General features: G+C 40.3%; 1 non-coding gene and 1 pseudogene across 1 annotated transcript; both read left to right on the top strand.

Moving 5' to 3' along the window:
- The first annotated feature begins 58,281 nt into the window (after positions 1 to 58,281).
- Positions 58,282 to 58,389, top strand: LOC148555654 (small nucleolar RNA R71). Its single transcript, XR_015887900.1, has one exon. It is a non-coding gene; the product is annotated as a small nucleolar RNA R71 (small nucleolar RNA).
- Positions 58,390 to 68,314: 9,925 nt separating this feature from the next.
- Positions 68,315 to 69,514, top strand: LOC148555653 (uncharacterized; annotated as a pseudogene).
- Positions 69,515 to 72,089: the final 2,575 nt, after the last annotated feature.

Raw genomic sequence — 72,089 nt, 5'->3', positions numbered from 1 at the left:
CGCCCAGGCGTGATCCATGCGTACGTGTGGATTTAAATTTTTATAACCCCTGAAGCGATAACCCTAGCCCCCTTCGCGTGTTTTTTCTCTCCTTTTCTCCAACGTTCCCTTCTCTTCTCCCTCCAAACCTCCATTACCACCACTCACCACCATCAGCCTCTCACCGACGCCACCGCCGGCAGCCCCAGTCCGCCGCCGCCCACCGTTCACTCTACCCCCTCTCTTCTTCTCTTCTTCTCCTCATTTCCCCTCTCACCCTCTCGCCGACCGCAAGCCACCGTAGACTGCACAGCGCTGTCGTGCAACCACTGCCTCGACGCCGATAGCACTTCGCTCGACCCCCCTTCCAAGTTTCCCTCTCCGCCTCTGTTTCCTAAACTCCCTGCAGGTTTTGCATAACTTCCTCCGTGTTCCTTTTTCGTTCAATTAAGTCCGTAGCATAACATTTTTTTCAATTTAGGATAATTAGAAATGCATGATTCTTAGTGGATTCTAGGTGGTTAGGTAGCTAGGTTGTGGTTAGAGGATTTAGGTCTGATAAGTGCTCCATTCCTGCTGATTGATTTATCTGATTTTCACAATTGCCTTGCTGTTTGAATTAGTTAGATATGATGTGCCCTGTGCTGAATTATTACTGATGCTATGTCATCTTTCATTGTTTGCTTTTGTGTTAAATTGGTTTCTTGTTGTTGCTGAGTATTGTCTGAAATTGTTACGCTCACATCTGAGTCATTTTGATTACTTGATAATTGGATTCTTCATGTCTGATTTTAGTAGAATTCAAATCTGAGTTAGTATTGCTATTCGATTCTTGTTGCAAGTTGGTCTTCATTATTAATTCAGTGAATTTACTTCCTTGAATACATATCTCTTGATATTGCTTACTTTCTGAATTTGATGGGGCTAGGCTAATTGCATATACCTGCCTATTGCTGTTTTGGATTGGCTCAATTGCTACATTCTTCTGAACTTACATATGATTTTAATGCGTGTCAGGGTTACTGCTTTCATAAGAAATCCAAACTGCTAAACTGGGTTTAGGCCTAGCCTGCTACTTTCTTCTGTTTTCTAATGTCTAAGTCACATGAGTTACCTTCTTCTTCATACTGTTGCCTTATATCAATATTCATGTGCTAATTGACAATGATGGCTTATTGCATGATTCCTGTTGCTATTTTTTCTAAAATTTCCTTTGCTTCATCAAGTGCTCCATTTCAATTTCCATTTCAATCCTGCACTTGTATCTTTAAACTCAATCATGCTTGATTGTTGCTTACCTTAGTGTAATGCTGCTATTTTGGTTGATATTCTGCCTTGAGTCTATCTTGATTGAAAATTCTGCTCAATGCCATTTTACTTGCTAGTGTGTTATAACTTGTTCTAAAATTCATATCAGCTGCTAATCCTGTTTGAAAGTGCAACTGCTTGCATTTTTCTGCTATTTGCCTTTCCGGGAATGTTTCTTTTACTGCCGGAATGCTGCCTAATTTTTTTGAAAATGGTTTTACTTAACTGCCATTCATGACTTGCCTTTGGTACTTTTAAATTGTGCCTTATTTGGTTTAAACCAAAGTCAACTCATGACATGCTGGGCTAGGATTCCTCGTCCTTTTTGGTTCCCTTTCAACTTCAAATGCATTATTGATGATTTTCATCCTTTTCGTGCTTCCCTCATTTTCATGTTTTATCTTCAATAACTTGCATTGTATGTTTGACTGTGAGCTTGCTTCTGCTAAAACCTTTTCAATCTCTTTTGATTGAGAACAACATTTCCATGCCACTAACTTCTTCACCCTTTTCTAACTATTAACTTAATTGACTTTCTAACTTTACTTTCAAGTCTACACTAACTCTTTTAACCCATTTTTAAGGCATGCTAATTGTTGTTGCTTAACAAACAAGCTTCTCACTATTATTGCAGGACTTCTTGGTTGTCGTTTTGACTGCTTTTTGCATTATGTTTTCTTACTTTCCAAGAGTTCATTTCTATGAGAAAACTCACCAGTGTGTCTCAATCTTCTTTTGTTTCTGGCTTTCTATCTGTTTGCTTCTTATCTGCTTTTCTTTCCTCTACTTTACTTATTAATCTATATCCTAAAATTTCTATTTTTCAGGATGTCTGATCCAAAAGGAAAGGGTAAGGCTAAGGCCACCATGGGTAAGAGGAAAAGAGGCCAATCATCTGTGGCTCTATTGGATATTCTACATGATAATTCCTGACGTAAAAAGAAATTCACTCCACAGGAAAAAATAGATCAATTAGTACATGCCTCTGACCCGGTTAAGTTTGCAAACCTCTACTATGAACTAAAATTCCCGGTCTTTGCGAAAAAGAGGCACCTCTATTTGGAACGAACTCTTAGAATTCCATATGCATTACAGCAGTACACCATAGAGCAAATCAAACAGAGAGGCTGGTTCTTTCTAGAGAGGAACTTGACTGAGGTTAATGCATCCTGGGTCCGGGAATTCTACTGCAACTATTACAAGATGATCCTGGATGCAGTACAACTGAAAGGAAAATAGATTTTAGTTATTAAGGAGGCCATTGAAGATATCCTCCATTTCCAGCCTAAATCAGATGATCCAGATGGTGATCAGCAGACTGAGGAATCCATGAGGTTTATGAGCTTTGATTAGGAGGCAGTGAAGCGTACCATAGCCATTGATCCTACTGTTCTCTGGGTTATGGGTAAGTCGACGGTAAATCCAAAGGGCATCAAGATTATTTATCTTAATGACGAGGCTCGGCTATGGCAACAAATCCTGAGCAATTATGTTATGCCGAGCACTCATAAGACAGAGGTGCCAGCTGCCATGATAACTCTCATCTGGTGTGTTATGGAAGGCAAAGACCTGTACCTTCCACGATTCATCCGGCAGTACATGGCTAGGGTTCATGTTCGAGGCACTCTGCCATTCCCCTATCTGATTACCCAGATGAGCTGTCGGGCTGAGGTACCCTGGGAGCTTGACGATCAGAAGCCACCAGTTGCCGACTGTAAGAAGATTATCCCACACGGCAAGAGGTTTGAAGCTCTGGGCCACAGACCTCCTTCTCTTACTGCCTCCGCTGACGTAGCCACATCCTCTGCAGCACCCTCAGCACCTACTGCACCACCCACATCCACGGCACCCTCAGCCGCTTCCCAGCCCATCTACCACCTAGTGCACCGACTCATTGAGCGCCTGGATCGGATGGAGTGTCGCAGTAAGCAACGCTATGAGCATCTGAAGCTGATGATCAGGTCGGGACATACTGACATTCCTTCCGAGTCTGACACACCATCGAAGCTCTCTGAGGAGGTGGCGAATGAGCAGGAGGAGGATGCAGAGGCAGAGCCTCAGCATGAGCAGTAGGCAGAGCACCAGCACGAGGAGCCTCAGATCGTGCAATCTGCAGCACCCCAGCCCCCTATACAGGCAGAGCCATAGGCTCCTACACTGCCAGACCCCACAGAGCCAGCTACAGCACACCCTTCAAGTGGTGACGACCCTTCACACCCAGCTTGACTGAGAATCGAGGACGATGCTATTATATAAGTGTGGGGAGGTCGCCATCTCTGGTGGATTTTATTTTGGTGAACTATTTCAGATCCTTTTCATCCTATTTTGTTTCATTTTCTATATTTTTGTTTTATTTTATTTTATCTTATTTTTCTTCCGGTACCTGCAAATTTTCTTTTACTGTACTTTTGTTTATTTCTACTTTATTACATTTTGCACTTTGGGCTGTATATACCTTAGATATTTAGCTTGATTTGCACTCTTAGATATTAGTTGTGATATAAAAAAATATGGATTATTAAGTTTAGTTTACCCTTTTTAGCATATGAGAATTTGGTATTGATTGAAAATAGAGAGTAAACTAGAAATTTTTAGTTTTTCATAATCACAACAACCCACTTAGTATATATATATATAGTAATAAATGTTGGTCAATTGATGACATTTTCAAGGAATAGATTTATTTTTAGAAAAGCCATTTAAAGATTCACATTGATTTGAGTTGAAACTCTTTACCCGTACTTGCATGATATACATGACTAATATATGATTTTTGAGCCAAAGAACACACAACCCGTGACTTTTTGAGTTAAATTGCATGGTTATATTATTTAGCCATAATATTTCATTCCTGTGTGTTTCTTCACTATGACTGAAGTCTTTACTTTGTTCCATTTTATATGTCCACTATTTAATGTATTTACATGCTTGCATATGATTGAGGCCATTATTTGATTTTTGCTCACTTATCCCAAATAGCCTACACTTTCAATCACCTTTGTTAGCCACCTTGAGCTTTTTAATCCTTATTTATTTTTTATTTTACCACATCACTAGCCTTAAGCAGAAAAACAATTTAATTACCCCAAAATTGAATCTTTGGTTAGCTTAAGATAGAGATTGTGTGTCAATTAAGAGTGGGGAACTGTGGGAACTTGGGTTGATAGAAAAAGTGTTAAACTGGCAAAATAATTGGAATTTGGATGCATGCTCATGTGAGACTAAAATAATTAAAATACCATGTGCATTGATATGTTGTGTTTATTTTCAAAGAAAAAATTTGATTAAATAAATAAGCAAGGGGATAAAATTACTCCAATGTTAAGTTAAAAAAAATCAATGCATATGTGATACAATTAAAGATAATTTGGTACATGAGTCTGTAATATAACAGTGGGAAATTTGGGTAGCTAGGCATAATTTTAGAGTTGTATAGAGTATGTATATGTTAGGTGAGAACTTAGGCTAGTCAAGGATTCAATTTATAGCTCACTTGGCCATATATATATCACCACCCTTGCCTTGACCCCATTACAACTTTAAAAATACCTCATGATGTTTGAATTTGTACATTGAATATTTGTTGATTGGTTAGATGAAGAACAAAGTCTTAGAAAGCATGACTAGAGAAGAGTAGAGTGATTAACCCCAAACACTGAATGATCAGAGTGCATATACAAACCCAGTGAGGGTTCAATAGCTCATCTCCATATGTCCATGTTTGATCACCATTTGTCTTGCAAGTTTGTGAACTCTTTTGATTAACTCAACTCAATTCTGACTATGTTTTAATATGATTTAACACTTGGCTGTGCATATATGATTCCTTGAAAAATTTGACTCAATTTGACCACATGTAATCTCTATATATATATAGGTGGATAATAATTAGAATTGCATGATTCATTTAGGTAGCTTGCATTTTGATAGGTTGCATCGCATAGATTCCACCATTCTGCCTTCACTATGTTTCAGTTTCTCTTGAATTGAGCATGAGAACATGCTAATGTTTAAGTGTGGGGAGATTGATAAACCACTATTTTATGGTTTATCTTGTGCTCATTTGAGTGGTTTTTATCAATCATTTTCTCACTTATTCATATAATTTGCATGACTTTACAATTCCTTCCTAATTCTATGATATAGGTGAAAACATGTTTCCTAGGCTTAAGACTATTAATTTTAATTATCCTTTATTACTATTCGATGCCGTGATCTGTGTGTTAAGTATTTTCAATCTTTATAGGGCAGGAATGACTTAGAGGATGGAAAGGAAATATGCAAAAGTGGAAGGAACGAGAAAAATTAAGTATTTGAGAAACGGGCAGCGACGCGCACGCATGGGTGATGCGTACGCATGCCTAGTGCAGAAGACGAGCGACGCGTACACATGACTGATGCGCACGCGTGACAAGGAAATCACCAAATGACGCGCACGCGTGACCTACGCGACGCATGACAGACGCCATGTGCAGAAAGTTGCAGAAAGCACTCGGGGCGATTTTTGGGCTCCTTTTAGGCCCAATTTCAAGCCCGGGAACACAGAATAGAGGTTGCAGAATGGGGGAATCATGGACACAACTTACATTTACAATTTGAGGTTTTAGATGTAGTTTTCTAGAGAGGGAGGCTCTCTCCTCTCTCTTAGGTTTTAGGATTAGGATTTCTTCTTCTTCTCAATTCAAGGTTCAATGTTCCTTTAATTTAGTTTCCTTTCTACTTTTATTTGTCTTAGTATTCTACTTTATCTATTTTCCCTATTGATTATTTTATGTTTCTATTTGGTTTATGGATTCTCATGTTTAATTTGATTTCTTTATTTATTGCAATTTGAGGTATTTCACATTTATGATTTTAATCTAGCATTTTACATTCTTAGCTTTGGTTGAGTAATTGGTGGCACTTGAGTTATCAAACTCATTTATTGATTGATAATTGGAATTTGCTGGTTGATTTGGATCCCTCTAAAGCTAGTCTTTCCTCAGGAGTTGACTAGGATTTAAGGAATCAAATTGATTAGTCCACTTGACTTTCCTTTATTTAGTAAGGGTTAACTAAGTGGGAGCAATAAACAATCCTCATTACAATTGATAAGGATAACTAGGATGGGATTTCTAGTTCTTATACCTTGCAAGGGTTTTCATGATCATTAATTTACTTTCTTGCCAATTTATTTCCTTTTTCCTTATTTCAAAAATCCAAAAAGATACTTGTCCATAACCAATAATAAATCATATTTCCCTGCAATTCCTTGAGAGATGACCCGAGGTTTAAATACTTCGGTTATTAATTTTATTGAGTTTGCCTTAGTGACAACCAAAACTTTTGTACGAAAGGATTCTCTGTTGGTTTAGAAACTATACTTACAATGGGAATTTATTGTGAATTCTTTACTAGCAGAAATCCGTTCCTCAGTGGTGTCCACGTTTTTGTTTGTCGTTCTGTCTACCAAACCTGAGTCGTGGTCATTGTCATGGTCGTCCGCCATGGATGACTTCCAGATTCCCCAGCAACACCGCTAATGTTTCGAGGGTTACTTGAAACTATAGTTCGATCTCGGTTGAGATCTGCGGTGGTGCCCGGTACTGTCGTGTTCGACTTGCTAGCCTTGGAAGTGCTGCTGATCTGTGTACACCGGAGGGTGGTGGTACCTGCAAGGGACTCCGATGCCTAAGTTAGCATGGGTTTTAAAGCAGGTATTTGGTAGAATCAGAGTATGAGTTATACCTGGGTGCTCCAGTGTATTTATAATAGTGTGGAGTGAACTTTCTGGAGATAAGATAGTTATCTTATCTTATCTTTGAGTGAAGTCATCTTTATCTTTAAGGGGGACCGCCCTTATCTTTCTAGGCTTCCTTGTTGCCATTAGATTGGGCTGTGTCCCTTCGTTTAGGCCTGTTTGGGCCTCTCGCAGTAGCTTGGCCGACCTCTTTTGAGTGGAGGTCGGGATGACCCATCTGAAGAGGTCGGTCGCTTTGTCTTCAACTAGCCCGGGTCAGATAGCACGACCCAGGGTATGAACACTTCCAAAGACAAGCAATTTTCTAGATTTTTAGAAGTCTTCAAGAAGCTTCAAATCAACATTCCTTTTGCTGAGGCTCTTGAGCAAATGCCACTTTGTGCTAAATTCATGAAAGAACTATTGACCAACAAGTGGAATTGGAAAAAACATGAGACAGTGGAGTTGACCAAGGAATGCAGTGCTATTATTCAACATAACCTTCCTGAGAAGTTGTGGGATCCAGAAAGCTTTGTAATTCCTTGCACCATTGGAGATGTCACTATTCAGAGAGCTTTGTGTTATCTTGGAGCTAGTATCAACCTCATGCCACTTTCAGTGATGAAAAAGCTCCAAATTGAGGAGGTAAAACCCACTCGTATTTCTCTTCAACTTGCTGATCTTTCTGTTAAAATTCCTGTAGGGGTTGTTGAGGATTTACTTGTGAAAGTGGGGCCATTTATTTTTCCTACTGATTTTGTCATATTGGATATGGAAGAAGATAAAAAGTCCTCTATTATTCTTAGAAGACCCTTTTTAGCTACAGGTAGAGCTCTGATTGATGTGCAAAAGAGTGAATTAACCCTGTGGGTCAATGAAAACAGGTGGTCCTTAATGTGTTTAAAGCTATTAAACACCCTAATGATTTTAAGGGGTGTATGAGAGTTGATGCTGTTGAACCACTTGTTCAAGAGGTACTAGAAGCTAAGGTATTGATGATATTCTGGATCCTCTCTCTGAGGATGATTTACTTGAGATTGATGATTCACCACCTTAGAAAGATATGGTGAGCACGTGGTGCACGAATTGCGAATCACACTTTTCACAACGCGTACCACTAACCAGCAAGTGCACTGGGTCGTCCAAGTAATACCTCACGTGAGTAAGGGTCGAATCCCACGGAGATTGTTGGTTTGAAGCAATCTATGGTTATCTTGTAAATCTTAGTCAGGAAGTCAATTATGTTTATCAGTTGAATTGTGAATAACCAAGAGAACATAAATTAAAGATTACTTGTTGTGCAGTAATGGAGAATATGTTGGAGTTTTGGAGATGCTTTGTCTTCTGAATCTCTGCTTTCCTCTGTCTTCTGATTCATGCACGCACACCCTCCTATGGCAAGCTGTGTGTTGGTGGATCACCGTTGTCAATGGCTACCTTCCATCCTCCCGGTGAAAACTACGCTCACGCGCTCTGTCACAGCACGGCTAATCACCGGTTGGTTCTCGATCCGGTTGGAATAGGATTTACTATCCTTTTGCGTCTGTCACTAATGCCCAGCCTTCAAGAGTTTGAAGCTCGTCACAGTCATTCAATCCTTGAATCCTACTCGGAATACCACAGACAAGGTTTAGACTTTCCGGATTCTCATGAATGCTGCCATCAGTTCTAGCTTATACCACGGAGATTCTGATTAAGGAATCTAAGAGATACTCATTCAATCGTATATAGAACGGAGGTGGTTGTCAGGCACACATTCATGATTTGAGGAAGGTGATGAGTGTCACAGCTCATCACCTCCATCACAGTTAAGCGCGAATGAACATCTTAGATAGGAACAAGCGTGTTTGAATGGAAAACAGAAATACTTGCATTAATTCATCGAGACACAGCAGAGCTCCTCACCCCCAACAATGGGGTTTAGAGACTCATGCCGTCAGAGAATACAAAGTTTAGATCTGAAATGTCATGAGATACAAAATCAATCTCTAAAAGTTGTTTAAATACTAAACTAGTAGCCTAGGTTTACAAAAATTGGATAAACTATGATGGATGATGCAGAAATTCACTTCTGGGGCCCACTTCTGTGTGCTGGGGCCCACTTGGTGTGTGCTGGGGCTGAGACTTAAGCAATTCACGTGCAGAGGCCATTTGTGGAGTTGAACGCCAGTTTTTGTGCCAGTTTGGGCGTTCAACTCCAGTTTTTTATCCTTTTCTGGCGCTGGACGCCAGAATTGGACAGAGGACTGGCGTTGAACGCCAGTTTACGTCGTCTATTCTTGTGCAAAGTATGGACTATTATATATTGCTGGAAAGCCCTGGGTGTCTACTTTCCAACACAATTAGAAGCACGCCATTTCGAGTTCTGTAGCGCCAGAAAATCCACTTTGAGTGCAGGGAGGTCAGAATCCAACAGCATCAGCAGTCCTTTTTCAGCCTGAATCAGATTTTTGCTCAGCTCCTTCAATTTCAGCCAGAAAAATACCTGAAATTACAGAAAAACACACAACTCATAGTAAAGTCCAGAAACATTAATTTTTCCTAAAAACTAATAGAAATGGACTAAAAACTAACTAAAACATACACAAAACTATATGAAATTAACCCCAAAAAGCGTATAAAATATCCGCTCATCACAACACCAAACTTAAACTGTTGCTTGTCCTCAAGCAACTAGACAAATAAAATAGAAGACTAATAGGTTGAGAAGCAATAATATCTCAGAGTTTTTTTGAATGAAGCTCAGATTCTAATTAGATGAGCGGGACTAGTAGCTTTTTGCTTCTGAACAGTTTTGGCATCTCACTTTATCCATTGAAGCTCAGAGTGATTGGCATCTATAGGAACTCAGAATTCAGATAGTGTTATTGATTTTCTTAGTTCAGTGTGATGATTCTTGAACACAGCTTCTTTATGAGTCTTGGCCGTGGCCCTAAGCACTTTGTTTTCCAGTATTACCACCGGATTCATAAATGCCACAGACACATAACTGGGTGAACCTTTTCAGATTGTGACTCAGCTTTGCTAAAGTCCCCAATTAGAGGTGTCCAGAGTTCTTAAGCACACTCTTTTTTTTTTTTTTTTCGCTTGGACCTTGACTTTAACCGCTCAGTCTCAAGTTTTCACTTGAGACCTTCACGCCACAAGCATATGGTTAGGGACAGCTTGGTTTAGCCGCTTAGACCAGGATTTTATTCCTTTAGGCCCTCCTATCCACTGATGCTCAAAGCCTAGGGATCCTTTTTATTTGCCCTTGCCTTTTGGTTTTAAGAGCTTTTGGCTTTTTCTGCTTGCTTCTCTCTTTTTTTTTTTTTCTGCAAGCTTTGTTCTTTGCTGCTTTTTCTTGCTTCAAGAATCATTTTTATGATTTTCAGATTATCAATAACATGTCTCATGTTCATCATTCTTTCAAGAGCCAACATATTTAACAGTCTTAAACAACAAATTCAAAAGACATATGCACTGTTCAAGCATTCATTCAGAAGACAGAAAGCATTGTCACCACACTTAACCAATTAGAATTTCTTTTATTAAACTCGAAATTTTATTGCTTCTTATTCAAAAGATCTACTATTTTATTCATGTTTAATGATGATGAGAAAAATAAACTACAGCTTAATTGGAGATAAAATCAAATAGATACTAATTACTATTATATGACTTCTAAGGTAAACTTTTTATAAGGACACTGTCACAGAGTTAAGTCAGAAATTGGAAATTAACAACCTTTATTCTGGGGGTATGGGGGTTCCTCTGATCCTTGGGAGGCTTGGTATTACAGAAGACTTTTGGCGCTTCAGTTCCCTTAAGTCACGTCCCTGCTCCTCTTGTTCTTTAAACATCTGGGTCAGCATTTGACTGTGTTCCTTCTGTTGTTTTATTATTTGCTCCATAGCTTCCTGTATCTTGGTGACAGACGTCTCAAGATATTCCCAATATTCCGCTTGAAGAATCTCTGGGAGGAATTCCTGTGCTCTCTTCTTGATAAGATCCTCCTGTGCTTGTTATCTCTCCATTGATGCTTTGGTGATTGACTTTTCAATTAGGATATATTCAGTTATTCCCATCTTGACTCCAGCGTCCTTGCAGAGCAGAGAAATCACGCTTGGATAAGCCAACCTGGCCTCTTTTGAATTTTTGTTAGCAATCTTATAGAGCTCAGTTGAAATCAGCTGATGAACCTCCACTTCTTTTCCCATCATGATGCAATGAATCATCACTGCTCTTTTAACTGTGACTTCAGAACGGTTGCTAGTGGGCAACAGAGAACGCCCAATGAAGTCCAGCCATCCTCTGGCAACTGGTTTGAGATCCTCTCTCTTGAGTTGATTTGGGACGCCCTTTGTGTTGGTGGTCCACCTGGCTCCAGGGATACATATGTCCTCTAGAATCTTATCCAGGCCAATGTCTACTCTCATCATCCTCCTGTTGAAGGAGTCTGGATCATCCTTTAGCTGAGGTAGCTTTAATATCTCTCTGATCTTGTCAGGGGTGGTATGAACAATCTTTCCCCTGACCATGGTCCGAAATTCGTAACAGGCTGTTCCAGATAGTCTTTGCTTGTCAGTCTGCCACATATTAGCATAGAACTCCTAGACCATGTTCCTTCCTACTTTCGTTTCAGGATTAGCTAAGACTTCCCAGTTCCTGGTTTGAATTTGCTCCTGGATCTCCGGATATTCATCTTCTTTCAGATCGAATCTCACTTCCGGGATCACTGATCTCAGACCCATTACTTTAAGATAATGGTCTGAATGTTCTTTAGATAAGAATTTCCCTTGATTCCAAAGTGATTTTGGAACGCTCTCTTTCTTTCCTCTTGGAGTGGATTGTTTTCCTTTGAGAGCCATAGTCTTAGTAGTGATCTCGGATAAACACACCAAACTTAGAGGTTTGCTTGTCCTCAAGCAAAAGAAAAGAAAGGAGAGGGATAGAAGGAGATTGAGTAGCACTTGTTGATGAAGGAGGGGGGAGGCCGAGCCCAATTTAAAGGGGTGGGGGGGTGGGTTTTCGAAAAATTGGAAGAGATAAGATAAAAAGATTGAGTTGAAAAAGATAAGATAGAAGATAGAGTTTAATTTTGAAAAGATATGATAGATTTTTGAAAAAGATAACTCTGAATTTTGAAAAAGATAATATGGATATTTGAAAAAGATATGGATTAGTTGAAAAGATTTTTGAGTGAAAAAGATAGATTTGTTTTCAGAAAAGATTTTGAAAAGAGTTGGATTGAATTTGGAAAGATGGATTTTTAGAAATTAAGGATTTTAGAAATCAGGGTTCTTGATATGTTCATGTAAAAATCATGCATTGAAGCATAAAATTTGAAATTAAAATGGAAATACGTGTGGGATTACTGGATTTGGCTCCTCCCTGTCCTCCTGGCGTTTGAACGCCCAAACACTGCCTGTTTTGGGCGTTCAGCGCCCAAATGCTGATCTCCTGGGCGTTCAGTGCCCAGTTGCTGCCATTCCTGGCGTTCAACGCCCAGTGGGTGGCCATTTCTGGCGTTGAACGCCCAATTGCTGCCATTACTGGCGTTCAGCGCCCAGTGGATGCCCATTTTGGGCGCTGAACGCCCAAAATGCCCCTTTACTGGCGTTTTCTTGCCATTGAGCTTCCAATCTCTGTTTTGTGTGCAAATTCCTTCTGTAACCCTGTAAACTTGTGCAATTGATCCTTTACCTTAGTGTCAGTAAACTTTATATAAACAAATAAAAAAGAAAAATAGGGCAAAATGCTTAGAGGATTAATGCCCCATGGCTGGGTTGCCTCCCAGAAAGCGCTTCTTTATTGTCTTTAGCTGGACCTTGCTGAGCTTTTAATCTAGCTTCAGCCTTGAGCATTCTCGCTCAATGTTGCCTTCAAGATAATGCTTGATTCTTTGTCCATTGACAATGAACTTCTTATCAGAATCAATATCTTGAAGCTCCACGTAACCATATGGTGACACACTTGTAATCACGTATGGTCCCCTCCACCGGGATTTCAGTTTCCCGGGGAATAGCCTGAGTCTAGAGTTAAACAACAGGACCTTCTGTCCTGGTTCAAAGATTCTAGATGACAGCTTTCTGTCATGCCATTTTTTTTATTTTTCTTTATAAAGCTTGGCATTTTCGAAAGCTGTGAATCTGAATTCCTCTAGCTCATTTAGCTGGAGCAATCGTTTTTCTCCTGCTAATTTGGCATCTAAGTTTAGGAATCTGGTTGCCCAGTAGGCCTTATGTTCCAGTTCCACGGGCAAGTGGCATGCCTTACCATACACGAGTTGGTATGGAGAGGTCCCTATAGGGGTCTTGAATGCTGTTCTGTAATCCCGCAGAGCATCATCCAAGCTCATTGCCCAATCCTTTCTACGGGTATTTACTGTCCGTTCCAGGATTCTCTTTAATTCTCTGTTAGAGACTTCAGCTTGCCCGTTGGTTTGTGGATGATATGGAGTGGCCACTTTGTGGCGAATTCCATACCGAACCATGGCATAGTAAAGCTGTTTATTGTAGAAGTGAGTGCCCTTATCACTGATTAACACTCTAGGGACACCAAACCTGCTAAAGATATGTTTCTGAAGGAACTTCAGCACTGTTTTAGTATCATTGGTGGGTGTGGCAATAGCCTCAACCCATTTTGATACATAGTCAACTGCCACCAGAATATAAGTGTTTGAGTATGATGGTGGGAAAGGTCCCATGAAGTCAATTCCCCATACATCAAACAACTCTATTTCCAAGATTCCTTGTTGAGGCATGGCGTAACCATGAGGCAGATTACCAGCTCTTTGGCAACTGTCACAATTACGCACAAACTCTCGGGAATCTTTATAGAGTGTGGGCCAATAGAAGCCACATTGGAGGACCTTGGTGGCTGTTCGCTCACCTCTGAAATGGCCTCCATATTGAGATCCATGGCAATGCCATAGGATTCTCTGTGCTTCCTCTCTGGGGACACACCTACGGATAATTCCGTCTGCACATCTCTTAAAGAGATAGGGCTCATCCCACAAGTAGTACTTTGCATTAGTAATTAGTTTCTTTTTTTGTATTCTATTGTACTCCTTGGGTATGAACCTTGCAGCTTTATAGTTTGCAATATCGGCAAACCATGGTGCTTCCTGAATGGCAAATAGATGCTCATCAGGGAACGTCTCAGAGATCTCAAGGAAGGGGAGGGACGTCCCTTCCACTGGCTCTATCCGGGACAGATGATCAGCTACTTGGTTTTCTGTCCCTTTTCTATCTCTTATTTCTATATCAAACTCTTGCAGAAGCAATACCCATCTGATGAGCCTGGGTTTTGAATCCTGCTTTGTGAGTAGATACTTAAGAGCAGCATGGTCAGTGTACACAATCACCTTTGATCCTACTAAGTAGGATCTGAACTTGTCAATGGCGTAAACCACTGCAAGTAATTCCTTTTCTGTAGCTGTGTAATTTTTCTGGGCATCATTTAAAACACGACTGGCATAATAAATGACATGCAGAAGCTTGTCATGCCTCTGTCCCAATACTGCACCAATGGCATGATCACTGGCATCACACATTAGCTCAAATGGTAATGTCCAGTCTGGTGCAGAAATGACTGGTGCTGTGACCAGCTTAGCTTTCAGCATTTCAAACGCCTACAGGCACTCTGTGTCAAACACAAATGGCGTGTCAGCAGCTAGCAGATTGCTCAGAGGTTTTGCGATTTTTGAAAAATCCTTTATAAACCTCCTATAGAATCCTGCATGCCCCAGAAAGCTTCTGATTGCCTTAACATTGGCAGGTGGTGGTAATTTTTCAATTACCTCTATTTTTGCTTGATCCACCTCTATTCCCTTGTTTGAGATTTTATGCCCAAGAACAATTCCTTCAGTCACCATGAAGTGACACTTTTCCCAGTTTAAAACTAGGTTGGTTTCTTGGCATCTTTTCAGAACAAGTTTTAGGTGATCAAGACAGGAGCTGAATGAGTCTCCATATACTGAGAAGTCATCCATGAAGACTTCCAGAAATTTTTCCACCATATCAGAGAAAATAGAGAGCATGCATCTCTGGAAGGTTGCAGGTGCATTGCATAGCCCAAAGGGCATCCTTCTATAAGCAAACACTCCGGATGGACATGTGAATGCTGTTTTCTCTTGATCCTGGGGATCTACTGCAATCTAGTTATAGCCTGAGTAGCCATCCAAAAAGCAGTAATAATCATGACCGGCTAGTCTCTCTAGCATCTGGTCTATGAATGGTAAAGGAAAATGATCCTTTCTAGTGGCTGTATTGAGCCTTCTGTAGTCAATACACATGCGCCACCCTGTAACTGTTCTTGTAGGAACCAGTTCATTTTTTTCATTATGAATCACTGTCATGCCTCCCTTTTTTGGGACGACTTGAACAGGGCTCACCCAGGGGCTATCAGAAATGGGATAAATAATCCCAGCCTCTAGTAATTTGGTGACCTCTTTCTGCACCACTTCCTTCATGGCTGGATTTAGCCGCCTCTGTGGTTGAACCACTGGTTTGGCATTATCCTCCAATAGGATTTTGTGCATGCATCTAGCTGGGCTTATGCCCTTAAGGTCACCTATGGACCACCCAAGAGCTGTCTTGTGTGTCCTTAGCACTTGAATAAGTGCTTCCTCTTCCTGTGAATTTAAAGCAGAGCTTATGATCACTGGAAAAGTGTCACCTTCTCCTAGAAATGCATATTTCAAGGATGGTGGCAGTGGCTTGAGCTCTGGTTTAGGAGGTTTTTCCTCTTTCAGAAGAAAGTTCAGAGGCTCTTTCATGTCCCCTGAATCCTCCAAATCAGGCTGAACATCTTTAAAGATGTCTTCCAACTCTGATTCGAGACTCTCAGCCATGTTGATCTCTTCTACCAAAGAGTCAATAAGGTCAACTTTCATGCAGTCTGTTGATGTGTCTGGATGCTGCATGGCTTTGACAGCGTTCAACTTGAACTCGTCATCGTTGACTCTCAGGGTTATTTCCCCCTGTTGGACGTCAATGAGGGATCGTCCAGTTGCTAGGAAGGGTCTTCCTAGAATGAGAGTGGCACTCTTGTGCTCCTCCATTTCCAGCACAACAAAGTCAGTGGGAAAGGCGAATGGCCCAACTCTGACAATCATGTCCTCAATCACGCCTGATGGGTATTTAGTGGAACCATCAGCAAGTTGGAGACATATCCGGGTTGGTTTAACTTCTTCAGTTAAGCCAAGCTTCCTGATAGTGGATGCAGGTATCAGGTTGATGCTCGCCCCAAGATCGCATAAAGCTGTCTTGGTGCAATCACCTTCTAATATGCATGGTATCAGAAAACTCCCAGGGTCTTTAAGCTTTTCAGGAAAGCTTTTCAGAATGACTGCACTGCATTCTTCAGTGAGGAGAACTCTTTCTGTTTCTCTCCACTCCTTTTTATGACTCAAGATCTCTTTCATGAACTTGGCATAAGAAGGTATTTGCTCAAGTGCATCTGCAAATGGAATCTTTATTTCAAGAGTCCTTAGATAATCTGCAAAGCGAGCAAATTGCTTATCCTGCTCCTCTTTCTGGAGTTTTTGAGGATAAGGTATCTTGGCTTTATATTCCTCAACCTTAGTCGTTAAAGAAGCCTTTTTAGAGGGGTTGTTATCAGCACTTGTGTGTGTCTGATCCCTCACTGGCAATTGAGTGCCAGAGTCAGAAGCTGGAGTGACGTTAGACGCCAGCTCACTGTCTGTTCCTGGCGCCTGAACGCCAGAAATGTACCCATTTTGGGCGTTCAACGCTGGATTCTGCCCCATTTGGGCGTTCAATGCCAGATTCTTGCCCATTTCTGGCGTTGAACGCCAATCCTGCCTTGTTTCTGGCGCTGAACGCCAGTTTTGGGCATGGTCTGGATGTTCAGCGCCAGCCTTCCACCCATTTTCTGGCGTTTTAGTGCCAGAATTATTTTTCCCTGGGCTCTTACTGTCCTCAGGTGAATCTTTGGTGGGTTGCTCATTTCTTGAATTTTTGATGCCTTGAGGTGGGGTATTTAATGTTTTCCCACTTCTTAATTGAACTGCTTGGCATTCTTCTGCTATTTGCCTTGATAGCTGCTGCTTTGTTTGCTTAAACTGTTCGTCCATATGTATATTAGCTATCCTTGTCTCCTGTAGCCTGTCCTTGAATTCAGCTAGCTGCTTTGTTAGAAAATCCAATTGCTGATTGAATTCAGCAGCTTGTTTTACAGTACTGAATTCAGCAGTTACTGTTTTAACCTCTTCATTCATGGAAGGGTTACTGCTTAGATACAGATGCTGATTCCTGGCAACTGTATCAATGAGCTCTTGAGCCTCTTCAATTGTCTTTCTCATATGGATAGATCCACCAGCTGAGTAATCTCGAGACATCTGAGTTCCTTCTGCAAGCCCATAGTAGAAGATGTCTAACTGAACCCACTCTGAAAACATTTCAGAGGGGCATTTTCGTAGCATCTCTCTGTATCTCTCCCAGGCATCATAAAGAGATTCATTATCTCCTTGTTTAAAGCCTTGGATGTCCAGCCTTAGCTGTGTCATCCTTTTTGGAGGGAAATATTGATTCCAGAATTTTTCTGTCAGCTGTTTCCATGTTCTTATGCTGGCCTTAGGTTGGTTATTTAACCACCTCTTAGCTTGATCTTTTACAGCAAATGGAAACAGTAATAGTCTGTAGACATCCTGATCTATTTCCTTATCATGTACTGTGTCAGCAATTTGTAAAAATTGTGCCAGAAACTCTGTAGGTTCTTCCTGTGGAAGACCGGAATACTGGCAACTTTGCTGCACCATGATAATGAGCTGAGGATTCAACTCAAAGCTACTAACTCCAATGGAGGGTATGCATATGCTACTCCCATATGAAGCAGTAGAGGGGTTAGAATATGACCCCAGAGTCCTCCTGGACTGTTCATTTCCACTTATGTCCATGATGGATATATGGATATAACTTGGACTGATTTATCTTTTTATTTATTTTATTTTATAAGAAGTAAATACTCAAATAAAATAAAATAACTAAAAAGAATTTGAATTTTGAAAAAAAAAAAAAAGAAAGATTTTTCCTAATCTAAGCAACAGAATAATCCATTAGTTGTTCAAACACGAACAATCCCCGGCAACGGCGCCAAAAACTTGGTGCACGAATTGCGAATCACACTTTTCACAACGCGTACCACTAACCAGCAAGTGCACTGGGTCGTCCAAGTAATACCTCACGTGAGTAAGGGTCGAATCCCACGGAGATTGTTGGTTTGAAGCAATCTATGGTTATCTTGTAAATCTTAGTCAGGAAGTCAATTATGTTTATCAGTTGAATTGTGAATAACCAAGAGAACATAAATTAAAGATTACTTGTTGTGCAGTAATGGAGAATATGTTGGAGTTTTGGAGATGCTTTGTCTTCTGAATCTCTGCTTTCCTCTGTCTTCTGATTCACGCACGCACGCCCTCCTATTGCAAGCTGTGTGTTGGTGGATCACCGTTGTCAATGGCTACCTTCCGTCCTCCCAGCGAAAACTACACTCACGCGCTCTGTCACAGCACAGCTAATCACCGGTTGGTTCTCGATCCGGTTGGAATAGGATTTACTATCCTTTTGCGTCTGTCACTAACGCCCAGCCTTTAAGAGTTTGAAGCTCGTCACAGTCATTCAATCCTTGAATCCTACTCGGAATACCACAGACAAGGTTTAGACTTTCCGGATTCTCATGAATGCTGCCATCAGTTCTAGCTTATACCACGGAGATTCTGATTAAGGAATCTAAGAGATACTCATTCAATCGTATATAGAACGGAGGTGGTTGTCAGGCACACGTTCATGATTTGAGGAAGGTGATGAGTGTCACAGCTCATCACCTCCATCATAGTTAAGCGCGAATGAACATCTTAGATAGGAACAAGCGTGTTTGAATGGAAAACAGAAATACTTGCATTAATTCATCGAGACACAGCAGAGCTCCTCACCCCCAACAATGGGGTTTAGAGACTCATGCCGTCAGAGAATACAAAGTTTAGATCTGAAATGTCATGAGATACAAAATCAATCTCTAAAAGTTGTTTAAATACTAAACTAGTAGCCTAGGTTTACAAAAATTGGATAAACTATGATGGATGATGCAGAAATTCACTTCTGGGGCCCACTTCTGTGTGCTGGGGCCCACTTGGTGTGTGCTAGGGCTGAGACTTAAGCAATTCACGTGCAGAGGCCATTTGTGGAGTTGAACGCCAGTTTTTGTGCCAGTTTGGGCGTTCAACTCCAGTTTTTGATCCTTTTCTGGCGCTGGACGCCAGAATTGGGTAGAGGACTGGCGTTGAACGCCAGTTTACGTCGTCTATTCTTGTGCAAAGTATGGACTATTATATATTGCTGGAAAGCCCTGAATGTCTACTTTCGAACGCAATTGCAAGCACGCCATTTCGAGTTCTGTAGCTCCAGAAAATCCACTTTGAGTGCAGGGAGGTCAGAATCCAACAGCATCAGCAGTCCTTTTTAAGCCTGAATCAGATTTTTGCTTAGCTCCTTCAATTTCAGCCAGAAAAATACCTGAAATTACAGAAAAACACACAACTCATAGTAAAGTCCAGAAACATGAATTTTTCCTAAAAACTAATAGAAATGGACTAAAAACTAACTAAATCATACTCAAAACTATATGAAATTAACCCCAAAAAGCGTATAAAATATCCGCTCATCAGCACGCCTAAGATGGAAGGAGAAGTCCCTAAGCTTGAGCTTAAGCCTTTGCCTCCTTCTTTGAAATATGTGTTCCTAGGTGAAAATGATTAATATCCAGTGATTATCAGCTCTTCCTTGATGCCTGTTGAGGAAGAGGCATTGATTACAGTGCTCAAGAGTCATAAGACAGCTCTTTGGTGGACCATTGGTAATTTAAAGGGGATTAGTCCAACCAAGTATATGCACAATCTCCTTCTTGAAGATGATGCTAAACCGGTTGTGCAACCACAAAGGAGACTAAATTCAACCATGATAGAGGTGGTCCAAAAAGAGCTAATAAAACTATGGGAAACCGGCATTATATACCCTATTTCTGACAGCCCTTGGGTGAGTCCTGTGCAGATAGTTCCCAAGAAAGGAAGGATGACAGTGATCAAGAAGAAAAGAATGAGCTAATTCCTATAAGGACCGTCACAAAATAGAGAATGTGCATAGATTACAAGAGGCTCAACACTGCTACAAGGAAGGATCACTTCCCTCTGCCTTTTATTGATCAGATGCTTGAAAGGTTAGCTGGTCATTGATACGTGAAAAATTGCCTCTCAACAAATTTCCTACCGGCAAGTGCACCGGTTTGTCGTCAAGTAAAAACTCACCATAGAGTGAGGTCGAGTCCCACATGGATTGGTAGATCGATCAATGTTAATTGGAGAATTGTGCTAGTTGAGCGAAATTAGATTTGGTTGAGAATTGCAGAATGTAAATTGGCGGGAAACTTAAATTGCAAGAAATTAAAGAAACAGAAATTAAATTACAAAATATAAAAAACAGAAGCTTAAATTGCAAGAAATTAAATGGGAATGGGGAATTAGCATGAAATTAAAGAAAATAATATAAATAGAATGAGTAAGATCAGAGATGGGGAATTCATTGGGTTTCAGGAGATATTGAATTCTCCGGATCAAATCATTTTCATCTCTTCCTCAATCAATGTATTCATTGACATTGCTTGGCAATCTATGATGACTGGATCCCAATGTCTTGGCTCACCAATCTCTCTAAGCATGAACAATTGCCCAATGTCTTGATTTAATTGCTCATGGGAAGAGGTGAAGTTCGGTCACTGACTATACCACACAAATTCATAGATCAAAGTATTGGTAGGATTACATGTCACTATACAAATCCATAGCCTTTGCATCCTTCTTTGTCTCCTTGGATGATGGTGTATAGTCATTCCAAGACATTGATTGAATACCTATAGAATGATTGGAAGTTGCTTGTTTCCCAAGCACTTGAAAAACAGTTAGTATGCATGTATGATTGTGAATTTCTGAACTAAATTTGGTGTGTGAACACCAAACTTAATTCCTTGCCTAATGCAGCAGATTGAATACATGCAGAGAACCTCATGTGCTTTTATTAAGAAAATAACTATGAACTAGAAAAATAAACTATGAACTAGAAATTAAACTATTGTTAAGTAGTTTCCCTGATTGGTTGGAGCTGGTGACTAGTCATGCTGAGGGTTACAATATGTTCTTAATGAAATCTTTGGTGGAACACCAAACTTAGAATTACACATTCACCCCTAAATTATTTTGGTGTGTAACACCAAACTTAGCTCCTTGTAATACAGAGGATCTACTTAACTAATTTATTGAAACAACTATTAAAAGAAAACTACCTCTGGTTGGGTTGCCTCCCAACAAGTGCTCTTTTAATTGTCATTAGCTTTGGTCATGAATTTCTTCCTCTTCTTCCAGTTTGTTAAGAGGAATAACCTCAAGTGGAAAATGGAGCCAATTGATGCCCCTTGCTTTGAGTGCTTCTTCCCAGCAAGCTTTCTTTTGTGATTGGCTTGAGTGAACTTGCTTGTTGGGTCAATAGTTGGATTGTTCTTTGACCTTCTCCTCTTCATGGATATGGTTCTTCGTTTCTCGGTCACAATCCTCCTTTTCGTGCTTGCTTTCACTACCGTCACATATTTGATCTCAGAACTTGGATATTGTTGGATAATTGGAGCATCCTCTTTATAAGAGCTTCTTGAACAGGTGGTTCAATGAACTCACCCTCTATGCAACTCTCTATTTCATTGGAGTGTGGACTCCCTTGATTGGCATCCTCCCTTTCTTCTACTTCATTTTGTATTGAGTCTGTTGGGAGTGAGTTTGCATATTCTTTTGCCACCCCTAGTAGCCTCTGTGGGTATGGAGCTTTAGGCTTATATACTCTCACAACCTCCTCCTTCTTCATAGGAATCTCACTTGGTATGGGTGCCTCTTTTTCTTGTTCCTCTGATTCCTCCTCTATAACCTCTATTTGGTCCTCATCCTCCTTCATAAGCACCACTCTGGAATGTTTTGCTATGTTGTTCAAATGTGGTTCAATGTTTCTACAAGTGATGGCTTGTTCTCTTGTTGAAGCTCTGGACCATTGAATGAACTCCTCCGTTTCTATTTTCTCCTCTTCCGTTATCTTTGTCAGTTTTTCAAGGAGGAGTTCAATCCTAGTAAGTCGATCTTCTTCTCTCTTTCTTCTGAGTTCTTCAAGGATGAGTTTTGCCTCAGTAAGTCTATCTACATAAGATTGTGATGGTTGGTGACTGGCTTGTGAATGGAGTTGGTTATTTTGTGGCTGTGTGTTCTGAAAGTAGTATGGCTCTTGTGGATAATGGAATGAGTTTTTTGGACTGTGAAAAGTATTGTGTGTAGTGGAATGAATTTTGTGAATGGTGGAAAGAATTGTATGGGTCTGGGAAGGAGTTTTGTACTGAGGCATACTCAAATGGTAAAGATTTTGGACATAGAAAACTAAGAGGTGAGGTTGGATAATTAAGAGGTGATGGCTTTTGATGAATGGGGTATGAATGACTGAAATCTCTTTGATTTTGATCTTTCCGGCCACAACTTGAGTAGTGATAAATTTCACCAAAATATGGACCATTTTGTGGCTCTTGAAAGTACCCCTTCTTGATGCTCCCACCCACCATGAGCATAATAACATGAATTATTCTGTGGTGGTGGGGAGTTTCTCATGAATTTTGATTGACCAGAATATGATGGATGCTTCCTTCTTTCTTGCAAGAGGCCCTGTCTCAAACAATAGTCACCAAAAGACATTGGAATCTCCATTATCATAAATGAGAGATTCTTAGTGAGGCAATATCACAAACAGCTAGTGGTTAGTGTGCTAAAAAGTAAATGGATCAAAGAAAAATAACTCAAAGTGCAGAAAATAGCAATAACAAACTGAAACAAGAACTATTAACAAAAGAAAAAAATTGCTCAATCTAGTTACTCACCAATTTAATAATTGTCAATACAAAACCAATCCCCGGCAATGGTTCCATAAACTTGACACGCAAAAATTTGCCTCTCAACAAATTTCCTACCGGCAAGTGCACCGGTTTGTCATCAAGTAAAAACTCACTGTAGAGTGAGGTCGAATCCCATAGGGATTGGTAGATGGATCAATGTTAATTGGAGAATTGTGCTAGTTGAGCGAAATCATATTTGGTTGAGAATTGCAGAATGTAAATTAGCAGAAAACTTAAATTGCAAGAAATTAAAGAAACAGAAATTAAATTGCAGAATATAAAGAAGAGAAGCTTAAATTGCAAGAAATTAAATGGGAATAGGGAATTAGCATGAAATTAAAGAACAGAATGTAAATAGAAAGGGTAAGATCAGAGATGGGGAATTCATTGGGTTTCAGGAGATATTGAATTCTCCGGATCAAATCATTTTCATCTCTTCCTCAATCAATGCATTCATTGACATTGATGACATGTCATCATGTCATGTTTTTCTATGCTTTTTCATACAAGAAATTGGGCACGCTAAAAATAAGCTAAAAATAAGAAAAGAGGAATTTTGGGCACGCTTTGAAGATTGAGCACGCTTTGGAATCTTAGGCCACGCTTTTAAAGCGTGGCCCATGACCATGATAATGCCAAGGAATGGACGTTAGCATTAAAGTGAAATGAACGCTAATGGCATTACTAATTAATGCTTATGCATGCATTGAAAATTAATGCCATGCATTATCATAAATTAAAGCATGCATTTCACTATGCATTTCATCAGGCTTTAACGTTAATGCATTACTAAGTAATAGAATATAATAAATAGAAGCATGCATGCATGGAATACATTAATTAAAGCAATTAAAGCATGCATGAAAACTTTGATTTCTAATGTCAATTGGCAACGAAATCAAGCTCTATGTTAATTGGCATTATTAACTAATAAGACGCTAATGAGTGCATGCATGAAATCATTAATTATTGATGCCAGTGAGTGAAAATGAATAGAACGCTGCGTTCAAACATGAAGCAACTTAGCGCTCACCAAAGCCAAGGAAGCAAGGGCGCTCCATTCAATCTTTTCACTTTTTCGGGCTTGCCACAAAGAAAAAGCAAGGCGTAACACAGCCAAGGTGGAGCACCAAGGTTCCGAATGGGAACCAAGGCCAACAAGAAAGGGCGCTATGTTAGTTCAATTAACTGAGCACTACTTTGCTACAAGGAAATTGGCACAAATGGTAGAGCCAAGGCTCGAAAGGGGAGGCAAATGCAAACAAGGGGCGCTACGTTGGAATTTCCAACTGAGCGCTACTTTGGCCTGAGGCCTGGTTCGAAAGCCTGGGACAAGGCAAGGGAGCGCTACGTTTTCTTACTTCACTGAGGGCTCCACTGGAGCATGCCTCCAACCAAAATTGAACCAAGCAACCCTGACCCATGCCACTTGAACCAAGCCATCCGGATCCACTCCTCTTCAAATCCAAAGCAAGCAAAGCCCATTATCATCACTCAAAGGCACAGGAGATAGTTAGAATAGGAATTTCATTTAATTGTAATTTTTTTAATTTCAATTTCATTTTAATTTTGTAAAAGCCTATAAAAAGGCATCTGTTCCATTTTAGAAGAAGGCTAGCTCTGCTAGAGAGCAACAGGAGTAGGAGTAGAATAGAGAGCTCTTTGTTTAAATTTTTCCTTGTGAACTTGACAATTGGAAATCAGATCTGAGTTTACTTTCTATATTCATTTGCAAATTCACTTCTGTGCTTTTGGTTTTTGAACTCTGATTGAAGAATTCTCTGAAGATCTTCATCTTGGAGTTCCATTTCTTTTCTGTTTTCTAAATCTATTTAAAGATCGGATTGATTTACCTTCTTCTGCAATTTTTCAATTCAGTTTACATTGAGCTTGCTGCAAATATGAATTTACTTTCATGAAATTTAATTCTTCTGCAATTGTTCTGCATTTTATAATTCTTGCTGTGTTCTGAATTTACTCTTCCTGTAATTTAAATTTCCAGTCACTTATTCTCAAGATCTCTTCAATTGCTTGCTCTATTGCTTTCTTTAATTTCCAGCACCCAGCCCCCCTTTACATTTTATGCAATTTACCTTTCTTGTCATTTAAGATTTTGCCAATTTACATTCCTTGCTCTTTACATTTCTGCTCATTTACTTTCTGCAACTCTAAATTTCTTGTCATTTACATTCTGTTACTTAAAATTTCATCTAATTCACCAATGTTAGCTTGACTAGACTAATCACCCACTAAAGTGAGTTATTACTACATGATGCGACCCGGTACACTTGCTGATGAGTTTTGTGTAGAATCTGATTTCCAACCCATCATACATTGCTTGGCAATCTTAGATGATTGGATCCCAATGTCTTGGCTCACCAATCTCTCTAAGCATGAACAATTGCCCAATGTCTTGATTTAATTGCTCATGGAAAGAGGTGAAGTTCGGTCACTGACTATACCACACAAATTTATAGATCAAAGTATTGGTAGGATAACATGTCACTATATCCATCCAACCCCCAATCTAATCCAATGTGAGAAAGCAATTCTAGCATGAATTCTTCATCCCTCTCTCAAGGATCCGAAGAATTCCAATTATGGATAGCTTCTCTCTCAAGACAACTATCCAATTGAATTAAGACCGAAAGCTTTCTAACAAAAATCAAGAGAAAAAAAAGAAAAAGAAGATGAAAACTACTATTGATCCATTGAATTATAATAGAGCTCCCTAACCCAATGAAAGGTTTAGTTCATTATAGCTCAATTCAAATTACAAAGAAAAAGAAAAGTGCAGAAAGAAATAAAGAAAGTACAAAAGAAAGAAAGAAAAAGAAAAGTGCAGGAAAATGTAATCAGGGAATTGAACTACCAGAGCCCCTTCAGGGCCTCCCAAAAGCTTCTTCAATCTTCAACAATTCTTCTATTTATAACCCTCTTCTCATCTTCAATTAGATCAAGTAATTGGATGTGGGCCTTGGCTGAAGCATTTAGGAGTGATTCTCCAGTGATGGGCATTGGCAACTGTTCATACCCTGGGTCGAGCTATCCGACCCGGGATGTTTAGCGACATGGCGACCGACCTCTTCAGGTCCAACTATCCGATCTCTTCTTAAAGAGATCTGCCAAATCAATAGGAAAGCCCAATAAAGGGCTGAAATAGAGGAACACGACCCAAATCCAAAGGCAATCCAAGCCTATAGAGATAAAGACGGTTCCCTTGAAGATAAGCTGACTTCACCCAAAATAATATAAGATAAGATAAGATAACTAACTTATCTTATCAGAAAGGTCAGCCCACACCATTATAAATATACTAGAGCACCCAGGTATAACTCATACTCTGATTCTACTAAAAACCTGCTTAATACCCTTGTTAACTTAAGCATCGGAGTCCCTTGCAGGTACCCCCCACCCTTCGGTGACAGAGGATCAGCAGCGCTATCAGTCCAACAAGTCGGACGCACCAGCTCCGGCTGCCATCCGCCACCCGGACACGTCAACTCTGACCAGTACAGAAGATCTCATCCGAGATCGACCTACAGTTTCAGGTAACCCTCGGAACATTGGCGCCGTTGCTGGGGAACCTGGAAGTCATCCCATCACCATGGATAACGACCACAACTCAGATTTAGAGGACAGAACGCCGCACAAAAACACGGGTGCCACACCAAAGGACACTCCGAAATCTAACAGTGACAAAAACTCATCATATTCGGGAGTAGAAGCACTTCAAGATCGCCTAAAGCAACTCGAAAAAGAAAGCCAGTACCAACAAGAAGTCGGCAAAGATCTACAAAGAGAGGTAAGGCGACGTCGAGAATTAGAAGATAAACTTCTACAACTTGAAGCTGATCTCAAAGCAAAGACTACCCGGACCACCCCTGAGGACAACTCTCGCAAAGATCAAGATCCATTCACTAGGGAAATCATGAAGACTAAAATCCCTAAAGACTTCAAACTTCCGGATATGACTTTGTATGATGGCACTACAGATCCCAACCACCACCTCAGCAACTTCAGAAGCAGAATGTACTTCACCGACGCCTCAGACGCCCTTCGCTGCAAAGCTTTTCCAACAACTCTCATGAAGACAGCAATTAGATGGTTCGACAACCTACCTCCAAAGTCCATCTCCAACTTTGACGACCTGGACGAAAAATTCCTGGCCAGATTCTCCATCCAAAAAGACAAGGCTAAGCACGCCCCCAGTCTACTAGGTATCAAGCAAGGAGATCGGGAAAGTCTTCAACAAAACGTTCCTAGACATACAGAGCTTACCAACAGAGGCTGCCGTCATGGGCCTCATCAACGGCCTACGAGAAGGACCTTTCAGCCAATCTATATCAAAGAAATATCCCACATCCCTAGATGAGGTACAAGAGCGGGCAGAGAAGTACATCAACATGGAAGAAAATTCCCGACTCTGAGAAGCCTCGAAATCTGGTTTCACCTACCGAGATAAAGATAAAGAATCTAAGAAGAAGGAAGATCGAACGGGGGAAAAAATAAAAAAGTATCATAATTACACCCCCTCTTCGGGTGTCCCTTGTGGATATCTACAAAGAAGTCTATAACACAGAAAAGATACCCCCAGCCCGACCACTCAAAGGAAAAAGAGGAGGAGGAAATCGGAACGAATACTGTGAATATCATCGGGTCCGAGGACATTCCACCAACGAATGCTTCGACTTAAAAAACATCATAGAAAATTAGTGAGAGAAGGAAAACTAAATCGGTATCTGGCCACCCGAGATGAGGAACAAAGAAAAAGACGAAGAGATGAAGATGTCGGACGAGCTGAGCGATCACCTCGTACGTCAGAAAGACATGTCCATATGATACACGGAGGATTTGCAGGAGGAGAAATCTCCAAATCATCCCGCGAAATATATCTCAAAGAAGTATATCATGTCGAAGGGAAGGAGGAAGCACCCGACATCCCTGCAATCACATTCACCAAAGAAGACGCATCCGGTGTCATCTCAGGACACGACGATCCCATGGTCATCACTATCATACTGGCGAACGCCAATCTCCACCGTACGTTAATAGACCAAGGGAGCTCTACCGACATCTTATTCAAAACTGCCTTCGACAAGCTCGGCTTAGAAGAAAAGGAGCTTAGAGCATACCCGAACAGCCTGTTCGGACTGGGCGATTGATGCCAAGGCATCTTAGGCTAGTTTCACTAGCCTTTTTCTTTTATTTTTAGTTGTTTTATGCATTTTCTTGAGCCTTAAGTAATCATTTGGGCCAAATAGTCATGCTTGTCTTAAATCATTCAACATGAAGATTTTGATGCAAATTCCATGAGTTTTAGTTATATTACTTGAATGCTATGAATGGAAGATTTCTCATGAAATTTTGCAAGACTTTGATGCAATTGTTTGGATGATTTCAGGGAAGAAGAGGCTAGGCAAGGAAGCAACAAAATCAATAAAGGAAGCTTGAATATCACATGTGGAGTTTAAGTTCCAGTTTAAGCTTAAACTGGAACTTAAACTACCAAGCCATATAATGCTGGAATTGAAGTTTAACCTCCAGTTTAACCTTAAACTGGAGGTTAAACGCCAGAATGAAAGTCTCACCAAAGAAGCATTTCCACGTTTAACCTCCAGTTTAACCTTAAACTGGAGGTTAAACGCCAGAAATGGGAAATGCACCAGGGAGCCATTTCCACGTTTAAGCTCCAGTTTGACCTTAAACTGGAGCTTAAACGTGTTCGACAATTCCACACTCCAGGGTTGCCTTCTTCCATTTCCACGTTTAAGCTTCAGTTTAACCTTAAACTGAAGCTTAAACATGCTCGAGCTTGTGCCTCCAGGGAGTGCCAGCGTTTAAGCTCCAGTTTAAGCTTAAACTGGAGCTTAAACGTGTTATATGGAACAGCTTGACCATGCCTTCTTCAAACATAAATAACTTGAGCTACAAAACTCCAAATGAGGTGATTCAAAATGCATTAGAAAGAAGACATCTAGAGCTTTCCAAGCATATATGGCATGCATGGTGGATACTAAAAATTGAGGGAGAAAACAGCCCCGTAATGTGCATAGAAGAGCATAGTACCAACATGCAATCAGGCCAGCTGACCTCTTCACCTTCCATGGAGTATAACTTGAGCTATAGAGATCCAATTGAGGTGCTTCCAGTTGCGTTAGAAATCTGACATCCATAGCTTTCCAACGAGGTATAATAGTCTATATTTGGCATCAAATTGGCAAGGTTGACAAGAGAACAAAGTGACGACTCAAGAAAGGGGGGTGCAACGTTTGAGTGTAGTTTAATGGATCATTATCCTTTTTGGATCAATTATGTCACTCTACCCTTCAAGCAAGCAAAGCCCATCAACAACACCAAATCAAGGCTACAAGAATCATCTAGAATAGTTTATTTTCATTTGATTGTAATTTGCTTTGAATTTCATTTTCATTTTGTAATTTAGGGAGCCTATTTAGTTTCTGCATTTGGGAGACACACGGGGGATTGAAGGGGAATCCAGCCCCTGAGGGGGAGAGAACTGGAAATCATTTTCTTTTAGTTTTGTAATTGAATTCAGAGCTATGACTCACTAAACCCCTTTCATTGGGTTTGGGAGCTCTATTGTAATTCAATGAATCAATAATAGTTTTATCTTCATCTTCAATCTTTTCTCTTGAATTTTGTTAGAAAGCTTCTCGATCTAATTCCATTGGGTAGTTGTCTTGGGAAAGAAATTACCCATAATTGGAATCCTTCAGAACCTTGGGAAAGGAATGGAGGATTCATGCTAGAGAAGCTTTCTCACAGTGAATTGGATTGGGGTTTGGATGGATATTGTGACATGTAATCCTACCAAATTGTGGTAAAATCAGTGATCGAGCATCATCTCTTCTTATGAACATTTAAACCAAGGGATTGGGAATTTGTTTGTTTTTAGAGAGAATTGGTGAGCCAAGGGATTGGGATCCAATCATATAAGATTGCCAAGCAAAATTCAATGAACGCATTGGTTGAGGAAGAGATAAACATGTTTTGATTCGGAGATCTCAATATCTCCTATAACCCAATGAATTCCCCATTTCTGATTTCCACTTTCTCTTTACATTCTGCAATTAAATTCATGCAATCACCCCATCCCTTTTAATTTTAGCAATTTAGCTTCTCGCTCTTTAATTCATGCAATTTTACATTCCGCAATTCTCATCTAAATTTTGATTCCGCTCAACTAGAACATACTTCTAATCCGAATTGCTCACTCAACCAATCCTTGTGGGATTCGACCTCACTCTATTGTGAGTTTTTACTTGACGATAACCGGTGCACTTGCCGGAAGGAATTTTGCCGATCGTGCAATTTCCTAAATCGTAGCATAACAAGTTTATGCGCATCAAGTTTATGGCGCCGTTGCCGGGGATTGGTTTTCGATTGACAATTCTCCAATTGGAAGTTAACTAGATTGAGCAATTTTTCTTTTCTTTTGTTAATAGTTTTTGTTTCAGTTTATTACTACTAATTTCTGCAATTTTTAATTTGTTTTCTTTGCTTATTCACTTGTTAGCATACTAACCACTAGCTGTTTGTGATATTGCCTCACTATGGAATTTCCACTATCTTTGGATGAGTATTGTTTGAGACTGAGCACATTGCAAAAAAGAAAGGAGTATCCATCATCTTTTGGTCAATCAAAAAGAAACTCTCCACCACCACAGAATGATTCATGTTATTATGCTCATGGTGGGAGGGAGTATCAGGAATAGGAAACGGGGTACTTCCCAGAGCCACAAAATGGTCCATGTTTTGGTGAATTTGATCACTACTCAAGTTGTGGCTGGGAAGATCAAAACCAAAGAGATTTCACTTATTCACACCCCATTCATCAAGAGCCATCACCTCTGAATTATCCAACCTCACCTCCTAGTTTTACATATCCAAATTCTTCATCACTTGAGCATTTCTCAGCACAAAATTCCTTCTCAAATTCATACAATTCATTTCACTATCCACAAGACTCATTCCACTACACACAAGAGTCATACCACTACCAACACTCCAACCAAAGACTCTATCAGCCCACACAAAACACATACTCCCAGCCACCATATCACAGCCAAGATAATCAACCTCATCAACCCAATCCGAACCAACAATTTCAAGATCAATTAAATAGGATAGAAGGAATGATTGCAACTATGGGCAGAGATGTGGCCGATTTGAAAAGCTTTAAGGAAGAAGTGATATCCAACTTACAAAATCATGGTGCTGCCATTCAAAAGCTAGAAGCACAAATTGGATATCTATCAAAGCAAATCCCTACCCACAATTCTTCTAGTGATACCATGGCAAACCCAAGGGAGGAATCAGGAGAACAAGAAAGGGAGAAAGTCAATCAAGGGAGATCACACTCCAATGACACAGAGAGTTGCAAAGAGGAAGGGTTCATTGAACCACAAATTCAGGAAGCTTTTGATGAACAGGATACTCCAACTGTCCAACAACAACCAAGTTCTGAGATCAAGGATGTGAAGGCAGTAGAAACAAGCACCAAAATAGGATTGTGACCGAGAAACAAAGGATCATATCCATGAAGAAGAGAAGGTCGAAGAACAATCCAACTCCTGAGCCAACAAGCAAGTTCACTCAAGCCAATCACAAGGGAAAGCTTGCTGGAAAGAAGCATTCACAACAAGGGGCACTAACTAGCTCCTTTATCCACTTGAAGTCATTCCTCTTAACAAACTGGAAGAAGAGGAAGAAAGTCAGGAACAGCATGTCAAGCTAATGACGTTAAAGAAGCGCTTGTTGGGAGGCAACCCAACCAAAGGTAGTTTTTCTTTTCTAGTTATTTCAATAAAAGAGTTAAGTAGATTTATCTGTATTGCAAGGATCTAAGTTTGGTGTTGCACACCAAAACAATTCAAGGGTGAATGTGAGATTCTAAGTTTGGTGTTCCACCAAAAAAACTTCATTAAAAGCACATTTCTACCTCAGCATGACTAGTCACTAGCTCCAACCAATCAGGGAAACTACTTAAACAATAGTTTCATTTCTAGTTCATAGTTTCTTTTTCTAGTTCATAGTTATTTTCTTAATAAAAGCACATGAGGTTTTCTGCATATGATCCCAATTGCTGCACATGGCAAGGAACTAAGTTTCGTGTTCACACACCAATCTAAGTTCAGAGGCCTACAAACATCCATGCATGCTAACCAATTCTCAAAGTGCTTGGGGAACAAGCAACTTCTAATAGCTTTGCAGGAAGACAATCAATCTCATGGAAGGAATATACATCATCATCAAAGAGAACACCAAGGCTAGGAAGGATGATGAACAACAAAGAAGATGCTAAAAGGTTGTATTGTCACTTAATTACTTGTACTTTGAATTGCTGATATTTGAAGTTTGCATGCACCCCTGCTTTAAGTTTGAGTCATTGCAGTTTTTGTTTGTCTGTTTGTTTAATTTTCAAATAAGTGATAGTCTAAGTGTCTGGATAACTTCATCTTCTTAAACAAATGCTTGCCATGCTTGTTCTGTTTCCATAAAATAAAAGAAATGTTTGAACAAAAGTAACTCAATTCCATTTGGTAAGAAATCAAATAAGATTAAGTGTTGGTATGCATGTTTGATTGAATAGTCAGCTCACTAAGAAATAAAGTTAGAATTGTCACTTTTAGTGGAAATTAGGATGCTGTCTATGGATCTTGATGAATAAATGTCTTTGGCCATGAAAAAGAAAGAAAAAGAAGAAGAAAAAGCCACTGAAAAAGGGCAACCAAAAAGCAAAAAAAAATTGAGAAAATAAGCTAGGCACCAATGGTTTGAACTTCTGAGACAAATGCCTGTGGTGTTTATGTATTAAGGATATGCTTGGATGAATAGGTTCTGAGGAGTGTTTCAACACTTGGTAACTTGGGTTAACTAACCCGGGATTATCAACCAAAAGTCCATTATCAAGAGCAACCTAAATACAAAACATTTAGTCACACAAAGAGGTGCTGGGCACCAATGTCTCAAGAAGAAATGTGAACTAAAATGCCTGTAGTGGATATGTGTAGTGCACTAATAAGAAAAAGAAAATGCCAAAGGCTTGAGCAACACATGACACTGAGCAACAAGGAGCAAATAAGCTCAAAGAAAAAGAAAAACAAAGAAAAGAAACTTGCCAAGGATATGTGAATAACAAGAGGCCATAAGCAGTGTTTTAGTGGAAACATAAAAAGTGACATTCTTACCTAAGAAACAATAAAGTGATGCTGCAACAACTTTCTGCATGAACACGCCATTAATCAATGTCAATTACTTACTGATATGGCTAATGAATTTACTTTCTGTTTCATTCTTTCTTCTCAATAATTCAGAACTTGCTTGGGGACAAGCAAGGATTAAGTTTGGTGTTGTGATGCCAAGGCATCTTAGGCTAGTTTCACTAGCCTTTTTCTTTTATTTTTAGTTGTTTTATGCATTTTCTTGAGCCTTAAGTAATCATTTGGGCCAAATAGTCATGCTTGTCTTAAATCATTCAACATGAAGATTTTGATGCAAATTCCATGAGTTTTAGTTATATTACTTGAATGCTATGAATGGAAGATTTCTCATGAAATTTTGCAAGACTTTGATGCAATTGTTTGGATGATTTCAGGGAAGAAGAGGCTAGGCAAGGAAGCAACAAAATCAATAAAGGAAGCTTGAATATCACATGTGGAGTTTAAGTTCCAGTTTAAGCTTAAACTGGAACTTAAACTACCAAGCCATATAATGCTGGAATTGAAGTTTAACCTCCAGTTTAACCTTAAACTGGAGGTTAAACGCCAGAATGAAAGTCTCACCAAAGAAGCATTTCCACGTTTAACCTCCAGTTTAACCTTAAACTGGAGGTTAAACGCCAGAAATGGGAAATGCACCAGGGAGCCATTTCCACGTTTAAGCTCCAGTTTGACCTTAAACTGGAGCTTAAACGTGTTCGACAATTCCACACTCCAGGGTTGCCTTCTTCCATTTCCACGTTTAAGCTTCAGTTTAACCTTAAACTGAAGCTTAAACGTTCTCGAGCTTGTGCCTCCAGGGAGTGCCAGCGTTTAAGCTCCAGTTTAAGCTTAAACTGGAGCTTAAACGTGTTATATGGAACAGCTTGACCATGCCTTCTTCAAACATAAATAACTTGAGCTACAAAACTCCAAATGAGGTGATTCAAAATGCATTGGAAAGAAGACATCTAGAGCTTTCCAAGCATATATGGCATGCATGGTGGATACTAAAAATGGAGGGAGAAAACAGCCCCGTAATGTGCATAGAAGAGCATAGTACCAACATGCAATCAGGCCAGCTGACCTCTTCACCTTCCATGGAGTATAACTTGAGCTATAGAGATCCAATTGAGGTGCTTCCAGTTGCGTTAGAAAGCTGACATCCATAGCTTTCCAACGAGGTATAATAGTCTATATTTGGCATCAAATTGGCAAGGTTGACAAGAGAACAAAGTGACGACTCAAGAAAGGGGGGTGCAACGTTTGAGTGTAGTTTAATGGATCATTATCCTTTTTGGATCAATTATGTCACTCTACCCTTCAAGCAAGCAAAGCCCATCAACAACACCAAATCAAGGCCACAAGAATCATCTAGAATAGTTTATTTTCATTTGATTGTAATTTGCTTTGAATTTCATTTTCATTTTGTAATTTAGGGAGCCTATTTAAAGGCATTAGTTTCTGCATTTGGGAGACACACGGGGGATTGAAGGGGAATCCAGCCCCTGAGGGGGAGAGAACTGGAAATCATTTTCTTTTAGTTTTGTAATTGAATTCAGAGCTATGACTCACTAAACCACTTTCATTGGGTTAGGGAGCTCTATTGTAATTCAATGAATCAATAATAGTTTTATCTTCATCTTCAATCTTTTCTCTTGAATTTTGTTAGAAAGCTTCTCGATCTAATTCCATTGGGTAGTTGTCTTGGGAAAGAAATTACCCATAATTGGAATCCTTCGGAACCTTGGGAAAGGAATGGAGGATTCATGCTAGAGAAGCTTTCTCACAGTGAATTGGATTGGGGTTTGGATGGATATTGTGACATGTAATCCTACCAAATTGTGGTTCATGAAACTGTGTGGTAAAATCAGTGATCGAGCATCATCTCTTCTTATGAACATTTAAACCAAGGGATTGGGAATTTGTTTGTTTTTAGAGAGAATTGGTGAGCCAAGGGATTGGGATCCAATCATATAAGATTGCCAAGCAAAATTCAATGAACGCATTGGTTGAGGAAGAGATAAACATGTTTTGATTCGGAGATCTCAATATCTCCTATAACCCAATGAATTCCCCATTTCTGATTTCCACTTTCTCTTTACATTCTGCAATTAAATTCATGCAATCACCCCATCCCTTTTAATTTCAGCAATTTAGCTTCTCGCTCTTTAATTCATGCAATTTTACATTCCGCAATTCTCATCTAAATTTTGATTCCGCTCAACTAGAACATACTTCTAATCCGAATTGCTCACTCAACCAATCCTTGTGGGATTTGACCTCACTCTATTGTGAGTTTTTACTTGACGATAACCGGTGCACTTGCCGGAAGGAATTTTGCCGATCGTGCAATTTCCTAAATCGTAGCATAACAAGTTTATGCGCATCAGCGATACCCCAGTACAACCACTGGATACGTGTCACTATATACAACCTTCGGAAAAAGGAACCAATCCAGAACACTCAAGATAGACTACATCGTGGTCGACGTGAGTTCAGCCTACAATGCCTTAATAGGTCGGACAACACTAAATCAACTCGGCGCAATAGTCTCAACTCCACATCTATGCATGAAATTCCCAACTACAGAAGAGATAGCTACGATAAAAGCAGATTAAAGGATGGCACGCCGCTGTTATAACGATAGTCTAAACTTCAGAGGCAGAGGAGAAGAGTTCCATACAATTGAGCTTGGTGGAGTTCAGAGGCGAGAAGAACTCCGTCCACAGCCCGAAGGTGAAGTAGAGAAAGTTCAGATCGGAGATACCTTGGACAAAACCACTAATATTGGCACGATCCTGAAAGGAAACACAAAAGAATTACTAGTACATTTCTTACGAGATAATGTCGATCTCTTCACATGGAAAGCTGCAGACATGCCAGGCATAGACCCCAAGCTAATGTGTCACAAGTTGGCGGTTTATCCAGGACTCGGCCGGTACAGCAGAGACAAAGAAAACTTGGGCCAGAACGATCCCAAGCTGTGGAAGAACAGGTACAAGCACTACTGGAGGCAGGATTCATAAGAGAAGTCAAGTACCCACTATGGCTGGCTAACGTCGTCTTGGTGAAAAAGTCAAATGGGAAGTGGCGAATGTGCACCGACTACACCGACCTCAACAAAGCCTGCCCAAAAGATCCTTACCAACTCCCAAGTATCGACGCTCTGGTAGATGCTTCCTCCAGATATAGATACCTCTCGTTTATGGATGCATATTCCGGATACAACCAAATTTCCATGTATCCACCAGATCAAGAAAAAACCTCATTTTTGACGCCAAAAGCAAATTACTGCTACATTGTGATGCCTTTCGATCTCAAGAATGCGGGAGCTACTTATCAAAGGCTTTCAGATCATATCGGAAAAATCATGGAAGTCTACGTGGACGACATGTTAATAAAGACACAAAGCGAAGAGACATTATTGTCCGACCTGGCCCAAGTATTCGACACTATAAAGAAGCATGACATGCGACTCAATCCCACAAAATGCACCTTTGCAGTAGAAGCGGGCAAATTCTTAGGTTTCATGCTCACACAAAGAGGAATTGAAGCAAATTCAGACAAATGCCAGGCTATACTCAACATGAAGAGCCCAACTTGTGTCAGAGAGGTACAACAACTCAACGGGAGATTGGCAGCCTTATCCAGATTCTTAGCAGGATCAGCGATAAGGTCTCTCCCCTTCTATGCCACTTTAAGGAAAGGAAAGAAGTTCGAATGGACAATGGAATGCGAGCGAGCCTTCCAGAATTTCAAAAATCTCCTGGGACGACCACCTATCCTAACTCGACCACGAGAGGAAGAACCACTCGTATTATACCTTGTAGTAGAAAGTCAAGCAGTAGCCTCAGCATTGGTTCGAGAGGAAGACAATGTATATTTCATTAGTAAAGCACTGCAGGGATCCGAGCTGAATTACCAAAAAATAGAAAAGTTTGCCTACACTCTCATACTGACATCTCGACGACTTCGCCCGTACTTTCAGGCCCACACCATTAGGGTTCGTACCGACCAGCCCATAAAGGGGATACTGCAGAAAACAAATCTAGCAGGCAGAATTTTACAATGGGCAGTCGAATTATCCGAGTTCGACCTCCAATATGAAGCTCGGACAGCCATCAAATCACAATACTTGGCCGACTTCATTGCAGAATTCACAGATACCATGGAAACCCCCACAGAATGGAATCTCTACGTGGACGGGTCTTCAAATAAAACTGGAAGCGGCGCAGGTGTGATAATAGAAAGCAACCAAGGAACCCATGTCGAGCTTTCCCTCAAATTTGGGTTCCTAGCCTCAAATAACCAGGTGGAATATGAAGCGTTACTAGCTGGTTTGAAGCTGGCTAAGGAGGTTGGAGCTCAAAAACTCAACATCTTCAGCAATTCACAAGTAGTCACCTCACAAATAATAAGGAGCTACCAAGCCAAAGATCCCACCATGAAAAAGTATTTGGATAAAACCAAGGAACAACTCGGACAATTCAGGGAATATAAGATCTGCCACATACCCCGCGAACAAAATGCCCGAGCTGACACACTCTCAAAACTAGCCAGCACCAAACCAGGGGGCAACAATAGAAGCCTCATCCAAGAAATACTGCAGAATCCATCAATCTCGGAAGAGGAAAAAGTCCTAGCTATAACAAGTCAGGATCAAGGATGGATGACCCCCATAATTAATTACCTCAAAACAGAAACACTCCCCACAAATGAGAAGGAGGCAAAGAGATTAAAACGGGAGGCTCAGTACTACACCATCATAAACAACACCCTATATAAAAGAGGGATTTCAATACCACTACTAAAATGTGTGCCGACCTCCAACATAAGGGAAGTTTTAGAGGAAGTACACAGTGGCATTTGTGGCAATCATCTCGGGGCACAAGCTCTCACCAAAAAGGTACTTCGGGCGGGATTTTACTAGCCAACACTACAAAAAGAAGCTACAGAGTTTGTAAGGACATGCCCACCATGCCAAAAATATGCCAACTTTCACATCGCCCCGCCAGAAGAGCTCATCAGCGTAACCTCACCTTGGCCATTTGCAAAATGGGGACTTGATCTCCTCGGACCTTTCCTCCAGGGATCAGGACAAGTTAAATTCCTCATAGTAGGGGTAGACTATTTCACAAAATGGACCGAGGCGGAGCCCCTAGCCAATGCCACTGCTCAAAGAAGCCGAAAATTCCTATATAGGAACATTGTCACAAGGTTCGGGGTTCCATATTCCATCACCATAGACAATGGCACCCAATTCACAGATCCAGGCTTCAGAAAGTTAGTAGCCGATTTGAACATAAAACACCAGTTCACCTCCGTCGAACATCCTCAAGCCAATGGACAGGCCGAAGCTGCCAACAAAGTCATATTGGCTGGGTTGAAATGGAGACTGCAAGATGCAAAGGGAGCTTGGGCCGAAGGACTTCCACAAGTCCTATGGGCATATCGAACAACGCCACATTCCACCACAAACGAATCACCATTTCGACTAGCATATGGAGTGGAGGCAATGATCCCAGTAGAGATCGAGGAAGGGTCGCCTAGGGTAGTCCATTACAATGAAGAAGCCCACTCTCAACTTCAAAAAGAAGAGCTCGACCTACTTCCGGAAATCCAAGAAATTGCCCGGATCAGGAAAGAAGCGCTAAAGCGACGAATGGCTTCAAGATATAATCAAAGGGTAGTGCCAAGCGGTTTCACTGAGAATGATCTCATCCTAATCCAAAATGTTATTGGGACAACTTAATGAGATATTTTGGTGAGAAACGAATCTCTCCCAAAACACCCAAAACTAACCGGCAAGTGCACCGGGTCGTATCAAGTAATAAAAACTCACGGGAGTGAGGTCGATCCCACAGGGATTGAAGGATTGAGCAATTTTAGTTTAGTGGTTGATTTAGTCAAGCGAATCAAGATTTGGTTGGGTGATCTGTGACTTGCAGAATGTAAGTTGCATTGAAGTAAAGAGAACAAGAAATAAATTGCTGAAACTTAAAGAACAAGAAATTAAATGGCAGAAACTTAAAGTGCAAGAAATGTAAATTGCGGAATCTTAAAGTGCAAGGAATATAAATTGCTTGAAATGTAAAGGGAATTGGGGAATGGATTTGCAGAATTTAAACAAGGAAAAACTAAATTGCATCAAACAGAAGAGGGAAAGGGAATTGGGATTGAACCGGATCTTGAAGCAGTAAAGTAAATGAACAGAAAAAGCAATAAACGGGGAATTGAAATGAGAAATTCAGATCTCAGGACCCAGAGACTAGAAAACCAAGTCTAGATCTCAATGCCTTCCTAGATCCAACAAGAACAATAGCAAGGAAATTGTAAATTGCAAAGAAAAGAGATGAAGAACACTGAACCGGAAATGGAATTCAATTAACAGTAAAGAAACAGAGAGATCCAAGATTGAGATTGAAACAGAATTTCTTCAATTCTCCAATCCAAGATCCAAGACAAATGTAAAATGAAATTGAAAGCAATGAAAACAAGAAATTAAGGTTCACTCAAGTTCAAAAGCTCTCCGAAAACTATTTTGAAAATTCTAAAAGAAAAGCCCTTTTATAACTTGAATTCTATCCTATTTATACACTTTCCAAAAATGATCTTCAAGCCTTGAGTTGGGCCTTTGCTCTTGGTGGAATTGGGTTGAAAGAGGCCTTGGTTGATTGCTCTTGAAGTTTGAAGAAGAACCAAAGTGAACCAATTGAACCGGGTTTGAGGTTAGCCAAAGTTGGACCTAAAGTTTGAGCCAAAGTTAGGGGTCTAACTTTGGCTCCAACTTTTCATAGCAGCAAGCAAAATTCTTCCGGTATGGACGTTGGTGCCAACGTTAGGGGTCTAACTTTGACCCTAACGTTGGCCTTGCTTATATGCTAGTGGCGCCAACGTTAGCCTCCAAGTTAGGGGGCTAACGTTGGCACAAACGTTGGCCCTTCCCCCTTTGTAATTTATGTGCCAACGTTAGCCTCCAAGTTAGGGGGCTAACGTTGGCGCAAACGTTGGTGCCCAGGGGAGAAACTCTCAAGTTCCAACGTTAGCCTCCAAGTTAGGGGGCTAACGTTGGGGCTAACTTTTGCCTCTTCCTTGAATGTTCATGTGCTAACGTTAGCCCCCAAGTTAGGGGTCTAACGTTGGCGCAAACGTTGGTGCCCAGGGAAGAAGTTTCTCTTGCCAACGTTAGCCTCCAAGTTAGGGGGCTAACGTTGGCTCAAACGTGGGGAGCCCAGGGAGTAATCTTCATGCCTAACGTTAGCCTCCAAGTTAGGGGGCTAACGTTGGGGCTAACTTCATGCCTCCTGGTTTAATTTCACTTATTCCATTGTCCTCTCTTCACTTCTAGCCATTCCTCTTTGCTTCAACCTTTCTCCAAGCTTTCTTCACCTATCATTAATCAACCAAACTAATCAAAGCTATGCTCAAAATCATGAGATCTTCATTCTTTCATAATATGCAACAAATATAGCACAAAACCTCATGAAATGGCATGAATTCATATATGGTTGGTTCAATCAAGGAAAACATGAAAATCTACTCAATTAGCTTGCTTGTAGCTCAAGAAAGTGCATAATTCTAATGAAAACAAAAGAAAAAGACTAGCTAAAATAGGCTAGGATGACTTGTCATCACAACACCAAACTTAAAGCTTGCTTGTCCCCAAGCAAGAAATGAATTATTAAGAAGAAAGAATGAAATGGAAGAGGAAGTTCATGCTAGCAGAGTATTATTGATAGTTCATGGGGTTTTTTGTGGATATGCAAATACTCACTTCTTATTGACTCCTAGGCCTAGAAAGTCTCCTTCAAGCTTCAAGTGACATACCGCTATGACCTCTCATTATTCCTTTATCCTTGGCTATTACTTTATTCAAAAGCTTTATTTGAGTGTCATGTGTAGCAAGTTCATTTTCTTTTCTTTATAATTGACACATTATTCACCATAGACACTTGGCTCACATTCCTTCTTAAAACATTGATGCCCAGCACCTCTTTGGGCTACTAAATGCCTTGTAGTTAGGTTGCTCTTGATAGTGGACTTTCAGCTGATGATCCCGGGTTAGTTAACCCAAGTCACCAAGTGTTGAGGCACTCCTAAGAGCTTACTAATCCAAGCAGATCCTAGTACAAAGACATCACAGGCATATATTTTAAGGTTCAAGCTATTGGTGTCCAGCTTTGTTTCTTTTTGTTTTTCTTTTGTTTTGCCACTTTTTGGCTCTCTTTGTTCTTTCCTTCTTTTTGTTTTTCTTTCTAACCAAGGAATTTAATTCAATTGAGATTCATAGACAGTAGGCCACTCTTTACTTAGAAGGAGATATCCTAGCTCTTTATTCACTAAAAGTGAGCTATTGTACAATCACACACATACCACCACTTACTTTTATTCCACTTCTATCTAACAGAGACCATTTCACTTCACATTCAAACTGTTCTTTTATTGAATTTAAAGATGCAGGGGACAATACATACTTCTTGTCAAGTGAAAATAAACACATAAGCACACACATAAACTAGCCTACTTATTTTAAAAGAAACAAACATAAATGATGCACAGACTACTACACTAACAGTTACTGTTAAAATGGGCATATTCACACTTCCAATTTAGAGCAATTCAATGCTAATGGAGTTAAGTGACAATACAACCTCTTGGTGGCTTCTTCTTCTTTCTCTCAGCTAATGGTGTGTAGTCCTCCCAAGAGAGTGATTGACTTTCTGTAGTGTTAATGGAAGTTGCTTGTTTCTCAAGCCCTTAGATGACTGGTTAGTGTGCAAGACTTTCTTGTAGGCGTTTGAACTTACTTTGGTGTGTGAACACCAAACTTAGTCTCTTGCCATGTTTCTTATGCATAACCATATGTGAAAGCCTAAGTCTTTGCTAAAGGTAATAAAACTAGAAACAGACAATGCTTAAATGATTTATCAGATTGCTTGGAGCTAGAAAGTGAGAATGTGCTTTTAAGTGAGATTTTGGTGGAACACCAAACTTAGAATTCTTTATTCTCCCTTAATTTGTTTTGGTGTGAAACACCAAACTTAGCTCTTTGCAATACACACCAATCATTTAACCTTTTTATTGAAATAACTATGAAAAGAAAACTACCTCAGGTTGGGTTGCCTCCCAACAAGCGCTCTTTTATTGTCACTAGCTTGACACTGAAGCTTTCTTTTATGGTGGTTGGTGCTTGTAGGGCCTCAATTTGTCTCCTCTGACCGTGATCCTCTTCTTTGTTTTCTGGTGTTCTATTTCAGCATGCTCTAATGATAGTATGTTGCTGACAGTGTAGTAATCCTCGGTTTGTTGATTTGCCCCCAGCTGTTGATATATCAGTTGCACTTTGTCACCTTTGGAAAGCCCCTCTGTTGGAATCTTTCTATTCTTCCATCCCCTTTTTGCTTTGTTTCTGCGCTTCATCTTTCCTTTTGTTGATCTTTCTTTTCTGGCTGTAGGCTTTCCTTGGGGACCTCTCTTCTCAGTGGCCAGTACTCTAATATCCTCTTGGACTTTTTCATCAGTCTGCACAATCTTTAGCATTGGGATGTTGCTGTGACTTTCCTGGTCACTTTTCATATAGTCTTTCTTCTCCTTGCTAAATTGTGCCTCTGGTAATACCTTCAGAGTGATGCTTTGGTCATGCATCCTGAGAGTTAATTCCCCTTCCTCTACGTCTATGATAGCTCTAGCAGTAGCCAAGAATGGCCTTCCCAGTATAACAGAGTCACCATCATCATTGTTTGATTCTAGAACCACAAAATCAGCAGGGTATATAAAACTGTCCACCTTGACCAAAAGGTTTTCAATTACACCCCTGGGGTATACCGTTGACTTGTCTACCAGCTCCAAAGACATTTGTACTGGTTTGACCTCCTCTATATTCAGCTTTTTCACCAAGGAGGATGATATTAAGTTAATACTTGCTCCGAGATCACACATTGCTTTAGTGATTGTCAATTTCCCAATGGTGCAAGGCAACAGGAAGCTTCCTGGGTCCTCAAGCTTGGGAGGAAGCCCCTTTTGAATCAAGGCCCTGCATTCCTCAGCAATCATTATGGTTTCTTTCTCATCCCAGCTTCTTTTCTTGTTGATAAGATCCTTCAGAAACTTGGAATATAGAGGCATTTGCTCAAGTGCTTCAGCCAAGGGAATATTGATTTCCAGCTTCTTAAAAGTCTCAAGGAATTTGTGAAAATGCTGGTCTTTAATCTCTTTGTTGAACCTCTGAAGGTAAGGCAGTGGAGGTGTGATGCTTTTTCCTATTTGCTGCTGCCCCTGAGCTACTTCCTTTGAGCTATGTGGCTGGTTGTCCTTCTCTTTGAGTTTCTCAGTGCCTTTGTTTGGCATCACAACTTGCTTCTCAGCCTCATCTGCCTTTGTTTGCTTCTCATCCTCCGTTGGTTCTTTGATGTTCTCTGCTTGCTTCTTTGTAGTGTCATTGTTGCTTATCAATGTTCTCCCACTCCTCAATTGTATTGCCTTGCATTCCTCCTTGGGATTTGGGATTGTGTCACTGGGCAGTGAGTTTGAAGGTCTCTCAATAGATACTTGCTTGGAGAGTTGCCCCATCTGTCTCTCTAGGCTCTTCATAGAGGCTTCCTGATTCTTGGCTACCATTTCTTGGTGTTTCAACATTTTGTTTATCATGGCCTCCAAGTGAGTGATTCTTTGGGCTTCAGGTGATATTTGAGGTGGGTTATGAGATGTGGGTGGTGGATGGTAGGCATTTTGGTTGGTGGGTTGGTTATTAGATTGGTATTGGTTGAGGTTGGGGTAGTTGTTTTGAGGTTTTCTGTAGGGATTTTGGTTAGTCTGCTGCTGGTTGTGATTTTGGTTGCTTCTTGGGTTGTGTTGGTTTGAGTTCCTCTGCCATGGTTGTTGGTTTTGGGTATGGTTATCTCCCCATCTGAGGTTTGGGTGGTTTTTCCAGGATGGATTGTATGTATCACCATACACTTCATTTGGTCCTTGGTTGTGCATATACTGTACTTGCTCTTGTTGTTGTTCTTCTTGAGTTTCTTCACTCTGTCCCCATGTGGTTGATGGTTGGCTGGTGTTAACTGCTGCAACTTGGAGACTATCAATCCTCTTAGCCATTTGCTCAAATTGTTGTTGAATTTGCTGCTGCATCATCTTGTTTTGAGCTAGGATTGAATCCACTCCTTCTAGCTCCATTACTCCTCTCCTTTGTGATGGTTGGCAGCTTCTTTGATGAGAAAAGAAATATTGGTTGTTGGACACCATATCAATGAGTTCTTGAGCCTCTTCTGCAGTTTTCATGAGTTGCAAGGAACCTCCAGCTGAATGATCCAAAGCTTCCTGAGATTTCAGTGTTAAGCCTTCATAGAAATTTTGAAGCTTCTCCCACTCATTAAACATAGCAGGGGGACATTTCCTGTTCAGAGCCTTGTATCTCTCCCATGCCTCATAGATAGGTTCGGCCTCCATTTGTGTAAATGTTTGAACCTCAGCCTTTAACCTTATAATCCTCTGAGGTGGATAAAATTTTGCAAGGAACTTAGTTACCAAATCATCCCAGTTGTTGATGCTGTCTCTTGGAAAAGATTCTAACCATTGAGTGGCCTTGTCCCTGAGAGAAAATGGGAATAGCATCAGCTTGTAGCTGTCAGGGGGCACTCCATTAGTTTTGACAGTGTTTCATATCCTCAGGAAAGTGGACAAATGTTGGTGTGGGTCCTCAAGTGGTCCTCCACCAAAAGAGCAGTTGTTCTGAACCAGAGTGATGAGTTGTGGCTTGAGTTCAAAATTGTTAGCATTGACATTTGGAGCCAAGATGCTGCTCCCACAATGTCTAGGATTTGCAAAGGTATAGGAAGCCAAAACTCTCCTCTGGGGTGGGTTGCCATTGTTGTTGTCTTCTCCACCTGGTGGATTGGTTAGATGTTCCTCCATCTCTTGGAATTCTTCGTCTGATTCTTCTTCTCCAACAATATTTTTCCCTCTTTCAACTCTTCTTAACCTCCTGAGAGTTCTTTCGTCTTGTTCATGAAAATTGGGTATGGTTCTTCTTGTACCTGACATACAAGCAAAACATAAGAGCACACAACCAGTAACACTTCAATCTATTGCTAGAATGAAGTTTTAGTTAGCTTAAGCAAAAAAACAAATAGTTAGTGGGTTAATCAAAATTAAAGAAAGAGTGCTTGATCTAGATCACCACCTCACTTAATCATTGTCAATCTAATCAATCCCCGGCAACGGCGCCAAAAACTTGATGAGATATTTTGGTGAGAAACGAATCTCTCCCAAAACACCCAAAACTAACCGGCAAGTGCGCCGGGTCATATCAAGTAATAAAAACTCACGGGAGTGAGGTCGATCCCACAGGGATTGAAGGATTGAGCAATTTTAGTTTAGTGGTTGATTTAGTCAAGCGAATTAAGATTTGGTTGGGTGATCTGTAACTTGCAGAATGTAAGTTGCATTGAAGTAAAGAGAACAAGAAATAAATTGCTGAAACTTAAAGAACAAGAAATTAAATGGCAGAAACTTAAAGTGCAAGAAATGTAAATTGCGGAATCTTAAAGTGCAAGGAATATAAATTGCTTGAAATGTAAAGGGAATTGGGGAATGGATTTGCAGAATTTAAACAAGGAAAAACTAAATTGCATCAAACAGAAGAGGGAAAGGGAATTGGGATTGAACCGGATCTTGAAGCAGTAAAGTAAATGAACAGAAAAAGCAATAAACGGGGAATTGAAATGAGAAATTCAGATCTCAGGACCCAGAGACTAGAAAACCAAGTCTAGATCTCAATGCCTTCCTAGATCCAACAAGAACAATAGCAAGGAAATTGTAAATTGCAAAGAAAAGAGATGAAGAACACTGAACCGGAAATGGAATTCAATTAACAGTAAAGAAACAGAGAGATCCAAGATTGAGATTGAAACAGAATTTCTTCAATTCTCCAATCCAAGATCCAAGACAAATGTAAAATGAAATTGAAAGCAATTAAAACAAGAAATTAAAGTTCACTCAAGTTCAAAAGCTCTCCGAAAACTATTTTGAAAATTCTAAAAGAAAAGCCCTTTTATAACTTGAATTCTATCCTATTTATACACTTCCCAAAAATGATCTTCAAGCCTTGAGTTGGGCCTTTGCTCTTGGTGGAATTGGGTTGAAAGAGGCCTTGGTTGATTGCTCTTGAAGTTTGAAGAAGAACCAAAGTGAACCAATTGAACCGGGTTTGAGGTTAGCCAAAGTTGGACCTAAAGTTTGAGCCAAAGTTAGGGGTCTAACTTTGGCTCCCACTTTTCATAGCAGCAAGCAAAATTCTTCTGGTATGGACGTTGGTGCCAACGTTAGGGGTCTAACTTTGACCCTAACGTTGGCCTTGCTTATATGCTAGTGGAGCCAACGTTAGCCTCCAAGTTAGGGGGCTAACGTTGGCGCAAACGTTGGCCCTTCCCCCTTTGTAATTTATGTGCCAACGTTAGCCTCCAAGTTAGGGGGCTAACGTTGGCGCAAACGTTGGTGCCCAGGGGAGAAACTCTCAAGTTCCAACGTTAGCCTCCAAGTTAGGGGGCTAACGTTGGGGCTAACTTTTGCCTCTTCCTTGAATGTTCATGTGCCAACGTTAGCCCCCAAGTTAGGGGTCTAACGTTGGCGCAAATGTTGGTGCCCAGGGAAGAAGTTTCTCTTGCCAACGTTAGCCTCCAAGTTAGGGGGCTAACGTTGGCTCAAACGTGGGGAGCCCAGGGAGTAATCTTCATGCCTAACGTTAGCCTCCAAGTTAGGGGGCTAACGTTGGGGCTAACTTCATGCCTCCTGGTTCAATTTCACTTATTCCATTGTCCTCTCTTCACTTCTAGCCATTCCTCTTTGCTTCAACCTTTCTCCAAGCTTTCTTCACCTATCATTAATCAACCAAACTAATCAAAGCTATGCTCAAAATCATGAGATCTTCATTCTTTCATAATATGCAACAAATATAGCACAAAACCTCATGAAATGGCATGAATTCATATATGGTTGGTTCAATCAAGGGAAACATGAAAATCTACTCAATTAGCTTGCTTGTAGCTCAAGAAAGTGCATAATTCTAATGAAAACAAAAGAAAAAGACTAGCTAAAATAGGCTAGGATGACTTGTCATCACAACTCGACCCAGAGAAGGAAAGCTGGCAGCAAACTGGAAAGGACCCTACCGAGTCATAGAAGTACCTGGAAAAGGTTATTATAGACTCTCCGAAATCGATGGACGAGAGCTTCCCAGATCATGGCACGCCTGCAACCTAAGAAGGTATTATAGCTAGAGAAGGTAACAGATCTCGGATGCACTCTTTTTCCTGAAAAGGTTTTTTAATGAGGTACCAAGTTGAGATCCAGAAATTATCCGACTTAAAGGGATGAAAAACTCCCGCATGTATATATTTGCACTTGCTTTTGAATAAAATATATTTTTAGATATTCTACAAATTCTCAAGACGCGTTAATCTGAAGCATTCATCGTCCGATTATAAAGCAACAGATCGGCAGAAAGTGAAAAATAGATTCACTGCACGATCACGATGGAAGACCAATAAAGATGAAAACGCGATTCATCTAAAGGTCAACCGAACAAAGATAGAAATCACCTTCTACAAATCGGCAAAGATGAACACAGAATAATGCAAGAAGTTATCGAAAGTGATCCGAAAAAAGAACCTGACGAGGTCTTACGGATTGCTAAATAATAACTTAAAAGACTGGGCGACGTTGAGAAGTCAGACCAAGTCAACCCAAGTTATGAGCAAATCCCTGGAAAGAGGTTTGGCCAACCCTATAAAAGAAGAATTGCTATAACTTAGAAGAGATCGACCTGACGAAGTCGGTCTCCTACAATAAACAAGTTATGAAAGTAATCCCTGAAAGAGACCTGACAAAGGTCCAAGAAAGAGGATTACGAAATAACTTAGAAGAGATCAACCTGATGAAGTCGGTCTCCTACAACAAACAAGTTATAAAAGTGATCCCTAAAAGAGACCTGACAAGGGTCCAAGAAAGAGGATTACAAAAATAACTTAGAAAGAGGACGATGTAAAGAAGTCAACCTCCTACGAAAAGTTATAGAAGTAATCCCTGAAAGAGACCTGACAAGGGTCCAAGAAAGAGGATTACAAAAATAACTTAGAAAGAGGACGACGTAAACCTCCTACGAAAAGTTATAGAAGTAATCCCTGAAAGAGACCTGACAAGGGTCCAAGAAAGAGGATTACAAAAATAACTTAGAAAGAGGACGACATAAAGAAGTCGACCTCCTACGAAAAGTTATAAAAGTAGTCCTTGAAAGAGACCTAACAAAGGTCCAAGAAAGAGGATTACGAAATAACTTAGAAGAGATCGACATGACGAAGTCGATCTACTACAAAAATAACTTGGAAAAGGACGACGTAAAGAAATCGGTTATGGATAAATCCAAGCAAGCAAACCAAGATACGAATTGGATCCACGCATCTACGACCTCCAAGTACAAAGCAGTTCAAAGAGGCCGAAAAGCAAGGCTCCAGTATTCTAAAAACCCAGAAAGGTGCCAAGACAAGTGTAAACAAGCATGCTATTGAATACAATATTATAAAGCTTTAGGGTCAAGCCCAAAAGCTTGAAAGCTACTTGTTTTTTAAAACAAAAGTTGCTAAACAAGTAACCAAAAGGAGTACCAGTAGTCAGCAAAATATTAAACTATACAAAATAAAGAGTTTTAAAGCCCACAAGCCGGGCCAACTACGTAAATATCCAAAGAAAACTCAGCTAAAGATTAGAAGACTTTTTAGCAGCATCAGTCTGGGGTGAAGGAGGACGAGCCTGGAGAGGCACAGCATCCACGGTACCATCATCCCGATTCAAGATCTGACAGTCCGGATCAGAAACAGAATGACCAACCTCAACCGGAGGAATTGTAGAAGCGGACACCTTGGCAGAAAGCACAGGGGGAGGATCAACATCATCATCATCTTGGTCGTCGGGGACAATCTTACCATCCCTCACAACATTGTCCAAGCTAAAGAGAGTAAGGTCAACCTCAGGAGCAAGAACTTGAACTTGCTCTTTTAAATTATCATAGGCAGCGTTCACGCTGCCGACGAGGTGACCTTGGAGCTCGGAATAGTCTACTCGAGCAGACTCCAGCTCCTCCCTCAGACGCATTACCTCCCGATAAGATGTAACGTAACTGTCCTTATGCCTCAATGCCGTGTCCTCGGCCAACTGCACAGAAGCCGCCAGAGCAAGGGAACTCGCCATTTCGTTCTCCAGATCCTTCTCCAACTTGGCTACCTTTACCTCAAGCTCTTCCTTCAGGCCCTTCATCCGGTCGAACTCTTGTTTAGCCTCCTCCATAAATTCTTTGGTGGCATGGAGAGGAAGATTTTGAGTAGTTCGGTACAGGGCAGCCCCCATATATGCCATTTTAACACTGTTTCGGGTCATAAAATCCAGATGGCGAAGGATTGATACATCATCCATGGGGAGGGCACCGTAGGGACCGATTTGCTGATCTACGAACTCGATTGCATTAAAATCAGGGGCGTCAAGGTTAAAGGCCTCAATTGTTTTTTGATTCTTGTTGGGAGGAGCACCAGAAGTAGCGGCAGAAGTCTGTGGAGGATCAGTCAGACGAACTCGAGGAGTGGGGATCACCTTCCTCAGCCCAGGAGAACTCAGCACGGGCGGCTTCACTGGAACTTGAGAAGATCCCTCTCCGGCCGCCTTGGCCGAGATGTTTTGAGCAGCAGCAGCCTTCTTCGCCTTCTTGTAGGCCTTCATGGAATCATTGTATTTCGACATCTCTGAAAATATAGAATCAACCATAATGATGAGTTACAACCTAGGAGAAGCAAAACTAAGAAACAAGTATGAGAAACAAGTCAGACAGTACCCAAAGCAGTTCGAACCAAAGATGGATCACTCAAAAATCTTTTTGTATCTAGATGGGATGGTTCCCCCCACAAATCTTCAAGAACAACTACAAAAACCCGCTCAACATCATTAAGCATTTCCCATGTATAATGAGGCACTCTCACATTCTTTTGCCACTCTAGAGGAAAAGCAGGCACGTCATTCTCATCAAGAAAAAAGGGGCGAACCCCCTCAACAGCACGGACTCGGAAGAAATAATTCTTAAAATCTTTAAAAGACTCATCATACATGGCAAAAACTTTATGCCCCTGGGCCGATCTGAAAGAAACCCAGGAAGCTTTCTTTTTGGAAGAACCTCCAGGCTTGGCCGAGACAAAAAGATAGAGGAAAAGAGTTTGAGAAGGTGTTATGCCTAACTCTTGGCAAAGTAGTTGAAATATCTTGATAAAACCCTAGGAATTCGGATGAAGCTGGGATGGAGCAATGTTACATGACCACAACAAGTCGGTCTCGAAAGCAGTAAAAGGAAAAGTAATGTTCAACTGGGTGAAGAAATATTCATAGGCATAGAAGAAGGGACGATCCCCCTTGACCGAAGTAGGAAAACACGCCCTCTCATCAGAGTCAGGACCTACAAGCTCATAATCCCTCTCCTGAGCACTGTTACCACAAATCCTATGACGTTTACGCATCTCTACACAAAATTCAGCATCCACGACAGAGACACACATTAGGACAAGGGAGTCCAGCCAATCGAGCATCCCCTCGGGAACTTTGGAAGACATCTCTACAACGTTATTGCGAGAAGACATGAGGCCAACTAATCCTACAAAAAGAAAAGAACATTGGATCACTAAAAAACATCTCAAAAGAAGGGCAAAGCAACTCGACTAATATCATACAGACAGAAAAGGAAAACCCTAAGACTCAAACCAAAGTCCTGGGGCATCCTTTGGAGGCAGTGGCAAAGCAAGATTTCAGGAAAAATCTACAGCTTATTTCCCGGCATTTCCCAAACAAGAAAAGAAGTTTTCAAGTAGACAAACGTTTTGAAAAAAGGAAGTAAAAACACAAAAGTCATCTAAGCCACTATCTTTCTACAGTCTATCAACAAAAAGCATTGTCGACATCAAAATGGCCAAGCAGAAAATCATCAAAGATACAACCTTTTTCAGAATCAAACAAAAACCATCATCGAAAGCACAAGTAGAGAAGAGCGAAAAAGTTCATACGAAAGACGAAGAAACTCCCAAAACACACAAATACAACAGCAATTAGGTGCAACAAAAACAGAAAGATCCAAACATTCTCCAAGCAAAATCAAAACTTCACCACAAAACCAAAGCCAAAGCAACGAAAGAGAAAAGTAAATGCAAAATGAAACTAACATGGAGAAATGAGAAGTTTCGGAAGAAGTAGAAAGGAAGGAATCGCTGGATCACTGGAAGATACCGCAACGCAAGAAAAGACAGAGATAGGGAGAACGAAAGAGTTACAAAGAAAAAGGAAGAAGAGAAACCGTTTTTCTAAGGAAGTGGTGCGCAGAAATTGTGATTACACTTTGATTATGTAAAATTCATTGCTCTTTCTTTCCCTGGCAATGGCACCAAAAACACAATGCCAATACCATGGTTCACAACTTCGCACAACTAACCAGCAAGTGCACTGGGTCGTCCAAGTAATACCTTACGTGAGTAAGGGTCGAATCCCACGGAGATTGTTGGTATGAAGCAAGCTATGGTCACCTTGTAAATCTCAGTCAGGCGGATATAAAATAGTAATGGGGTTTTTGAAAATAATTAATAAAATAGGGATAGAAATACTTATGTAAATCATTGGTGAGAATTTCAGATAAGCGAATAGAGATGCTTTCGTTCCTCTGAACCTCTGCTTTCCTGCTATCTTCATCCAATCAGTCTTACTCCTTTCCATGGCTGGCTTTATGTAATGCATCACCATTGTCAATGGCTACTTTCGGTCTTCTCTCGGGAAAATGATCCAAATGCCCTGTCACGGCACGGCTAATCGTCTGGAGGCATCACCCTTGTCAATGGTTACATCCTATCCTCTCAGTGAAAATGGTCAACGCACCCTGCCACGGCACGGCTATTCATCTGTCGGTTCTCGATCATGCTGGAATAGGATTTACTATCCTTTTGGGTCTGTCACTACGCCCAGAAATCGCGAGTTTGAAGCTTGTCACAGTCATTCAATCATTGAATCCTACTCGGAATACCATAGTCAAGGTTTAGACTTTCCGGATTCTCTTGAATGCCGCCATCATTCTAGCTTACACCACGAAGATTCCGATTAAGAGATCTAAGAGATACTCATTCAATCTAATGTAGAACGGAAGTGGTTGTCAGGCACGCGTTCATAGGGAATGATGATGATTGTCACGTTCATCACATTCAGATTGAAGTGCGAATGAATATCTTGGAAGCGAAATAAGATGAATTGAATAGAAAACAGTAGTACTTTGCATTAATCTTTGAGGAACAGCAGAGCTCCACACCTTAATCTATGGAGTGCAGAAACTCTACCGTATGAAAATACATAAGTGAATAGAGGGTAGGCATGGCCGAGTGGCCAGCCCCCAAACGTGATCTAAGATAGCATACAACTGATCAAAGATATCTAATACAATAGTAACAGGTCCTATTTATAATAAACTAGCTACTAGGGTTTACAGAAGTAAGTAATTGATGCATAAATCCACTTCCGGGGCCCACTTGGTGTGTGCTTGGGCTGAGCTTGAGTGTTGCACGTGTAGAGGTCCTTCTTGGAGTTGAACGCCAGCTTTTGTGCCAGTTTGGGCGTTGAACTCCACTTTGCAACTTGTTTCTGGCGCTGGACGCCAAAATTGGGCAGAGAGCTGGTGTTGAACGCCATTTTGCGTCATCTAAACTTGGGCAGAGTATAAACTATTATACATCGCTGGAAAGCCCTGGATGTCTACTTTCCAACGCAATTGGAAGCGCGCCATTTTGAGTTCCGTAGCTCCAGAAAATCTATTTTGAGTGCAGGGAGGTCAGAATCCAACAGCATCAGCAGTCCTTCTTCAACCTCTGAATCTGATTTTTGTTCAAGTCCCTCAATTTCAGCCAGAAAATACCTGAAATCACAGAAAAACACACAAACTCATAGTAAAGTCCAGAAATGTGAATTTAACATAAAAACTAATGAAAACATCCCTAAAAGTAACTAGATTCTACTAAAAATATACTAAAAACAATGTCAAAAAGCGTATAAATTATCCGCTCATCACAACACCAAACTTAAATTGTTGCTTGTCCCCAAGCAACTGAAAATTAATTAGGATAAAAAGAAGAGAATGTACTATAAATTCTAAACTATCAATGAAACATAGCTCTAATCAGATGAGCGGGACTTATAGCTTTTTGCCTCTTGAATAGTTTTGGCATCTCACTTTATCCATTGAGGTTCAGAATGATAGGCATCTATAGGAACTCAGAGTTCAGATAGTGTTATTGATTCTCCTAGTTCAGTATGATGATTCTTGAACACAGCTATTTTATGAGTCTTGGCCGTGGCCCTAAGCACTTTGTTTTCCAGTATTACCACCGGATACATAAATGCCACAGACACATAATTGGGTGAACCTTTTCAGATTGTGACTCAGCTTTGCTAAAGTCCCCAATTAGAGGTGTCCATGGTTCTTAAGCACACTCTTTTTTTGCTTTGGACCTTGACTTTAACCGCTCAGTCTCAAGTTTTCACTTGACACCTTCACGCCACAAACACATGGTTAGGGACAGCTTGGTTTAGCCGCTTAGGCCGGGATTTTATTCCTTTAGGCCCTCCTATCCACTAATGCTCAAAGCCTTGGGATCCTTTTTATTTACCCTTACCTTTTGGTTTTAAGGGTTATTGGCTTTTTGCTCTTGCCTCTTGGTTTTAAGAGCTTTTGGCTTTTTCTGCTTGCTTTTTCTTTTTCTTTCTATATTTTTTTCGCCTATTTTTTTTTTCTGCAAGCTTTGTTCTTTGCTGCTTTTTCTTGCTTCAAGAATCATTTTTATGATTTTTCAGATTATCAAATAACATGTCTCCTAGTCATCATTCTTTCAAGATCCAACATATTTAACATTATTAAACAACAACTTCAAAAGACATATGCACTGTTCAAGCATACATTCAGAAAACAAGAAGCATTATCACCTCATCAATATAATTAAGCTAAGTTCAAGGATAAATTCGAAACTCATGTACTTCTTGTTCTTTTGAATTAAAATATTTTTCATTTAAGAGAGGTGATGGATTCATAGGACATTCATAACTTTAAGACATAGTTACTAACTACTAATGATCATGTAATGAAGACACAAACATAGATAAGCACATAACATAGAAAACGAAAAACAGAAGAAATAAGAACAAGGAATGAATCCACCTTAGTGATGGTGGCGTTTCCTTCTTGAGGAACCAATGATGTCCTTGAGCTCTTTTATGTCTCTTCCTTGTCTTTGTTGCTCCACCCTCATTGCTTTTTGATCTTCTCTTATTTCATGAAGGATGATGGAGTGCTCTTGATGTTCCACCCTTAGTTGTCCCATATTGGAACTCAATTCTCCTAGGGAGGTGTTGATTTGCTCCCAATAGTTTTGTGGAGGAAAATGCATTTGAGGCATCTCCGGGATCTCATGGTGATGAGCTTCATACGCCTCTTGAGCTCCATGAATGGGCTCTCTTGCTTGCTCCATCTTTTTCTTAGTGATGGGCTTGTCCTCTTTAATGAGAATATCTCCCTCTATGTCAACCCCAGCCGAATTGCATAGGTGGCAAATGAGGTGAGGAAAGGCTAACCTTGCCATAGTAGAGGACTTGTCAGCCACCTTGTAGAGTTCTTGAGGTATAATCTCATGAACTTCCACCTCTTCTCCAATCATGATGCTATGGATCATGATGGCCCGGTCTATAGTAACTTCAGACCGGTTGCTAGTGGGAATGATTGAGCATTGAATGAACTCCAACCATCCTCTAGCTACAGGCTTAAGGTCCAGTCTTCTTAGTTGAACCGGTTTGCCTTTTGAGTCAATCTTCCATTGAGCTCCTTCTACACATATGTCCATGAGGACTTGGTCCAACCTTTGATCAAAGTTGACTCTCCTTGTGTAGGGGCGTGCGTTCTCTTCCATGTTTGGCAAGTTGAACGCCAACCTCACATTTTCCGGACTAAAATCTAAGTATTTCCCCCGAAACATGGTGAGATAATTCTTTGGGTTCGGGTTCTTACTTTGATCATGGTTTCTAGTGATCCATGCATTAGCATAGAACTCTAGAACCATTAGGATGCTGACTTGTTGGATGGGATTTGTTAGTACTTCCCAACCTCTTCTTTGAATTTCATGTCGGATTTCCGGATACTCAATTCTTTTGAGTTTGAAAAGGACCTCGGGGATCACCTTCTTCTTGGCCACAACATCATAGAAGTGGTCTTGATGGGCCTTGGAGATGAACCTTTCCATTTCCCATGACTCGGATGTGGAAGCTTTTGTCTTCCCTTTCCCCTTTCTAGAGGATTCTCCAGTCTTAGGTGCCATCAATGGTAATGGAAAAACAAAAAACTTATGCTTTTACCACACCAAACTTAGAATATTGCTCGCCCTCGAGCAAGAGAAGAAAGAATAGATGAAGAAGAAGAAGAAATGGAGGAGAAGGAGAAGGGGTTGTGTTTCGGCCAAGAAGAGAAGAGAGGGTTGTGTTGTGTGAAAATGAGGAAGAATGAAAGGCTTTATATAGGGAAGGGAGGGGGTGAGGTTTCGGCCATATAGGGTGGGTGTGGGTGGGAAAGTGATTTTGAATTTTGAAGGTAGGTGGAGTTTATGAGGTAAGTTTATAGGGAAGAGTGGGTGGATGTGAGTGGTGAAGAGGTGATGGGGAAGAGAGATTGAGGTGATTGGTGAAGGATTTTGGGGAAGAGGGGTGAGAAGAAGTGAGTGGAGGTAGGTGAGGATCCTGTGGGGTTCACAGATCCTGAGGTGATCCTGTGGGGTCCACAGATCCTGAGGTGTTCAAGGATTTACAACCTTGCACCAAATTAGGCATGTAAAATGCCCTTGCACATAACTCTGGGCGTTCAGCGCCAGGTTGGTGCTTGTTCTGGGCGTTAAACGCCCATTTGTAGCCTATTTCTGGCGTTGAACGCCAGAACCATGCTTGTTCTGGGCGTTCAGCGCCAGCTCTCCTCCAGGGTGCATTTCTGGCATTCAAACGCCCAGATGCTGCCCATTTCTGGCGTTCAGCGCCAGAACCATGCTCTGTTCTGGTGTTGAACGCCCAAAACATGCTTCTTACTGGCGTTTAAACGCCAGTAAGGTCTTCCTCCAGGGTGTGATTTTTCTTCTGCTGTTTTTGATTCCGTTTTCAATTTTCATATTTATTTTGTGACTCCACATGATCATGAACCTATAAAGACATATAACTAAGAAAAATATAGTTAGATAAATAAAAATTGGGTTGCCTCCCAACAAGCGCTTCTTTAATGTCAATAGCTTGACAGTGGGCTCTCATGGAGCCTTACAGATGTTCAGAGCCTTGTTGAGACTCTCCAACACCAAACTTAGAGTTTGGATATGGGAGTTCAACACCAAACTTAGAGTTTGGTTGTGGCCTCCCAACACCAAACTTAGAGTCTGACTGTGGGGGCTTTGGTTGACTCTGCTTTGAGAGAAGCTTTTTCTGCTTCCTCTCCATGGATGCAGAGAGAGATCCTTGAGTTGTAAACACAAGGTTGTCCTTATTTAATTGAAGGATCAATTCTCCTCTGTCCACATCAATCACAGCTCTTGCTGTGGCTAGGAAAGGTCTTCCTAGGATGATGGATTCATCCTCTTCCTTTCCAGTATCTAGGATTATGAAATTAGCAGGGATATAAAGGCCTTCAACCTTTACTAACACGTCCTCTACTTGTCCATAAGCTTGTTTTCTTGAATTGTCTGCCATCTCTAATGAGATTTTAGTAGCTTGCACCCCATAGATTCCCAGTTTCTCTATTACAGAGAGGGGCATGAGGTTTATTCCTGAACCAAGGTCACACAGAGCCTTAAAGATCATGGTGCCTATGGTACAAGGTATTATGAACTTTCCAGGATCCTGTCTCTTCTGAGGCAATGTCAGTTGATCCAGATCACTTAGTTCATTGGTGAACAAGGGAGGTTCATCTTCCCAAGTTTCAATACCAAATAAGTTGGCATTCAGCTTCATGATTGCACCAAGAAACTTGGCAGTTTGCTCTTCAGTAACATCCTCATTCTCTTCAGAAGATGCATACTCATCAGAGCTCATGAATGGCATAAGGAGGTTCAATGGAATCTCTATGGTCTCTAGATGAGTCTCAGATTCCTTTGGTTCCTTAGAGGGAAACTCCTTATTGATCACTGGACGTCCCAGGAGGTCTTCCCCCTTGGGATTCACGTCCTCTCCTTCCCTTACAAGTTCGGCCATGGTGCTTATGTTAATGGCCTTGCACTCTCCTTTTGGATTCTCTTCTGTATTGCTTGGGAGAGTACTAGGAGGGATTTCAGTGATCCTTTTACTCAGCTGGCCCACTTGTGCTTCCAAATTTCTAATGGAAGACCTTGTTTCATTCATGAAACTTACAGTGGCCTTGGATAGATCAGAAACTAAGTTTGCTAAATTAGAAGTATTTTGTTCAGAGTTCTCTGTCTATTGCTGAGTGGATGATGGAAAAGGTTTATTATTGCTAAACCTGTTTCTTCCACCATTATTAAAGCCTTGTTGAGGACTTTGATCCTTCCATGAGAGATTTGGATGATTTCTCCATGATGGGTTATAGGTGTTTCCATAAGGTTCACCTAAGTAATTCACCTCTGCTATTGCAGGATTTTTAGGATCATAAGCTTCTTCTGCATAAGAAGCCTCTTGAGTACTGTTGGATGCAGCTTGCATTCCATTCAGACTCTGAGAAATCATATTGACTTGCTGAGTCAATATTTTGTTCTGAGCCAATGTGGCATTCAGAGTATCAACTTCAAGAACTCCCTTCTTCATAGGCATCCCATTACTCACAGGATTCCTCTCAGAAGTGTACATGAACTTGTTATTAGCAACCATGTCAATGAGTTCTTGAGCTTCTGCAGGTGTTTTCTTTAGGTGAATGGATCCACCTGCAGAAGTATCCAATGACATCTTTGATAGCTCAAATAAACCATCATAGAATATATCCAGGATGGTCCATTCTGAAAGCATGTCAGAAGGACACTTTTTGGTCAACTGTTTGTATCTTTTCCAAGCTTCATAGAGGGATTCACCATCTTTTTGTTTGAAGGTTTGAACATCCACTCTAAGCTTGCTCAGCTTTTGAGGAGGAAAGAACTTGGCTAAGAAAGCCGTGACCAGCTTATCCCAAGAGTTCAGGTTGTCTTTAGGTTGAGAGTCCAACCATATTCTAGCTCTGTCTCTTACAGCAAAAGGGAAAAGCATGAGCCTGTAGACTTCAGGATCTACTCCATTAGTCTTAACAGTATCATAGATCTGCAAGAATTCAGTTAAGAACTGAAAAGGATCTTCAGATGGAAGTCTATGAAACTTGCAGTTTTGCTGCATCAGAAAAACTAGCTGAGGTTTCTGCTCAAAATTCTTTGCTCCAATGGTAGGGATGGAGATGCTTCTTCCATGTAAATTGGAGTTAGGTGCAGTAAAGTCACCAAGCATTCTCCTTGCATTATTATTATTTTCGGCTGCCATCTCCTCTTCCTATTCGAAAATTTCTGTAAGGTTATCTCTGGATTGTTGTAATTTAGCTTCTCTTAGTTTTCTCTTCAGAGTCCTTTCAGGTTTTGGATCTGCTTCAACAAGAATGTTCTTGTCCTTGCTCCTGCTCATATGACAAAGAAGAGGGCACAGAATAATAATAATAATAATAATAATAATAATAATAATAGGAATCCTTTATACCACAGTATAAAGGTCCTTGTGTTAGTAGAAGAAAAGAAGAAGAAAATCTGAACTCAGAGAGAGAGAGGGTTCAGATTTTTGGTGATCTGATGAAGAGATGTTAGTAGATGAATAAATAAATAGAAGGAGATGAGAGAGAAGGAATTTTTGAAAATAATTTTTGAAAAATAGTTAGTGATTTTCGAAAATAGTTTTTTTTTTTAAAAAATATAGTAATTTTCAAAAATTGAGATTTAAAAATTAAAATAATTAGTTAATTAAAAAGAATTTTTGAAAAAGAGGGAAGATATTTTCGAAAATTAGTGAGAGAGAGTTAGTTAGGTAGTTTTGAAAAAGATAAGAAACAAACAAAAAGTTAGTTAGTTAGTTGAAACAAATTTTGAAAAAGATAAGAAGTTAGGAAGTTAGAAAAGATATTTTGAAATCAAAATTTTTTTTTGAAAAAGATAAGATAAGAAGATATTTTTGAAAAGATATGATTTAAATTAGTTTTTGAAAAAGATTTAATTTTTAAAATCACAATTAATGACTTGATTCACAAGAAATCACAAGATATGATTCTAGAACTTAAAGTTTGAATCTTTCTTAACAAGTAAGTAACAAACTTGAATTTTTTTTGAATCAAAACATTAATTGTTATTGTTATTTTCGAAAATTTGATGTAAAATTAAGAAAAAGATTTTTGAAAAATATTTTTATAATTTTCGAAAATAACTAAAAAAATGAAAAAGATTTGATTTTTGAAAAAGATTTTGAAAAAGATAAGATTTTTAAATTGAAAATTTGATTTGACTCATGAAAATTAAACAACTAGATTTTAAAAATTTTTGAAAAAGTCAAATCTAATTTTCGAAATTTTAAGAGAAAAAAAAGGGAAAGATATTTTTTTGATTTTTGAATTTTTATGATGAGAGAGAAAAACAAGAAAAATGAAGCAATGCATGAAAGTTATGGATCAAAACATGTGATGCATGCAAGAATGCTATGAATGTCAAGATGAACACCAAGAACACTTTGAATGTCAAGATGAACACCAAGAACATATTAAAGAAAAATTTTTTAATGCAAGGAAAACATGCAAGACACCAAACTTAGAATTCTTTAATGCTTAGATACTAAGAATTCAAGAATGCATATGAAAAACAACATACAACACAAAACAAGAAAACATCAAGATCAAACAAGAAGACTTACCAAGAACAACTTGAAGATCATGAAGAACACTATGAATGCATGAATTTTCGAAAAATGCAAGATGAATATGCAATTGACACAAAACTTATAACATGACTCAAGACTCAAACAAGAACACAAAAATATTTTTGATTTTTATGATTTTATGATTTTTTTTTGTATTTTCTTTTAATTTTTTTTCAAAAATCATTCTGAAAAAGAAAAATAAGGATTCCAAAATTTTTAATATGAATTCCAGGAATCTTATGCTCTTTAGTCTAAAGCTCCAATCAAAGGGTCAGGCATGACTTAATAGCCAGCCAAGCTTTAGTATGTACTCAGACATGACACGTCTAACATGCCCTACAGTCGTGGCTTTACAACCAACCGGGCTTCAACATGCTTTATGAAACACTAGAATTCATTCTTAAAAATTCTGAAGAAAAATATATTTTTGAAAACATTTTTATTTTTATTTTTTATTTTTTTTTGAAAACAAAGGATAAATTTTTGAAAAATTTTTGAAAACAAAACAAAAAGAAAGTTACCCAATCTGAGCAACAAGATGAACCGTCAGTTGTCCAAACTCGAACAATCCCCGGAAACGGCGCCAAAAACTTGGTGCACAGAAATTGTGATTACACTTTGATTATGTAAAATTCATTGCTCTTTCTTTCCCTGGCAATGGCACCAAAAACACGATGCCAATACCATGGTTCACAACTTCGCACAACTAACCAGCAAGTGCACTAGGTCGTCCAAGTAATACCTTACGTGAGTAAGGGTCGAATCCCACGGAGATTGTTGGTATGAAGCAAGCTATGGTCACCTTGTAAATCTCAGTCAGGCGGATATAAAATAGTAATCGGGTTTTCGAAAATAATTAATAAAATAGGGATAGAAATACTTATGTAAATCGTTGGTGAGAATTTCAGATAAGCGAATAGAGATGCTTTCGTTCCTCTGAACCTCTGCTTTCCTGCTATCTTCATCCAATTAGTCTTACTCCTTTCCATGGCTAGCTTTATGTAATGCATCACCATTGTCAATGGCTACTTTCGGTCTTCTCTCGGGAAAATGATCCAAATGTCCTGTCACGGCACGGCTAATCGTCTGGAGGCATCACCCTTGTCAATGGTTACATCTTATCCTCTCAGTGAAAATGGTCAACGCACCCTGTCACGGCACGGCTATTCATCTGTCGGTTCTCGATCATGCTGGAATAGGATTTACTATCCTTTTGCGTCTGTCACTACGCCCAGCAATCGCGAGTTTGAAGCTCGTCACAGTCATTCAATCATTGAATCCTACTCGGAATACCACAGACAAGGTTTAGACTTTCCGGATTCTCTTGAATGCCGCCATCATTCTAGCTTACGCCACGAAGAGATCTAAGAGATGCTCATTCAATCTAATGTAGAACGGAGGTAGTTGTCAGGCACGCGTTCATAGGGAATGATGATGATTGTCACGTTCATCACATTTAGATTGAAGTGCGAATGAATATCTTTGAAGCGAAATAAGATGAATTGAATAGAAAACAGTAGTACTTTGCATTAATCTTTGAGGAATAGTAGAGCTCCACACCTTAATCTATGGAGTGCAGAAACTCTACCGTATGAAAATACATAAGTGAATAGAGGGTAGGCATGGCCGAGTGGCCAGCCCCCAAACGTGATCTAAGATAGCATACAACTGATCAAAGATATCTAATACAATAGTAAAAGGTCCTATTTATAATAAACTAGCTACTAGGGTTTACAGAAGTAAGTAATTGATGCATAAATCCACTTCCGGGGCCCACTTGGTGTGTGCTTAGGCTGAGCTTGAGTGTTGCACGTGTAGAGGTCCTTCTTGGAGTTGAACGCCAGATTTTGTGCCAGTTTGGGCGTTGAACTCCACTTTGCAACTTGTTTCTGGCGCTGGACGCCAGAATTGGGCAGAGAGCTGGCGTTGAACGCCAATTTGCGTCTTCTAAACTTGGGCAAAGTATGGACTATTATCCATCACTGGAAAGCCCTGGATGTCTACGTTCCAACGCAATTGGAAGCGCGCCATTTTGAGTTCTGTAGCTCCAGAAAATCCATTTTGAGTGCAGGGAGGTCAGAATCCAACAGCATCAGCAGTCCTTCTTCAACCTCTGAATCTGATTTTTGCTCAAGTCCCTCAATTTCAGCCAGAAAATACCTGAAATCACAGAAAAATACACAAACTCATAGTAAAGTCCAGAAATGTGAATTTAACATAAAAACTAATGAAAACATCCCTAAAAGTAACTAGATTCTACTAAAAACATACTAAAAACAATGTCAAAAAGCGTATAAATTATCTACTCATCAGGAAGCAAATTCAAAATAAAGCCAAGAGAAATGGGGCAATTAATACCAATTAATGAAGGTATTAAACCCTCGCATGTTCCCTAGAACGAAGCGCTAATACAAAAGAGCGTGTTTTTAGAGGAAAAACGTTCTACATTCAAAAATCTCTACAAAGAAAGGAATCGACAAAAGTGCTCGAGTTCGGCTTCGCTATAAAAAGTTCGAAGTCAAAATACTCGACCTCAAAGCAGAAGACCGAGCTCAAGCAGGGGCACTATTCATACCCTGGGTCGAGCTGTCTGACCCGGGATGTTTAGCGACATGGCGACCGACCTCTTCAGGTCCGACTATCCGATCTCTTCTTAAAGAGATCGGCCAAATCAACAGGAAAGCCCAATAAAGGGCCCAAATAGGGGAACACGGCCCAAATCCAAAGGCAATCCAAGCCTATAGAGATAAAGGCGGTTCCCTTGAAGATAAGCTGACTTCACCCAAAATAAGATAAGATAAGATAAGATAACTAACTTATCTTATCAGAAAGGTCAGCCCACACCATTATAAATACACTGGAGCACCCAGGTATAACTCATACTCTGATTCTACTAGAAACCTGCTTAATACCCTTGCTAACTTAAGCATCGGAGTCCCTTGCAGGTACCCCCCACCCTTTGGTGACAGAGGATCAGCAGCGCTATCAGTCCAACAAGTCAGACGCACCAGCTCCGGCCGCCATCCGCCAGCCGGACACGTCAACTCCGACCAGTACAGAAGATCTCATCCGAGATCGACCTACAGTTTCAGGTAACCCTCGGAACAGCAACCATCTTTCATTTTGGGCATAGATGCAATTTGGAATTGAATTGGCCTTAACGTTGGTGATCACGTTTGAGTGCAAACGTTGAATCAAACGCTGCTTTGAAAATTCAGTTCTGCTTGCTGTCATTGGCGTTTGACTCAACGTTGGAGGGCCAACGTTCTGCTATTCACGCGTACGCGTGACCTATGCGTACGCATGAATGGTCAATTTGCCATTTCACGCGTGCACGTGCCGTACGCATGCGCATGGTTGGGCTGGAAAAGTATGTTCACGCGTATGCGTCATTGACGCGTACGCGTCGATGCAAATTTCCTAACTCCTATTTCTGAAATCTTATCGCGGATGTTGGAGGCAGCGTTTGAGGTAACATTGGACCTCCAACGTTCATACATCCACACGTTCGCCTCACCTACGCATGCGGGTAGATGCTAAATTCTCAATTTCCAATTATGAATGTTGCACATCAAGCCTTGAGACATTACTTTGTCCTCTTGTCAACGTTATAAATTTCATGCCCACTATAGGCTATTATATATGTTTGGAAAGCTCTGAATGTCATCTTTCTAATCCAACTAAAATCACCTCAATTAGATATCTGCAACTCAAGTTATGCTCCATTGAAGAGGACGGGGTCGATGGCATTGGTGTGCAACGTTGGAGGCAACGTTGGCACACCAATGTGGTCGAAAATGCCAGATTCTGGTGCTTAAATGTGCTGTCCACCCAATACTATTATATATTGTTTGAAATCCTTGAATTTCTACTTTCCAATGCCATTGAAAGCGCGTCATTTGAAGCTTCCCAGCCCGATTTATACTCCATCGAAGGTGCAGAAGTCAGCTGGCCTTACTACAGGTTGGTACCATATTCCTTTATGCACTTTTTGGGGTAGTTTTCTCCCTCAATTTAATTACCCACCATGCAATGCCATATATGCTTGAAACTCTCTAGATTCCTACTTTCCAATGCTTTTGGAATCACCTCATTTGGAGCTCTGTAGCTCAAGTTATTCTTGTTTGAAGTATACCCCTTCAGGCTGTGAGGAGCAACATTTCCAACAACGTTGGAGCACCAACTTTGGCTCCAACGTTGCTTCTCTTTGCTTCCTTTCATGGCTTTCCTGTTGCTTCTTTGCCTTCCCTTTTCTTAGCTTCTTCTTACCTATCATCAACCAAACAAAATGCATCAAAGTATTGCTTTAATCACAAGATAATGCATCATTCACAGCATCAAATAATTCTTTACATAAATCTCATGAAAATGCACAAAATTAACAATGTTTGATTGAATCAAGACAAGCATAAATTTCTTATCCAAATACTTACTTATTGCCTAAGAAATGCATGAAACTACTCTAAAACAAACTAAAAATGGCTTTTGAAACTAGCCAAGATGCCCTGGCATCAGTCATGCTTTTTATTGTTTTCTAGATGGATATGAGGTTGATAGAGCCAAGGTGGAGGTAATTGAAAAATTACCACCTCCAACTAATGTTAAGGCAGTCAGGATTTTTTTGGGTCATGCAAGATTTTACAAAACATTTATAAAGAATCTTTCAAGAATTGCTAAACCATTGAGCAACCTATTGGTTGCTAATGTTCCTTTTGTATTTAATACTGAATGTCTGATCTGCATGCTTTTAAAACTCTGAAAGCAAACCTTACCTCTGCTCCCATCATATCTCCCTCTGATTGGGATTTGCCATTTAAATTAATGTGTGATGCTAGTGATTATGCTATAGGAGCTGTTTTAGGACAGAGGCAAGGCAAGCTTATGCATGTTATTTACTATGCTAGTCGTGTATTAAATGATGCTCAAAAGAATTACACAACTACAGAAAAAGAATTATTAGCTATTGTGTATGCTATTGATAAGTTTAGGTCCTATTTAATTGGTTCCAAGGTTATTGTTTATACTGATAATGCTGCTCTGAAGTACCTTCTAACCAAACAGGATTCTAAACCAAGATTAATCAAATGGGTGCTGCTCCTTCAGGAGTTTGATATTGAGATCAAAGACAGGAAAGGATCAGAAAATAAGGTGGCTGACCACCTTTCCATAATTGAACCTAAAGAAGGAGTGCAACCACCCACAGCTGTGACTGAGACATTCTCGGATGAGCAACTTTTTGTCATTCAGCAGGCTCCATGGTTTGTGGACATTGCAAATTACAAAGCCATGAATTTCATCCCAAAAGAGTACTATTGATTGATACAAAGTACTACTTTTGGGAGGAACTATAACTTTTTAGAAGATGCTCAGATGGTATAATATGAAGATGTGTCTTAGATGAGGAAACACAGCAGATTCTTTGCCACTGTTATAGTTCTGATTATGTAGGCCACTTTGGTGGTGAAAGGACAAATACAAGGCTCCTTCAGAGCGGTCTTTACTGGACGACTCTCTTCTAGGACTCAAGAGCATTTGTGAAGAACTATGACATATGTGAGAGAGCGAAGAATCTCCCTGCCAACCTTGAGATGCTATAGCAGGGGATTCTTAAGATTGAGCTATTTGATGTGTGGGGTATTGACTTCATGGGACCTTTTCCACTGTCATACTCCAACACTTATATCTTGGTGGCAGTTGATTATGTGTCCAAGTGGGTGGAAGCTATGGCTCTGCCCACCAATGATGCCAAAGTGGTGATGAGCTTTCCCCAGAGATATATTTTCAGCTGGTTTGGTGTCCCAAGGACACTCATTAGTGATGGTGGAAGTCACTTCTACAACAGACAGCTGGACTCACTTCTGCAGAGGTATGGAGTCCGTCATAAAGTGGCAACCCCTTATCACCCTCAGACAAGTGGACAGGTTAAGGTTTCTAATAGAGAACTCAAGAGAATTCTAGAGAAGACCATTAGCATTTCAAGGAAGGATTTGTCTAGGATGCTTGATGATGCTCTCTGGACATACCGGACAGCATACAAGACTCCTATTGGCATGTCCCCTTATCAGTTGGTCTATGGTAAAGCCTGTCACTTACCAGTTGAGCTGGAGCATAGAGCATACTGGGCGATCAAGTTTCTGAACTTTGATGCTCAAGCAGTAGGAATAAAGTGGATGCTTCAGCTGAATGAGCTTGATGAGTTCAGATATTCTACATATGAGAATGCCAAGCTCTATAAAGAGAGAACTAAGATATAGCATGACAAGAAGATTGCCATCAGAGTGTTTGAGCCAGGTCAGAGGGTGCTATTGTTCAATTCAAGGCTCAAAGTCTTCCACGGGAAGCTAAAATCCAGTGCTCAGGACTGTTTGTGGTAATTAGAGCATCACTATATGGTCATGTGGAAATTCAGAAAGAGAATTCTGACAGAAGGTTTAAAGTTAATGGCCAGAGATTGAAGCACTATCTTGAAGGCGAGATTGATTGCCAGAGGTCCACTCATCTGCTAAACTAGCAGAATTGACTGTCAAGCTAGTGACGTTAAATAAACGCTTGTCGGGAGGCAACCTGATGTTTTCGTATCCTTCAATTTGATTTTTTTTACTTTTATTTTTAATTATTTAGTTTTGTTTTGTTTGAGTTTCTACTATTTTACCTTTGTTTTACGTGTGTTTGGATCATGCAGAGTAATTAGAATAGAAACAAGTGCATGAAGACAGAGTTTCAAACACCCTAGAGAAGCTAAGCTCGGATTGGGTGGCACCTAACTTCAAAACCTCAAGTTAGGCACCACATTCAAGCTAATTTTGAAGATGCTTACTCGAGGGGTGGTGCCTAACTTCACTCCCTTGAAGTTAGGCGCCATTGATGGGTACAAATTGGTGTTACTCTCTAGAGAGTTGGCGCCTACTTGGTTCCATCAAGTTTGGCGCCACATGAAGTGTGCTAAGAATGTTTTGGTTCTGCCAGGTCTGCACCTAACTTGGCATTACTCAAGTTAGGCGCCAGGTCTGCACAACAAAGGAAGTTAGGCACCAATTGTGTCAAGTTAGGCACCCAAGGAGGGGGTAACACATGAAGTTAGGCGCTGTTTGTGCCATGTTAGGCACTAGGGCTATTCCCAGCGTGGGTGAGAAGTTAGACGCCATGAGGGAGAGAAGCATATGAAGTTAGGCACCATGGATGAGAAGTTAGACGCAAGGCCTGGCACCATCATGAAGTTAGGCACCATGTACTTGGAGTTAGGCACCACACTCCTCCCCTTGACTTATTCCAAGACTGAACCACACTACTCCTGGAGCAAATCTCTTTTGATTCGGTCCCCACTACCTTCCAATCAATTCCAAGATACCCCACCATTCCCAAATCTCTCCACCCATGATCCCTTGCCCCCCTCCTTTAATTCATTCCATAAGACACCCTCCCCTTCCCAAGACATTCCCATGAACAACCCTCTTCGAACAAGGAAACCAAACCTTGCCCATATTCCCTAACCCCTACACGCCTACTCCCTTGTTTCCTTTATCCCTTCCCCAAACTATCCCGTGACCCTGACCCCATTCCTAAACCCAGCCCCTTCTCCAAAGATCCTCCCCCTTCCCAATTCATTCCCATGACTCTACTCAATGAAACCACACCCCAACTCCTCCATATAAGCCCTACTTTATCCCACTTCAAGCCACACCTCAACACACTTCACTCCCCCTTCTCTATAAACACAACTAATACCAATTGTCCCTCCCAATCCTCTCTTTGTAGAACCAACCAGTTTCTCCCCACTATCATATCCTTTCCTTCTCAACCCCAACAACAACACATTCCCCCCCATCATAACCATGCTCCCTTGTCCCAAGCTTCACCCCCTTCCATACACATAACACCCTTTCCACCAACCCCATTCTGTCCATCCCCTCTTCTTTTCTTCATCCTTTTCTGTATTTCAATTTCATAAAAAAAAATAGAAAAGAAAATTTTAAATTTAATTTTTATTTTCTTCTTTTTCAATTTCTTCTTTCACTCCCCTCTGTTTCCCCATTTGTATTTTTCTAATTTTCTCGGGGACGAGCAAAAGTTTTAAGTTTGGTGTTGCCGCTTTGCTTGTTTGTTTTCTCTGTTTTCTGTAATGGCACCCAAAACTAGTGCGCCCTCAAAGAAGAGAAAAGGCAAAGAGCCAGCCACCAGTTCCCATGATGCACACAAGTTCCGATTCAAGCTCCATGAAGAACACTTTTATGATCATACTTACGAGAAGGCTGTGACTCCGAAAGTGAGATTTACACTGCAACCGGATGAATATGTGGAAATTCAATTTCAAATTCAGAGGAGAGGGTGGCAATTTATGTGCAACTCGCACACTGAGGTTGGACAACTGATGGTTTAAGAATTCTATGGAAATCTCTGGGTCACTTATAAGAATGTTAAGGGGGTCAATAAGAAGAATTATCAGAGCTATGTAAGAGGAAAAAGTCATTGATTTTAGTCCAAGAAACATCCGTCGAGCCCTTCACCTGCCGGGTCCAGATCATAAGTCTACCTTTTACAGTGAGAGGATGCATGGAGACCAAGAACTAGATCTAGTTATTCAAGAGATATACATTCTGGGTTCTCAGTGGAGGATAGGTGCAGAGAGGATGCCTAACCAACTAAAGAGCACTGATCTTCGTCCTTTAGCTAAGGGATGGTTAGACTTCATCCGAAAGTCTATCATGCCAACTCGCAACCGATCTGAATGCACTGTGGATCGGGCTTTCATGATTTACTGTATCATGAAGGGAGAAGTGGTGGAGGTAGAGGACATTATTCTAGAACAGATATATAGCATTGCCTCCAATCCTCTTAAGAAGGCTTGGCTTGGTTTTCCACATCTAATTTATCGCCTGTGTGATGTAGCAGGGGTAAAGGTGAATAACGACTTCCCCATTCCTGTTGAGAGACCAATTACCAAGAAGACCATGGAGGCTCATAGGGAACAACACATGGTCCCTAGAGAAGAGCAAGTTGAGGAGGAAGCTCAATAGGACCAGCCCCATTGCCTCAGGGACACTACTTCCCACCTCAGGAATACTGGCAGCAGCTCACTTCCTCTATTGAGTAGATGAGGATCATGCAGGACAACCGTTGGCAGCAGTACACTGTATTTATTGAGGAGATCAGGGTGAGACAAAACAACCGTTGGGAGTATCTCACCACAACCCTTGATCAGATGAGAGCTGCTCAGGACTCTCAGCGCCAGGAGATTTTACAGCTGAAACAGGATTATAGCCACTTGAGAAGACCATATAGATCACATCCAGAGGAGAGAGATCCCCACCATGGAGACTGAGGTGGCTTATTCCTTTTACTTCCTATTTTATTTTGCCATTATTACGTTATGTTCCTATTTTCTGCTATTTTGTCTTAGTTTCTGCATGATCCTTTGTTATTTCAATTCCTAAGTTCTAGTTTGATTTTCCATTTTAATTATGTTATTTACTTTTAATTCTAAAAAGTGTCTCATGTATCGCTCACTGAGCTTGAATTCAAATGAGAAAGAAAAAGAAGTGATGTATTGCATGAGAAATAGAGTTTATGTCAAATAGTAGTCTTATTTATTTAAATGTGGTGGTATTATTTATGATTCTGAATGCATGACATGAACCGTACGTATTTGAATTTGAATCAAAGGATGTTGATGTATAAGGAACAGGAATTTAGAGAACTATTATGAATTCTCTGAAGAAAACAAAAGCTTAATCCTTGAAGCAAAAGAAAAACAAAAGAAAAATAAAAGCAAGATCCAAGGCTCTGAGCATCAATGGCTAGGGAGGTTAGACATGATTAAAAGCTCAAAAAGTTGTTTCCCTAGTCATATGCTTGTGGTGTAATTGTGTTTAGTAATCCTTGAGACAGAACACTAAGAGTCGAGATCAAGTGCATTTAGCAGAGTATGCGCAAGGCTTTGAGCACCACTGTCTGGGAGTAACTGAAAGAAAAATTAGAACCTAAAGAGAGTTCTCCAGTCAGGTGCTTGTGGTGTTTTTGTGTCAAGTGAAGCTTGAGACAAAATATTTAAAGTCACGGCAAGGCTGACGGAGCACAGAAGTTGGTGAATTAAAAATTATTAAAATAGTTACGTTGTAAGTATAGTTCTTAACTCACCAAAAATCTGCTTATCAATTTAGAAATATGTCACAGAGAATTTAAATTAAATATTACTGGGAGTTTGAGTCCCAGGTCGTCTCCCAAGGAATTGCAGAAAAGTGTGCTATTTTATTAATTAGATGTTTCCAAAGAAGTTGGGTTAAGTAGATGGAAAATTAAGTTGAGAAAATTGAATAATATGAGTAAAAGCCTTGACTGGGAGTTGATTAGTTGGAATCTCTATTATTGATGGAATGATTTCAAGATTAATTGATAATTAATGGTTGTTCTGTTTAGTTATCCTTTACTAGGTAAAGGAAAGTCAAACGAGTTGGAATACTAGATCTGTTCACGAGTTGCAACCCACTTAGTTCAAAGGGATTGGTGTTAGTGACTAGATAGCAATCCAACAGTAACCCAATTACAAATTTTTCTTTCAATCTTTCTAACTCAAGAGTTCCTTTCAATCAACTCCCCATCAAGTGAGGGAACTACTCGCTCATTGTAAATAATAAATCCATAACACATGAAAGGGAATTAAAAGAAGACATGATTATTGGAAATTAAAATGAATTAAAATAAAATAAATAACCCTTGTATTAAATAATCATAAACGTATTCAGATGACAAAATTGAACAAAGCAAAGAACATGGAAGAATAAAACCAAGTTAAGAGAACGAACTAGAATGACGAAGTCTTGATGAGGTAATAACTCTTCTCAATGTTCCAATGCTAAGACCAATTGAAAATTAAATCCTCAAAACTAAAGAGAAAAACCTAGAGGAGGAGTAAAACTAGATCTAAAACTGAAAAACTGTGTAGAATGAATGTTCTCTCTTTGTTTCTGCATGTTCTCTGGCTCTAGTCTGCTATTTTGAGCCAAAAACTGGGTCGAAATAAGGTCCAAAATTGCCCCCAGCGAGATCTGCAGATTATGCAGATCGCACATGTCACGTGATCGTATCACCCATGTGGACGCGTCATTCGCGCTTTTCCTTGCCACGCGTTCGCATCGTCCATGCTATCGCGTCGCTTTAGCTTTTCCAATCCGTGCGGCCGCGTGAGCCATGCGGCCGCGTCACTGCAATTTGCTCTCCTTCGCGCGGTCGCGTGAGCCATGCGACCGCGTCACTTCTCGCTGGTTATCTCCTCAAATTTTTGTGTTCCTTCTATTTCTGCCAGCTTCCTTTCCAATCTCCAACTCATTCATGCCCTGTAAAGTCTGAAACACTCAACACACAGATCACGGCATCGAATGGAATAAAGGAGAATTAAAAATACATAATTAAAGTCTGTAGGAAGCAGTTTTCAAACATGTAATAAATTCAGGAAGGAATTATAATTGCATGCTAATTTAATGAATAAGTGGGTAAGGATCATGATAAAACCACACAATTAAACACAATATAAACCATAAAATAGTGGTTATTCAAAGGCTCATGGTGCAAATCACCAAAGAAAAGAGAATTAAAGGAAATCTGCTGTGTTCAAGGATTAAACTGAAGTATAACAGATTAGAGAATTCATAATATTATCTGGATTCTAATTCCGAATGACAGTGACATTCCTTTGATTCAAAGGAGAGTGAGATGCCAAAACTATTCAGGATTGCAGCCCACTTTAATAAGAGACATGAGCTTAATTGAACACTCACTTCTCATGCAAATTCACATCCTAATCCTATGTTAGTTTTGGTTTCTTGAGGACAAGCAACAATTCGAGTTTGGTGTTGTGATGCGTGAGCATCTTTCCTATCTTTTCCTAGTGAATTTGCATT

Source organism: Arachis ipaensis, chromosome B6 (genome assembly GCF_059453495.1).
Source record: "Arachis ipaensis isolate K30076 ecotype BB chromosome B6, ASM5945349v1, whole genome shotgun sequence".
Taxonomy (NCBI): domain Eukaryota; kingdom Viridiplantae; phylum Streptophyta; class Magnoliopsida; order Fabales; family Fabaceae; genus Arachis; species Arachis ipaensis.
Note: the sequence above shows the minus strand (reverse complement) of the source record. Positions and strands in the feature narration are given on the sequence as shown.